At 43.1% G+C, this 72089-nt stretch overlaps 1 protein-coding gene across 2 annotated transcripts; it reads right to left on the reverse strand.

Moving 5' to 3' along the window:
• Positions 1–25283: 25283 nt before the first annotated feature.
• Positions 25284–45966, reverse strand: LMNA (lamin A/C). 2 transcript variants are annotated; one of them, XM_073639245.1, is made up of 12 exons: positions 45510–45966; positions 34948–35104; positions 34746–34871; positions 34460–34630; positions 28395–28520; positions 28097–28317; positions 27814–28027; positions 27621–27728; positions 27400–27519; positions 27202–27291; positions 26867–27112; positions 25284–26774 (listed from the first exon to the last, which is right to left on the reverse strand). In XM_073639245.1, the coding sequence occupies exons 1-12, from the start codon at positions 45854–45856 to the stop codon at positions 26745–26747; spliced, it is 1956 nt and encodes a 651-aa protein (XP_073495346.1). In that variant the 5' UTR covers positions 45857–45966; the 3' UTR covers positions 25284–26744. The 2 variants fall into 2 exon arrangements, with proteins under 2 accessions (XP_073495346.1, XP_073495345.1); XM_073639244.1 differs by having other exon boundaries at positions 25284–26777.
• Between the last annotated feature and the right edge of the window lie 26123 nt (positions 45967–72089).

Raw genomic sequence — 72089 nt, forward strand, 5'->3', positions numbered from 1 at the left:
ACATTACTGATCCTGAGTTACACCCTGTATTATACCCCAGAGCTGCACTCACTCTTCTGCTGGTGCTGTCACTGTGTACATTACATTACTGATCCTGAGTTACATCCTGTATTATACTCCAGAGCTGCACTCACTATTCTGCTGGTGCAGTCACTGTGTACATACATTACATTACTGAGCCTGAGTTACATCCTGTATTATACTCCAGAGTTGCACTCACTATTCTGCTGGTGCAGTCACTATGTACATACATTACATTACTGATCCTGAGTTACATCCTGTATTATACTCCAGAGCTGCACTCACTATTCTGCTGGAGCATTCACTGTGTACATACATTACATTACTGATCCTGAGTTACATCCTGTATTATACCCCAGAGCTGCACTCACTATTCTGCTGGTGCTGTCACTGAGTACATACATTACATTACTGATCCTGAGTTACATCCTGTATTATACTCCAGAGCTGCACTCACTATTCTGCTGGTGCAGTCGCTGTGTACATACATTACATTACTGATCCTGAGTTACATCCTGTATTATACTCCAGAGCTGCACTCACTATTCTGCTGGTGCAGTCACTATGTACATATATTACATTACTGATCCTGTACTGATCCTGAGTTACATCCTGTATTATATTCCAGAGCTGCACTCACTATTCTGCTGGTGCAGTCACTATGTACATATATTACATTACTGATCCTGAGTTACATCCTGTATTATACTCCAGAGCTGCGCTCACTATTCTGCTGGTGCAGTCACTGTGTACATACATTACTGATTCTGAGTTACATCCTGTATTATACTCCAGAGCTGCACTCACTATTCTGCTGGTGCAGTCACTGTGTACATACATTACATTACTGATCCTGAGTTACATCCTGTATTATACTCCAGAGCTGCACTCACTATTCTGCTGGTGCAGTCACTGTGTACATACATTACATTACTGATCCTGAGTTACATCCTGTATTATACTCCAGAGCTGCACTCACTATTCTGCTGGTGCAGTCACTGTGTACATACATTACATTACTGATCCTGAGTTACATCCTGTATTATACTCCAGAGCTGCACTCACTATTCTGCTAGTGCAGTCACTGTGTACATACATTACATTACTAATCCTGAGATACCTACTGTATTATACTCCAGAGCTGCACTCACTATTCTGCTGGTGCAGTCACTGTGTACATACATTACATTACTGATCCTGAGTTACATCCTGTATTATACTCCAGAGCTGCACTCACTATTCTGCTGGAGCAGTCACTGTGTACATACATTACATTACTGATCCTGAGTTACATCCTGTATTATACTCCAGAGCTGCACTCACTATTCTGCTGGAGCAGTCACTGTGTACATACATTACATTACTGATCCTGAGTTACATCCTGTATTATACTCCAGAGCTGCGCTCACTATTCTGCTGGTGCAGTCACTGTGTACATACCTTACATTACTGATCCTGAGTTACATCCTGTATTATACTCCAGAGCTGCACTCACTATTCTGCTGGTGCAGTCACTGTGTACATACATTACATTACTGATCCTGAGTTACATCCTGTATTATACTCCAGAGCTGCACTCACTATTCTGCTGGAGCAGTCACTGTATACATACATTACATTACTGATCCTGAGTTACATCCTGTATTATACTCCAGAGCTGCACTCACTATTCTGCGGGAGCAGTCCCTGTGTACATACATTACATTACTGATCCTGAGTTACATCCTGTATTATACTCCAGAGCTGCGCTCACTATTCTGCTGGTGCAGTCACTGTGTACATACATTACATTACTGATCCTGAGTTACATCCTGTATTATACCCCAGAGCTGCACTCACTATTCTGCTGGTGCAGTCACTGTGTACATACATTACATTACTGATCCTGAGTTACATCCTGTATTATACTCCAGAGCTGCACTCACTATTCTGCTGGTGCAGTCACTGTGTACTTACATTAAATTACTGATCCTGAGTTACATCCTGTATTATACCCCAGAGCTGCACTCACTATTCTGCTGGTGCAGTCACTGTGTACATACATTACATTACTGATCCTGAGTTACATCCTGTATTATACTCCAGAGCTGCACTCACTATTCTGCTGGTGCAGTCACTGTGTACACTCATTACATTACTGATCGTGACTTACATCCTGTATTATACTCCAGAGCTGCACTCACTATTCTGCTGGTGCAGTCACTGTGTACATCATTAATTATCCTGTACTGATCCTGAGTTACATCCTGTATTATACCCCAGAGCTGCACTCACTATTCTGCTGGTGCAGTCACTGTGTACATACATTACATTACTGATCCTGAGTTACATCCTGTATTATACTCCAGAGCTGCACTCACTATTCTGCTGGTGCAGTCACTGTGTACATACATTACATTACTGATCCTGTACTGATCCTGAGTTACATCCTGTATTATACCCCAGAGCTGCACTCACTATTCTTTTGGTGCAGTCACTGTGTACATACATTACATTACTGATCCTGAGTTACATCCTGTATTATACTCCAGAGCTGCACACACTTTTCTGCTGGTGCAGTCACTGTGTACATACATTACATTACTGATCCTGAGTTACATCCTGTATTACACTCCAGAGCTGCACTCACTATTCTGCTGGTGCAGTCACTGTGTACATCATTAATTATCCTGTACTGATCCTGAGTTACATCCTGTATTATACCCCAGAGCTGCACTCACTATTCTGCTGGTGCAGTCACTGTGTTCATACATTACATTACTGATCCTGAGTTACATCCTGTATTATACTCCAGAGCTGCACTCACTATTCAGCTGGTGCAGTCACTGTGTACATACATTACCTTACTGATCCTGAGTTACATCCTGTATTATACCCCAGAGCTGCACTCACTATTCTGCTGGTGCAGTCACTGTGTACATACATTACCTTACTGATCCTGAGTTACATCCTGTATTATACCCCAGAGCTGCACTCACTATTCTGCTGGTGCAGTCACTGTGTACATACATTACATTACTGATCCTGTACTGATCCTGAGTTACATCCTGTATTATACTCCAGAGCTGCACTCACTTTTCTGCTGGTGCAGTCACTGTGTACATACATTACATTACTGATCCTGAGTTACATCCTGTATTACACTCCAGAGCTGCACTCACTATTCTGCTGGTGCAGTCACTGTGTACATCATTAATTATCCTGTACTGATCCTGAGTTACATCCTGTATTACACTCCAGAGCTGCACTCACTATTCTGCTGGTGCAGTCACTGTGTACATACATTACATTACTGATCCTGAGTTACATCCTGTATTATACTCCAGAGCTGCACTCACTGTTCTGCTGGTGCAGTCACTGCGTACATACATTACATTACTGATCCTGAGTTACATCCTGTATTATACTCCAGGGCTGCACTCACTATTCTGCTGGTGCAGTCACTATGTACATACATTACTGATCCTGAGTTACATTCTGTATTATACTCCAGAGCTGCGCTCACTATTCTGCTGGTGCAGTCACTGTGTACATACATTACATTACTGATCCTGAGTTACATCCTGTATTATACCCCAGAGCTGCACTCACTATTCTGCTGGTGCAGTCACTGTGTACATACATTACATTACTGATCCTGAGTTACATCCTGTATTATACTCCAGAGCTGCACTCACTATTCTGCTGGTGCAGTCACTATGTACATATATTACATTACTGATCCTGTACTGATCCTGAGTTACATCCTGTATTATATTCCAGAGCTGCACTCACTATTCTGCTGGTGCAGTCACTATGTACATATATTACATTACTGATCCTGAGTTACATCCTGTATTATACTCCAGAGCTGCGCTCACTATTCTGCTGGTGCAGTCACTGTGTACATACATTACTGATTCTGAGTTACATCCTGTATTATACTCCAGAGCTGCACTCACTATTCTGCTGGTGCAGTCACTGTGTACATACATTACATTACTGATCCTGAGTTACATCCTGTATTATACTCCAGAGCTGCACTCACTATTCTGCTGGTGCAGTCACTGTGTACATACATTACATTACTGATCCTGAGTTACATCCTGTATTATACTCCAGAGCTGCACTCACTATTCTGCTGGTGCAGTCACTGTGTACATACATTACATTACTAATCCTGAGTTACCTCCTGTATTATACTCCAGAGCTGCACTCACTATTCTGCTGGTGCAGTCACTGTGTACATACATTACATTACTGATCCTGAGTTACATCCTGTATTATACTCCAGAGCTGCACTCACTATTCTGCTGGAGCAGTCACTGTGTACATACATTACATTACTGATCCTGTACTGATCCTGAGTTACATCCTGTATTATATTCCAGAGCTGCACTCACTATTCTGCTGGTGCAGTCACTATGTACATATATTACATTACTGATCCTGAGTTACATCCTGTATTATACCCCAGAGCTGCACTCACTATTCTGCTGGTGCAGTCACTGTGTACATACATTACATTACTGATCCTGAGTTACATCCTGTATTATACTCCAGAGCTGCACTCACTATTCTGCTGGTGCAGTCACTGTGTACTTACATTAAATTACTGATCCTGAGTTACATCCTGTATTATACCCCAGAGCTGCACTCACTATTCTGCTGGTGCAGTCACTGTGTACATACATTACATTACTGATCCTGAGTTACATCCTGTATTATACTCCAGAGCTGCACTCACTATTCTGCTGGTGCAGTCACTGTGTACACACATTACATTACTGATCGTGACTTACATCCTGTATTATACTCCAGAGCTGCACTCACTATTCTGCTGGTGCAGTCACTGTGTACATCATTAATTATCCTGTACTGATCCTGAGTTACATCCTGTATTATACCCCAGAGCTGCACTCACTATTCTGCTGGTGCAGTCACTGTGTACATACATTACATTACTGATCCTGAGTTACATCCTGTATTATACTCCAGAGCTGCACTCACTATTCTGCTGGTGCAGTCACTGTGTACATACATTACATTACTGATCCTGTACTGATCCTGAGTTACATCCTGTATTATACCCCAGAGCTGCACTCACTATTCTTTTGGTGCAGTCACTGTGTACATACATTACATTACTGATCCTGAGTTACATCCTGTATTATACTCCAGAGCTGCACACACTTTTCTGCTGGTGCAGTCACTGTGTACATACATTACATTACTGATCCTGAGTTACATCCTGTATTACACTCCAGAGCTGCACTCACTATTCTGCTGGTGCAGTCACTGTGTACATCATTAATTATCCTGTACTGATCCTGAGTTACATCCTGTATTATACCCCAGAGCTGCACTCACTATTCTGCTGGTGCAGTCACTGTGTTCATACATTACATTACTGATCCTGAGTTACATCCTGTATTATACTCCAGAGCTGCACTCACTATTCAGCTGGTGCAGTCACTGTGTACATACATTACCTTACTGATCCTGAGTTACATCCTGTATTATACCCCAGAGCTGCACTCACTATTCTGCTGGTGCAGTCACTGTGTACATACATTACCTTACTGATCCTGAGTTACATCCTGTATTATACCCCAGAGCTGCACTCACTATTCTGCTGGTGCAGTCACTGTGTACATACATTACATTACTGATCCTGTACTGATCCTGAGTTACATCCTGTATTATACTCCAGAGCTGCACTCACTTTTCTGCTGGTGCAGTCACTGTGTACATACATTACATTACTGATCCTGAGTTACATCCTGTATTACACTCCAGAGCTGCACTCACTATTCTGCTGGTGCAGTCACTGTGTACATCATTAATTATCCTGTACTGATCCTGAGTTACATCCTGTATTACACTCCAGAGCTGCACTCACTATTCTGCTGGTGCAGTCACTGTGTACATACATTACATTACTGATCCTGAGTTACATCCTGTATTATACTCCAGAGCTGCACTCACTGTTCTGCTGGTGCAGTCACTGCGTACATACATTACATTACTGATCCTGAGTTACATCCTGTATTATACTCCAGGGCTGCACTCACTATTCTGCTGGTGCAGTCACTATGTACATACATTACTGATCCTGAGTTACATTCTGTATTATACTCCAGAGCTGCGCTCACTATTCTGCTGGTGCAGTCACTGTGTACATACATTACATTACTGATCCTGAGTTACATCCTGTATTATACCCCAGAGCTGCACTCACTATTCTGCTGGTGCAGTCACTGTGTACATACATTACATTACTGATCCTGAGTTACATCCTGTATTATACTCCAGAGCTGCACTCACTATTCTGCTGGTGCAGTCACTATGTACATATATTACATTACTGATCCTGTACTGATCCTGAGTTACATCCTGTATTATATTCCAGAGCTGCACTCACTATTCTGCTGGTGCAGTCACTATGTACATATATTACATTACTGATCCTGAGTTACATCCTGTATTATACTCCAGAGCTGCGCTCACTATTCTGCTGGTGCAGTCACTGTGTACATACATTACTGATTCTGAGTTACATCCTGTATTATACTCCAGAGCTGCACTCACTATTCTGCTGGTGCAGTCACTGTGTACATACATTACATTACTGATCCTGAGTTACATCCTGTATTATACTCCAGAGCTGCACTCACTATTCTGCTGGTGCAGTCACTGTGTACATACATTACATTACTGATCCTGAGTTACATCCTGTATTATACTCCAGAGCTGCACTCACTATTCTGCTGGTGCAGTCACTGTGTACATACATTACATTACTAATCCTGAGTTACCTCCTGTATTATACTCCAGAGCTGCACTCACTATTCTGCTGGTGCAGTCACTGTGTACATACATTACATTACTGATCCTGAGTTACATCCTGTATTATACTCCAGAGCTGCACTCACTATTCTGCTGGAGCAGTCACTGTGTACATACATTACATTACTGATCCTGAGTTACATCCTGTATTATACTCCAGAGCTGCACTCACTATTCTGCTGGAGCAGTCACTGTGTACATACATTACATTACTGATCCTGAGTTACATCCTGTATTATACTCCAGAGCTGCGCTCACTATTCTGCTGGTGCAGTCACTGTGTACATACATTACATTACTGATCCTGAGTTACATCCTGTATTATACTCCAGAGCTGCACTCACTATTCTGCTGGTGCAGTCACTGTGTACATACATTACATTACTGATCCTGAGTTACATCCTGTATTATACTCCAGAGCTGCACTCACTATTCTGCTGGAGCAGTCACTGTGTACATACATTACATTACTGATCCTGAGTTACATCCTGTATTATACTCCAGAGCTGCACTCACTATTCTGCTGGAGCAGTCCCTGTGTACATACATTACATTACTGATCCTGAGTTACATCCTGTATTATACTCCAGAGCTGCGCTCACTATTCTGCTGGTGCAGTCACTGTGTACATACATTACATTACTGATCCTGAGTTACATCCTGTATTATACCCCAGAGCTGCACTCACTATTCTGCTGGTGCAGTCACTGTGTACATACATTACATTACTGATCCTGAGTAACATCCTGTATTATACTCCAGAGCTGCACTCACTATTCTGCTGGTGCAATCACTGTGTACTTACATTAAATTACTGATCCTGAGTTACATCCTGTATTATACCCCAGAGCTGCACTCACTATTCTGCTGGTGCAGTCACTGTGTACATACATTACATTACTGATCCTGAGTTACATCCTGTATTATACTCCAGAGCTGCACTCAATATTCTGCTGGTGCAGTCACTGTGTACACACATTACATTACTGATCGTGACTTACATCCTGTATTATACTCCAGAGCTGCACTCACTATTCTGCTGGTGCAGTCACTGTGTACATCATTAATTATCCTGTACTGATCCTGAGTTACATCCTGTATTATACCCCAGAGCTGCACTCACTATTCTGCTGGTGCAGTCACTGTGTACATACATTACATTACTGATCCTGAGTTACATCCTGTATTATACTCCAGAGCTGCACTCACTATTCTGCTGGTGCAGTCACTGTGTACTTACATTAAATTACTGATCCTGAGTTACATCCTGTATTATACCCCAGAGCTGCACTCACTATTCTGCTGGTGCAGTCACTGTGTACATACATTACATTACTGATCCTGAGTTACATCCTGTATTATACTCCAGAGCTGCACTCACTATTCTGCTGGTGCAGTCACTGTGTACACACATTACATTACTGATCGTGACTTACATCCTGTATTATACTCCAGAGCTGCACTCACTATTCTGCTGGTGCAGTCACTGTGTACATCATTAATTATCCTGTACTGATCCTGAGTTACATCCTGTATTATACCCCAGAGCTGCACTCACTATTCTGCTGGTGCAGTCACTTTGTACATACATTACATTACTGATCCTGAGTTACATCCTGTATTATACTCCAGAGCTGCACTCACTATTCTGCTGGTGCAGTCACTGTGTACATACATTACATTACTGATCCTGTACTGATCCTGAGTTACATCCTGTATTATACCCCAGAGCTGCACTCACTATTCTTTTGGTGCAGTCACTGTGTACATACATTACATTACTGATCCTGAGTTACATCCTGTATTATACTCCAGAGCTGCACTCACTTTTCTGCTGGTGCAGTCACTGTGTACATACATTACATTACTGATCCTGAGTTACATCCTGTATTACACTCCAGAGCTGCACTCACTATTCTGCTGGTGCAGTCACTGTGTACATCATTAATTATCCTGTACTGATCCTGAGTTACATCCTGTATTATACCCCAGAGCTGCACTCACTATTCTGCTGGTGCAGTCACTGTGTTCATACATTACATTACTGATCCTGAGTTACATCCTGTATTATACCCCAGAGCTGCACTCACTATTCTGCTGGTGCAGTCACTGTGTACATACATTACATTACTGATCCTGAGTTACATCCTGTATTATACTCCAGAGCTGCACTCACTATTCTGCTGGTGCAGTCACTGTGTACAGACATTATATTACTGATCCTGAGTTACATCCTGTATTATACTCCAGAGCTGCACTCACTATTCTGCTGGTGCAGTCACTATGTACATACATTACATTACTGATTCTGAGTTACATCCTGTATTATACTCCAGAGCTGCGCTCACTATTCTGCTGGTGCAGTCACTGTGTACATACATTACATTACTGATCCTGAGTTACATCCTGTATTATACTCCAGAGCTGCACTCACTATTCTGCTGGTACAGTCACTGTGTACATACATTACATTACTGATCCTGAGTTACATCCTGTATTATACTCCAGAGCTGCGCTCACTATTCTGCTGGTGCAGTCACTGTGTACAGACATTACATTACTGATCCTGAGTTACATCCTGTATTATACTCCAGAGCTGCGCTCACTCTTCTGCTGGTGCAGTCACTGTGTGCATACATTACATTACTGATCCTGAGTTACATCCTGTATTATACTCCAGAGCTGCGCTCACTATTCTGCTGGTGCAGTCACTGTGTACATACATTACATTACTGATCCTGAGTTACATCCTGTATTATACCCCAGAGCTGCGCTCACTATTCTGCTGGTGCAGTCACTGTGTACATACATTACATTACTGATCCTGAGTTACATTCTGTATTATACTCCAGAGCTTCGCTCACTATTCTGTTGGTGCAGTCACTGTGTACATACATTACATTACTGATCCTGAGTTACATCCTGTATTATACTCCAGAGCTGCGCTCACTATTCTGCTGGTGCAGTCACTGTGTACAGACATTACATTACTGATCCTGAGTTACATCCTGTATTATACTCCAGAGCTGCACTCACTATTCTGCTGGTGCAGTCACTGTGTGCATACATTACATTACTGATCCTGAGTTACATCCTGTATTATACTCCAGAGCTGCGCTCACTATTCTGCTGGTGCAGTCACTGTGTACAGACATTACATTACTGATCCTGAGTTACATCCTGTATTATACTCCAGAGCTGCACTCACTATTCTGCTGGTGCAGTCACTGTGTACATACATTACATTACTGATCCTGAGTTACATCCTGTATTATACTCCAGAGCTGCGCTCACTATTCTGCTGGTGCAGTCACTGTGTACAGACATTACATTACTGATCCTGAGTTACATCCTGTATTATACTCCAGAGCTGCACTCACTATTCTGCTGGTGCTGTCACTGTGTACATACATTACATTACTGATCCTGAGTTACATCCTGTATTATACTCCAGAGCTGCACTCACTATTCTGCTGGTGCAGTCACTGTGTACAGACATTACATTACTGATCCTGAGTTACATCCTGTATTATACTCCAGAGCTGCACTCACTATTCTGCTGGTGCATTCACTGTGTGCATATATTACATTACTGATCCTGAGTTACATCCTGTATTATACTCCAGAGCTTCGCTCATTATTCTGCTGGTGCAGTCACTGTGTACATACATTACATTACTGATCCTGAGTTACATCCTGTATTATACTCCAGAGCTTCGCTCATTATTCTGCTGGTGCAGTCACTGTGTACATACATTACATTACTGATCCTGAGTTACATCTTGTATTATACTCCAGAGCTGCACTCACTATTCTGCTGGTGCAGTCACTGTGTGCATACATTACATTACTGATCCTGAGTTACATCCTGTATTATACTCCAGAGCTTCGCTCATTATTCTGCTGGTGCAGTCACTGTGTACATACATTACATTACTGATCCTGAGTTACATCTTGTATTATACTCCAGAGCTGCACTCACTATTCTGCTGGTGCAGTCACTGTGTACATACATTACATTACTGATCCTGAGTTACATCCTGTATTATACCCCAGAGCTGCACTCACTATTCTGCTGGTGCAGTCACTGTGTACATACATTACATTACTGATCCTGAGTTACATCTTGTATTATACTCCAGAGCTGTGATCACTTAAGTTTGTAGTGTTTTCTATTCACTTGCAAAGCTTTTCCCAAATTTCTGCTTGTTGCCTCAGGAAATTGGGGGTCCGTTTCACTACACCCCACTGTTGGGCTGACTTACAGCGCCTACGCTGGAGCTTCTTTGGTACTGCAGCTGGCTTCACGATCGTCCACTTCACAAGCAGCCGAGCTGCAGTACCATGTTCATAATGTCTTTATATTGTGACCATTGATGGTATTGCTCACATTGTATCCCCCCAGGGTTGCCCCCCTTCCTGCCGCCTCCATCAAGAAGGTTCTCCAGACCGGCCAAAGTGACCAGGAATCAGAGCAAGGTACAGATATGATGATTGCAGGGGTGGGAGAGCGGTGTCATAACTCTGGAGGGACCTGTAGTGATGGTCATCCAGCTTTCCATAAAACGGCTGACTGATCCGATCTATGTGCTGTCTCTTTATTGAAGTCATAGTCATTTCCTGGTCATACATGGAACTATCTGTACAATTGTGTTTCGCCCTTTGTGAACTCCCCTACTAAAGCCTTTATGTATGTTATATATGGTGACTATTAATGTAAGTTGTGGATATCACTTGGACGGCAGAAAATGAACAGTTTCATAATGGTAAAGATTAAATGGGTTGAAATGAATATAATCCGTTCAGGACTGTATTACAGATACATCCGGTCGCCAAACAACGAGCAAGTCACCGATGTATCTTTTTTGATACTTTAATATCTGCTTGTAATAAAATATATTGTCTCTGGTATCACCCCCATACGACATTCTGTACCACCGCCGGGGACCCTAATGTGTGCTATCTGCCTCTCCCCCCGGTACTGTGCGTCTGCGCTGTCTCCTCATTTGTACTCTTCACATTAAACCTTGTTTTTATATACAATATTTTTATTTAAATAAGTAATACAGTCTTTGGAGCATTGAGTTAATAGAGAAGTTGTCAGTGAGCCCAGTGGGGTGCAGAGAGTCTCACTGACATATTCTGTAGAGGTAAAAGGCACATGGTTGTCATGATCAAACACTTCTGTTTTGAGCGCATTCAGACTCTGCAGAGTTTTTCCCCCAGTTCTGAAATCAATTCCTTTAACATAATGTGATGCTGTTCCTGTACATAAAACTCCAGCGCTTCACTTTCTCATCTGTAAACCGCTTTTATATGAACACGTGTGAGTATTTGCTTTTCTTCCAGACTACTCCATTTTATAGGCAAAACAAGAGGGGATAGGACCGGCACCACTGTTACACCTGTAGCCAATAACAGTAGGGATCGGTGAATGAACCGAGCCCCTGGGATCTCGGGTGCTCACCACAGAAAAAAACTACATTTAAGGTATGTCCGTGTAAGGAGAAAAGAGGTGGCACTCACCGGCCAATAAAAAGTTCCTTTATTCGGTTACATTAAAACATGGATGCAGGGAAGTTAGTGGAACACATGTCGGACGACGGCCATTTCACACCACCTGAGCCATAGGACCCGTTGAGGCACAGGTGGCATAAAACGGCCGTCGTCCGACATCCATGTTTGCCTGGTTTTCTCCACACATACCGCTTAGAATTATCACCAACTGGTCACTCTCTACTTGTGTAGGCGGAAACCAGAGTCCACAGAGGAAACCCATGCTGGTGTGGGAGAACATACAAACTCATTGCAGTTGTTGTCCTTGGTGGGATTTGTACCCAGTATTTCAACATTGCAAAGCAACCGTGCTAACCACTGAGCCACCCTAATCAGAGGATGTTCCTTTCTTCTTTATAATGTCAAAGAAAGCACAGCCCTTGTTTTTAGATTTATGTCCTGGGATTTGAACTCAGGTCTTCAGTTCTGCAAAACATCAGTACTAACCACTGAGTCCACATTCTGCCCTAGAGAAGAGATCCTCCATCCTTATATATCATGCAATACTGCATTTAGAACAAGCAATCAAAGAATCGTAGATTTACAGACCCGTATAGCTTTCATCCTTTCTGGGGGGGGTTTTGCTGTGGGATTAGAACCCAGGACCTCACTGCTGCAAAGGATTAGTACTAACCACTGTGCTGCTGAAGGAGTCATTTCTTTTATATAGAACAAGTGAAGAAACAACTGCTAGTTCAAAAGTCATAATTATTTTTTCCCCCCTGAAATAATATCCTTTAAGTTTTGGATTTGAACCCAGGACCTCAGTGCTGCAAAGCATCATCACTAACCACTAAGCCACCAGGGAAGGAGGAAGCAAATAGGCATTTATTCTAGGTAGTAGCCAGAACAATTTAAACAAAATTTAAAAATAATGACATATTGAATTGACATTCTACATAATGCCGAAGAAATAACCACACATGCTTTCAGTTTTGTTTTGTCATTAGTGAAATTTGAGCCCAGGTCCTCAGTGCTGCAGACTGTCATTACTAACTCCTGAGCCACCGAGGATGGAGGAAGTGGATTACTCTGTGCATTATTAGATGGCTATTGGTATATATAATAAGTGATGACGATATCGCAGGCTCGGAAGTAAATGATCATTTTTTTTATCAAAAGTAACTTTTTTTGTCTTGGTGGTATTAGAAGCCATGACTGTAATGTAGCAAGCACGGAGGTAACAGGTCGCCATTAGTAAGAAATAGTCATTTCTTCTACATAATGAAATAACTGAGCTCTTTGTCAGGTAATAATTGTGTTAACCACTGAGCCACTGTTCTGCCAAACAATGATCTAGTTTTAGTTCTCATCATTGGTAAGATTTGAACCCAGGACCTCAACATCAGGAAAAATCATCAGAAACAAATGAGACACTGTGCTGCAGGGTAACACCTTCCGAAAGCATTGCAGGTCATCATTAGTGAGATTTGTACCCAGGATCTCAGTGTCTGGAAGTATCAGCACTAAACACTAAGGCACTGTGCTGCCTAGTAACAAACTGCTATATAGAACGAGTGATGAAACCATCGCAGGTTCAAACGTCAACGATGGTTATTTCTTAGAAAACATTTCAGTTGTTATTTTTGGTGGGATTTGAACCCAGAACTACAGAAGTAACCACTGCACTAACGTGCCATTCTAGGTAGGACATAGTCGTTTCTTCTGCATAATGAAATAACTGAACAGTCCTTCAGAAATAGTTCCAGGTGGGTTTAGAACCGGAGACCTCAGCACCGCAAAAGATCATTAATAATCACTGATCCACCTAGGAGGTTACTTACTTAGTGTGCACTGACGAGGGTTAGTACCCCAAAACATTGGGAAACATTGTGGCGTAAAAGTCTCCTCACTTTGACATGCTTAACATGTCCTCCACGAGGAGAAACGTTACCCCTTCTTTTTAGGTAGGAATTCAAAGGCGGTGTTCACACTGAACCACAGCACAGCTGCGTACCGACCTTTGAAATCCGACCTTTGTTATTTTTTTTCTAATGTTACAATCTAGTAGTGTCTCAGCTGGCAAAAGCACCCATGAAGGTGGCGCAGCCCTCCCCCTCCCCTTCCTCTACGTGGGCACTTCTTAAAAGTTTTTTATTTTTTTAGATCTATTCTTTTGCAGCTGAAACAGGCGCCGACAAGGAAAATACAGTGAGCGTTGTCTGGTATTTCATGGCTAAAAGCTTGTCAGCGTCCAACCGTGGACATAAAAACATGATTAGATACTGTGTAAGGGGAGAGAATAAAAAAAATCACAACACAAGTTACCGTATTGACAAAAAAAAAAAAAAGTCCAGTGCAGAGATGAAAAGTGATCACCAAGAGGAGCCCCCAAAAAAAATGTAAAAAAAATTTATTTTTTTTTTAGAGAAAAAGGAATCTACGAGGAACAGTTAAAGGATCTGAGAATGTTTAGCTTGCAAAAAAGAAGGAGACTTAATAGCTGTCTACAAATATCTGAAGGGATGTCACAGTGTAGAGGGATCATCCTTATTCTCTTTTGCATATGGAAACACAAGAAGCAATGGGATGAAACTGAATGGGAGGAGACACAGATTAGATATTAGAAAAAACTTTTTGATAATGAGGGGATCAATGAGTAGAACAGGCTGCCACGAGAGGTGGTGAGTTCCCCTTCAATGGAAGTCTTCAGAGGCTGGACAGACATCTGTCTGAGATGATCTAGTGAATCCTGCATTGAGCCGGGGGCTGGACACGATGACCCAGGAGGTCCCCTCCAACTCTACCATTCTATGAATCACGTGACCTATCAGTGCACCAAGAAACACCAACCCTCCAGATCCCCCCCTTATGGAGCTCAATGTTCAAAGTCATTTATAAAACGATCAGCACACATTATATACAGAACCGCTGGCACAGAAATATATAGAAACACAAAAAAATAAAGCCAAAAAACAAAAGAAAAAAAACAAAACCCCAGTAAATAACAGTCATACACAAACAAAAATAAATCCCTAAGGCCATGTTCACATGATGCGTTGTTTTGTTTTTGCTGCAGTTCTCTAAAATCACTGTAAAAATCATAGAAAAAGAAAAAACACACACATTGGGAATGCATGGTGTGAACACGTCCTGAAAGGACACTATCCCCCGAAATGAAACGAGCCCCCAGTACTTTCCATCAGGTCTTCTGTCCTGCTATATAGTTGATAAAGACTTTATTGAATGAGGACCTTTTGATCTCGGAGGGCGGGGAAGTTTTGCATCTCTCAGAAAAAGTGGCGAGCCGGTTCGGTGAAGACGCTGAGCAGTTTGATGTCCATGATGGTGTGCCAGGGCCAGGCTGATCGACATCTGCTGTATCATGTTGTGAAGGGTCTACGTCCTGTTCGGCCCACTTACTTTGGTCAGTCTGTGCTTTTCTCTGTCACTTCCGGGACTTTCGGGTCTGGTCCTCGGAGACGGGCGATCACGATTTGGTTGTAATCTGCGGGAAGATGATGATTGTACAGACTGACACATGGTAATGAGTCCATCAGCTGTGTGAGCAGGGAAAGGGTTAACACCGAGAAGGATCAAAACCGCAGCTATAAACGTTGTGTAATTCTGTAAACACGCCACACACACCCGCTCACCCGCACCGGGCACATAGTACTGCCACCACTCACCCGCAATTGTGAATTGTCACCTCAGACACCAGGAGACAAGATAGATAGAGTTGAAACCAGAAGTTTCCATACACTATATAAAAAGACACATCTGCATGTTTTTCTCAGTATCTCACATGAAATCAGAATAAACCTTTCCCATTTTAGGTCAATTAGGATTACCATAATGTTTAATATTTGCTAAATGCCAGAATAATGAGAGAGAGAATGTTTTAAGGCATTTTTATTACTTACTGCAAAGTCAAAAGTTTACATACACTAAGATTACTATGGCTTTAAACAATTCTGGACGGCGCATATGATGATGTCATGAGTTTGGAAGCTTCTGCTAGGTTTTTTTTTTGGCGACATCTGAGTTAATTAGAGACACACCTGTGGATGTATTTTAATGATTAATGCACACCTGAAACACACTGCTTCTTTGTGTAGCATCATGTGAAAGTCTAAAGAAATGAGCCAAGATATCAGGAAGAGAATTGTGGACTTGCACAAGTCTGGCTCATCCTTGGGTACAATCTCAAGATACGTGAAGGTGCCTCATTCATCTGTACAAACAATTATAGGCAAGTACAAACAAGATGAGAATGTCCAGCCATCATACCGCTCAGGAAGGAGACGGGTTCTGTGTCCCAGAGATGAACGTGGTTTGGTCCGACATGTGCATATCAACCCAAGGACAAAAGCAAAATACCTTGTGAAGCTGATGGCAAAAGCTGGTAAGATTGTGTCAATATCCACAATGAAACGAGTACTGTATGAACATGGGCTGAAAGGCCACTCTGCCAGGAAGAAGCCATTACTCCAAAACAAACATAAAAAAGCCAGATTAATGTTTGCAAATGCACACAGGAACAAAGACCTTAATTTTTGGAGACATGTCCTGTGGTCTGATGAAACTAAAATTTAACTTTTTGGGCATAATGACCATTGTTACGTTTGGAGGAAAAAGGGAGAAGCTTGGAAGCCTAAGAACACCATCCCAACTGTGAAACATGGGGGAGGCAGCATCATGTTGTGGAGTTGTTTTGCTGCAGGAGAGACTGGTGCACTTCACAAAATACATGGCATCATGAGAAAAGAAGATTATGTGGCAATACTGAAGCAACATCTCAAAACATCTGCCAGGAAGTTAAAGCTTGGGCTGAAATGGGTCTTCCAAATGCACAATGACCCGAAGCATACTGCCAAAATGGTAACAAAGTGGCTTAAGGATAACAAAGTCAATGTTTTGAAGTGGCCATCACAAAGCCCTGATCTCAATCCTATTGAAAATTTATGATCAGAGCTGAAAAGGCTGCGAGCAAGACGACCTATAAACCTGGATCAGTTACACCAGTTTGGTCAGGAGGAATTGGCCCAAATTCCGACCAACTATTGTGAGAAGCTTGTGGAAGGATATCCCGAACGTGTGACCCAAGTTATTCAGTTTAAGGGCAATGGTACCAAATACTAATGAAATGTATGTAAAGTTTTGACTTTGCAGTAAGTAATAAAAAAGCCTTAAAACATTCTGTCTCTCTCTCTCATTATTTTGGCATTTGGCAAATATTAAAAATTATGGTAATCCTAATTGACGTAAAACGGGAAAGGTTTATTCTGATTTCATGTCAGATATTGAAAAAAACATTCATGTGTGTCTTTATATAGTGGATGGAAACTTCTGGTTTCAACTGTAGATAGATGGATGCAGGGTACATAGATGACCGCGTATAAGAAAGATAAAAACCTAATAGTGTGCCGCCATATAATGCATTTGTGACATCGGATTCTTATTTTGTGAGTTTTTCTAGATTTGGTTTATACATTATATGTTCTTTACATCCTGCGGTTATAGTGGTGAGACTTTCATGATGACTGCACACATTACAGGATGTCACACTATGTAGCCATATACTGATACAACACCATCATGTTCCCGTCTCTACAAAAAGACGACATTTCTGATTGATCCATTGTATCCCCTGGTCATGTGACATCTGATGTTTCACCCCTTCCAACCTCACCCAAGTCAACAGGGGGTTAATCCCCGGTGACCTCCATTCACTGGTATTAACTATAAGACTAATGATTTATGAATCCGTGATGTCTGGACCAGAAAAGGAGTTTATATGAATGTAAAGAGATTAAAACTCCCAACATCTGCTCAGGATATTAACTACTGGTGTGCCTTATCCACAGCAGAATGGTCAGAAAGAATGTATCTAATCCTAAAATGTGATACTGTCCAAGCTGAGTATCTAATCCTATCACATAGTACAACACTGCCCCCATGTACAAGAATATAACTACTATAATGCTGCTCCTATGTACAAGAATATAACTACTATAATACTGCTCCTATGTACAAGAATATAACTACTATAATACTGCTCCTATGTACAAGAATATAACTACTATAATACTGCCCCCATGTACAAGAATATAACTACTATAATGCTGCTCCTATGTACAAGAATATAACTACTATAATACTGCTCCTATGTACAAGAATATAACTACTATAATACTGCTCCTATGTACAAGAATATAACTAGTATAATACTGCCCCCTATGTACAAGAATATAACTACTATAATACTGCTCCTATGTACAAGAATATATCTACTATAATACTGCTCCTATGTACAAGAATATAACTACTATAATACTGCCCCTATGTACAAGAATAGAACTACTATAATACTGCCCCTATGTACAAGAATATAACTACTATAATACTGCCCTCAATGTACAAGGATATAACTACTATAATACTGCCCCCTATGTACAAGAATATAACTACTATAATACTGCCCCTATGTACAAGAATATAACTACTATAATACTACCCCTATGTACAAGAATATAACTACTATAATACTGCCCCTATGTACAAGAATATAACTACTATAATACTGCTCCCTATGTACAAGAATATAACTACTATATTACTGCCCCTATGTACAAGAATATAACTACTATAATACTACTCCCTATGTACAAGAATATAACTACTATAATACTTCCCCCTATGTACAAGAATATAACTACTATAATGCTGCTCCTATGTACAAGAATATAACTACTATAATACTGCTCCTATGTACAAGAATATAACTACTATAATGCTGCTCCTATGTACAAGAATATAACTACTATAATGCTGCTCCTATGTACAAGAATATAACTACTATAATACTGCTCCTATGTACAAGAATATAACTACTATAATACTGCTCCCTATGTACAAGAATATAACTACTATAATACTGCCCCTATCTACAAGAATATAACTACTATAATACTGCCCCTATGTACAAGAATATAACTACTATAATACTGCCCCTATCTACAAGAATATAACTACTATAATGCTGCTCCTATGTACAAGAATATAACTACTATAATACTGCTCCTATGTACAAGAATATAACTACTATAATACTGCTCCCTATGTACAAGAATATAACTACTATAATACTGCCCCCTATGTACAAGAATATAACTACTATAATACTATCCCCTATGTACAAGAATATAACTACTATAATACTGCACCCTATGTACAAGAATATAACTACTATAATACTGCCCCTATGTACAAGAATATAACTATTATAATACTGCTCCTATGTACAAGAATATAACTACTATAACACTGCCCTGTATGTACAAGTATATAACTACCATAATACTGCCCCCTATGTACAGGAATATAACTACTATAATACTGCCCCTATGTACAAGAATATAACCCCTATAATACTGCCCCCTATGTACAAGAATATAAATACTATAATACTGCCCCTATGTACAAGAATATAACTATTATAATACTGCCCCTATGTACAAGAATATAACTATTATAATACTGCTCCTATGTACAAGAATATAACTACTATAACACTGCCCTGTATGTACAAGTATATAACTACTATAATACTGCTCCCTATGTACAGGAATATAACTACTATAATACTGCTCCTATGTACAAGAATATAACTACTATAATACTGCCCCCTATGTACAGGAATATAACTACTATAATACTGCCCCTATGTACAAGAATATAACTACTATAATACTGCTCCTATGTACAAGAATATAACTACTATAATACTGCCCCTATCTACAAGAATATAACTACTATAATACTGCCCCTATGTACAAGAATATAACTACTATAATACTGCCCCCTATGTACAGGAATATAACTACTATAATACTGCCCCCATGTACAAGAATATAACTACTATAATACTGCTCCTATGTACAAGAATATAACTACTATAATACTGCCCCTATGTACAAGAATATAACTACTATAATACTGCTCCTATGTACAAGAATGTAACTACTATAATACTGCCCCTATGTACAAGAATATAACTACTATAATACTGCTCCTATGTACAAGAATATAACTACTATAATACTGCCCCTATGTACAAGAATATAACTACTATAATACTGCTCCTATGTACAAGAATGTAACTACTATAATACTGCCCCTATGTACAAGAATATAACTACTATAATACTGCTCCTATGTACAAGAATATAACTACTATAATACTGCCCCCTATGTACAGGAATATAACTACTATAATACTGCCCCCATGTACAAGAATATAACTACTATAATACTGCTCCTATGTACAAGAATATAACTACTATAATACTGCCCCTATGTACAAGAATATAACTACTATAATACTGTCCCCCTATGTACAAGAATATAACTACTATAATACTGCTCCTATGTACAAGAATATAACTACTATAATACTGCTCCTATGTACAAGAATATAACTACTATAATACTGCTCCTATGTACAAGAATATAACTACTATAATACTGCTCCTATGTACAAGAATATAACTACTATAATACTGCTCCTATGTACAAGAATATAACTACTATAATGTTGCCCCCTACGTACAAGAATATAACTACTATAATACTGCTCCCTATGTACAAGAATATAACTACTGTAATACTGTCCCCATGTACAAGAATGTAACTACTATAATACTGCCCTCTATGTACAAGAATATAACTACTATAATACTGCTCCTATGTACAAGAATATAACTACTATAATACTGCCCCTATGTACAAGAATATAACTACTATAATACTGCTCCTATGTACAGGAATATAGCTACTATAATACTGTCCCCCTATGTACAAGAATATAACTACTATAATACTGCTCCTATGTACAAGAATATAACTACTATAATACTGCTCCTATGTACAAGAATATAACTACTATAATACTGCTCCTATGTACAAGAATATAACTACTATAATACTGCTCCTATGTACAAGAATATAACTACTATAATACTGCTCCTATGTACAAGAATATAACTACTATAATACTGCTCCCTATGTACAAGAATATAACTACTGTAATACTGCCCTCTATGTACAAGAATATAACTACTATAATACTGCTCCTATGTACAAGAATATAACTACTATAATACTGCCCCTATGTACAATAATATAACTACTATAATACTGCCCCCTATGTACAAGAATATAACTACTATAATACTGCCGCCTATGTACAAGAATATAACTACTGTAATACTGCCCTCTATGTACAAGAATATAACTACTATAATACTGCTCCTATGTACAAGAATATAACTACTATAATACTGCTCCTATGTACAAGAATATAACTACTATAATACTGCTCCTATGTACAAGAATATAACTACTATAATACTGCTCCTATGTACAAGAATATAACTACTATAATACTGCTCCTTATGTACAAGAATATAACTACTGTAATACTGCCCTCTATGTACAAGAATATAACTACTATAATACTGCTCCTATGTACAAGAATATAACTACTATAATACTGCCCCTATGTACAATAATATAACTACTATAATACTGCCCCCTATGTACAAGAATATAACTACTATAATACTGCCGCCTATGTACAAGAATATAACTACTGTAATACTGCCCTCTATGTACAAGAATATAACTACTATAATACTGCTCCTATGTACAAGAATATAACTACTATAATACTGCCCCTATGTACAATAATATAACTACTATAATACTGCCCCCTATGTACAAGAATATAACTACTATAATACTGCCGCCTATGTACAAGAATATAACTACTATAATACTGACCCCTATGTACAAGAATATAACTACTATAATACTGCCCCCTATGTACAAGAATATAACTACTATAATACTGACCCCTATGTACAAGAATATAACTACTATAATACTGCCCCTATGTACAAGAATATAACTACTATAATACTGCCCCCTATGTACAAGAATATAAGCACTATAATACAATACAATAGTGACATCTGGACTCATTTTTTTCCTCATTAAAGTACACTCTGCACCCCATCTTGACTGAAAAAAAACAGAAATATAGATTTTTTTTCAAATTTATTAAAAAAGAAAAACTGAAATATCACATGGCCATAAGTATTCAGACCCTTTGCTTAGTATTGAGTAGAAGCACCCTTTTGAGGTAGTACAGCCATGAGTCTTCTTGGGAATGATGCCACAAGTTTTTCACACCTGGATTTGGGGATCCTCTGCCATTCTTCCTTGCAGATCCTCTCCAGTTCCGTCAGGTTGGATGGTGAACGTTGGAGGACAGCCATTTTCAGGTCTCTCCAGAGATGCTCAATTGGGTTGAGGTCAGGGCTCTGGCTGGGCCGGTCAAGAATGGTCCCAGAGTTCTTCTGAAGCCACTCCTTTGTTATTTTAGCTGTGTGCTTAGGGTCGTTGTCTTGTTGGAAGGTGAACCTTCGGCCAAGTCTGAGGTCCAGAGCACTCTGGAAGAGGTTTTCATCCAGGATATCTCTGTACTTGGCCGCATTCATGTTTCCTTCAATTGCAACCAGTTGTCCTGTCCCTGCAGCTGAAAAACACCCCCATAGCATGATGCTGCCACCACCATGTTTCACTGTTGGGATTGTATTGGGCAGGTGATGAGCAGTGCCTGGTTTTCTCCACACATACCGCTTAGAATTATCACCAAAAAGTTCTGTCTTTGTCTCATCAGACCAGAGAATCTTATTGTTTTTGAGTAAACTCTATGCGGGCTTTCATATGTCTTGCACTGAGCAGAGGCTTCCGTCGGGCCACTCTGCCATAAAGGCCCGACTGGTGGAGGGCTGCAGTGATAGTTGACTTTGTGGAACTTTCTCCCATCTCCCTACTGCATCTCTGGAGCTCAGCCACAGTGATCTTGGGGTTCTTCTTTACCTCTCTCACCAAGGCTCTTCTCCCACGATTGCTCAGTTTGGCTGGACGGCCAGGTCTAGGAAGACTACTGGTGGTCCCAAACTTCTTCCATTTAAGAATTCTGGTGGCCACTGTGCTCTTAGGAACCTTGAGTAATGCAGAAATTCTTTTGTAACCTTGGCCAGATCTGTGCCTTGCCACAATTCTGTCTCTGAGCTCCTTGGGCAGTTCCTTTGAGCTCATGATTCTCATTTGGTCTGACATGCACTGTGAGCTGTGAGGTCTTATATAGACAGGTGTGTGCCTTTCCAAATCAAGTCCTATCAGTTTAATTAAACACAGCTGGACTCCAATGAAGGAGTAGAACCATCTAGAGGAGGATCACAAGGAAATGGACAGCATGCGACTTAAATATGAGTGTCTGAGCAAAGGGTCTGAATACTTATGACCATGTGATATTTCAATTTTTCTTTTTTAATACATTTGCAAAAATTTCTACATTTGTTTTTTTTCAGTCAAGATGGGGTGCAGAGTGTACTTTAATGAGGAAAAAAAAATGAAAGAATTTACCAAATGGCTGCAATGAAGCAAAGAGTGAAAGATTTAAAGGGGTCTGAATACTTTCCGTACACACTGTATGTATGTATGTATATATATATATACACACATACATACATATATATAGTAGTATGCATATATATATATATATAATAGAAATACACGCATGGATATGGGAGAAACAAAGGATAAGGGGATCGTCATCTGTAACCTCACCCAGCAGAATAAGAATCCACCTGTGACCAGAGCCTTGTACATTATGACATTGCTGGTATTATGATAGCAGTATTATGATGTGTCCATGTGGTGGTCGGTACATGCAGTGTGACACTCACCAGCTTTCCTAGTGTCTGTGACACTTGGATGGTGGAGCGCTGATAGCAGAGCAGGTAGATATACCACATAGTGCCACTTACTGTGCCCGCGGTGGTCCTGTTAGGAGCTGGCATCTCCGTGTCACTTGTTGGCCGCTGCGCTCAGCTGGTGCCGGAGTTACCAAGAGCTCCAGGAAAGCAAATTACAGGAGATTTAGGAAGGAGCGCATCTCTCCACCCTCTCCAGTAACCCCATTAGTACCGCTGACGAGTGCAAAGACTGTAGACCAGGGGCACAACCTCATCCTGAGCCAGAAACAGTGACCCTCATCGTTCGGGCCGGTTCATATTAAGTACAACTCCATTATAAGAGGAACAATATCAGTCACACCTTATTACACAACAGCAACGTTACCCACCTCCATTAATATCTCCAGCAACGTGATATGTAGTGCTGATCAATAAGGGCGGGAAAGTTTCTACACTGTACACTTCCTCTCACTTACCTGCACATATTCCGTCCTCTGGTAGAACAGCATTGCCCTCTGATGGTCATCAGAATAATATCACCTTCTGGTGGTCATCAGAATAATATCACCTTCTGGTGGTCATCAAAATAATATCACCTTCTGGGAATCAGCATCATCCTCTGGTGATCATCAGAATAATATCACCTTCTGGTGGTCAACATCGCCCTCTGGTGGTCATCAGAATAGTATCACCTTCTGGGAATCAGCATCGTCCTCTGGTGGTCATCAGAATAATATCACCTTGTGGCAGTCAACGTCGCCTCTTTTTCTGGTTCTCAGCATCACCCTCAGATACTCATGAGAATAGTATTATTCCGTTCTGGTGGTCATCAGAATACTATAACCTGGGATTTTGAGTTGCCCTCTGGTGGTCATAAAAGTAGTATCATCATCTGGGGTATCGCCGGAGCAGCATCGCCCCCTGGCAGTCGCCGGAGCAGCATCGCCCCCTGGCAGTCGCCGGAGCAGCATCGCCCCCTGGCAGTCGCCGGAGCAGCATCGCCCCCTGGCAGTCGCGAGATTAACATTACTGTAAAATAAGCTTTCTGACTACAACCTTTGCATACTCAGGTTAACCACAATTCTTAAAGAGACAAGAGACTCAGAAAAGTATGGATCATTGGCTTTTATTTCAAAATTGCACAGAAATTAGAAGCTGGGGACAGGGGGAGGAGGAAAGGCACTTCAAAAGCTTCGGGAACTCTTCTAAGGCACTTGGACGACAACCTCAACATAATCCTACCCAACAATGAGCTCTCTCCAGCAGTACCAGCTATCTGGTCCACGCGTTACCGCACCGGACGAGCCGTCATCCCTGATCTACCCAATCACAACATTCAGTGCAGTCGGACCTGACGCCTCATCCTAAACCCGGACTGCAATCTAATCCTGAATGACATACAGGACGCCATGATATAAACCCCGCTGCTGGGATTAACACTTCATATACCATTATATATATCATCAGGGCATTTCACCCCCGGAAATATGTGCTTAGTGTAAAGCAGATTATGAAAGGCCAGTTTTAAAGGGACACCCCCACCCAAAGAGGTGGAGCCTAATATATATACGCGGTATACCTTTAAATGGGCATTTTTTTCCTTCAAAAATATATAATTTGGAGTGAATAAAAAATAAATGTTAGCACCCCGAATAATCAAAATGAGCATACAATATATATCTATATATAGATACAGCAACATGCACTGTACGAATACGGCAACATGGGTAACTATGGAATACAAGCGGCATAAAAAAAAGCAAGATGGCGGAGAGACCCCCAATGAATCCAAACATGTGGCCCCTGATTATGACCCCTGAGTTGGGGCCCCAGAAAAAAGTATTAAAGCGATAGAGGCTAGTGTTAAATGTGGGAATGACCCCCTCGCCTGACTCTGCACCCACCGATAATAAACATCACCCCCAACCCTGAAAAATATCCTATACTCTGAGATTTGGTGCATAGTAGGCTGCTCCCATTTGTATGGCTACCAGCACAGTGGTAGACAGAGTGCAATCATCTCAGGTCAAGCCCGAAAGTGGCAGGACTACAACAAAATGGCGGCTGCTTACAATACTATGATAGGAGGCGTGAAAACTTCTAAAAACTGGCTCGCAGTCCATCTTGTAAACACGGCCCGGCATAACGAGTGTCTTCTTTGGTTCTTCGATCTATGGAGCAGGAGCCGCCATCTTGACGCCCGGTCCTCCGTATTGTGCCTGGGAGCGTTCAGTTTTCGTACTCATAGATTTATATGAGTATCGAGTGAATACAAAAAGTAAAAAAAAAAAAAAAAAATCTTTTTAGCTCTAGTTGAGGGTTCAGCGACAGCAGCATCACAACGCCAAGTCCACAGAAAGTAGGCGCTACAGAAAACGGCGAGAGGGAGGGCATTTATTTTGGTTTTAGCTTTGATTTCATTTAAGAAAAAAAAATGGCTGCCTTCGGAAAGAAAAAAAAATTCTTCTATATAAAATTCCTGACGTAAAAAATAAAAAATGTAACAAAAAAAAAATTCCCACAGGAAAAAAAATTAAGTTTCTCGGGGTGAGCACTGGCGTCAGGGTGTCCTTACATGATGCCGCAGCTTTCCGGGGACACCTGCTTGGAAAGAAAAGGGGTACGGGTCAGGAAGATTGCGTGCGGCAGCCATTTATGACCTGTTACTGGTTATAAACGGGAGGCTGTCTTACCTTGGCACGTTGGTTGTCGCCCACGATGAAGGATCGAGGTGTCAGGCTCTCCCCCAGGGTGCTGCCCCCGCCTGCTCCTCCGGTACTACGGAAGGTACGTGTAACGGTGGTGTAGGAGGAAGAGGAGGTGCCTGCACTCTGGGCGCCCGCTAAGCCCTTGTCAGCCGGCTGCCCGCAGGTGGTGCAGGTGATGTTGCGGGATCGCAGGTTGTACTCGGCTGGGTCTCCACTAGAGTTCTGCCCGTCCTGTAGTGAGTATAAGGGGATGTAGTTCAGTCCTCCACAGCCAGGGGTGATAAAGATACTAAAGCAGGTGTCAGACATCCTTTACTTACATGATGATGGTGGTGGTGCCCGCTCTCATCATCCTCATCATCATCTTCATCATTCACTATTGCTCGGACAAGCTTACGCATAGCAACTTCCTACCGGAATGAGACAAGATCATGTTATTGACAGGACAAACCATACGCCCCAGCTTAGTACATTTGACCCTGCACCTCCATCCCCCCCTCAGACTTGTGGGTACTCACCTCATTACTGGAGGTCAGCAGGGCTGTGCGAATATTGTCCCCGGTCCCCCAGGAAGCATGGGCCTTATTGACTAGATCAGAGGGCGGGTTATGAGCAACGCCGGCCCCAGAGGACCAAACCTGAGCAGAGAGGAAAGATGTAATGAGCCTAATATTACATCATCCAGCACCAGGGGGCGCCAGAAGGGAGGAGGAAACTTCCAATCACCAGACACACTCACCGTCACCGTCTGCCCCGCCTTCAGCGTGGTCCTGGGGGGGAAGCGGAATATGATCGGCTTGTCATCTCCGATCTGACGTTTGATCTGCCAGTTCCCCATGGTCTGATCCTGGCATGCAACAAAAATAGTGTCAAGAGAAGCCGACCACACCCGCCACACCGAAGACATCACATCGCCAAATAGTGGTCATCACCTCGCCGGACTTGTTCTTCAGACGGACGAATTTTCCCTCCGGATCAACCTCCTCGACGGCCACTTTACCGGTGGTCCTGGCGTGCTGTTGGTAGCTGATGACCCTAGAATCGGCCTCCAGCTTCCTCTTTTTGGAGGTAGAGGAAACGTGCGTCCCAGAATGTCCCGTTCGTGAGACCCTCTTCTGCCCAGTGGGGCTGGGTGACAGCCTCAACCTACAGGTACAAGACATCTCAGTACGTTCATTGAGACCCTAGAAGTCTTCCACCTGCCGGGTAACCCACCTCTCCTCCTCGCCCTCCAGGAGTTTGCGGTAGGCGTGGATCTCCATGTCCAGGGCCAGCTTTATGTCCAGCAGTTCTTGGTACTCATCCAGCTGCTGCTGCATACGAGCCCTCATCTCCGCCATCTCCCGGTCCTTCTCTGCCAAAACCCTGCGGTTTGAGTCCCTCTCCCTGGTCAGAGCATCTTCCAGGTCCCTTATCTTCGCCTCCTTGGCCGACAGCTGTAGCAGACACAATACTACTTATCAATATCTCATACCACCGCCATCCTTTCCATATAAATGACCGTCCCACTCACCTGTTTCTGCAGCTGACTAAGCTGAGCGCTCAGACTGTCAATTCGGATCCTACTCTGCTGAATCTCCTCATGAGCCTCACCGACCATCGAGCTGTTCCGCTCCGCCGACAACTTCGCGTTTTCCAGCTGTAAAAAAGATCAAAGTCATATGTCATACTAAGATTCACCTCCACATGGCAGCCCACAGGAGGAAGTATGGTAAGGGGCAATATTATAATAGTTATATTCTTGTACATAGGGGCAGTATTATAGTAGTTATATTCTTGTACATAGGAGCAGTATTATAGTAGTTATATTCTTGTACATAGGAGCAGTATTATAGTAGTTATATTCTTATAGGGGGCAGTATTATAGTAGTTATATTCTTGTACATAGGAGCAGTATTATAGTAGTTATATTCTTGTACATAGGAGCAGTATTATAGTAGTTATATTCCTGTACATAGGGGGCAGTATTATAGTAGTTATATTCTTGTACATAGGAGCAGTATTATAGTAGTTATATTCTTGTACATAGGAGCAGTATTATAGTAGTTATATTCCTGTACATAGGGGGCAGTATTATAGTAGTTATATTCTTGTACATAGGAGCAGTATTATAGTAGTTATATTCTTGTACATAGGAGCAGTATTATAGTAGTTATATTCCTGTACATAGGGGGCAGTATTATAGTAGTTATATTCTTGTACATAGGGGCAGTATTATAGTAGTTATATTCTTGTACATAGAGACAGTATTATAGTAGTTATATTCTTGTACATAGGAGCAGTATTATAGTAGTTATATTCTTGTACATAGGAGCAGTATTATAGTAGTTATATTCCTGTACATAGGGGGCAGTATTATAGTAGTTATATTCTTGTACATAGGAGCAGTATTATAGTAGTTATATTCTTGTATATAGGGATCAGTATTATAGTAGTTATATTCTTGTACATAGGGGCAGTATTATAGTAGTTATATTCTTGTACATAGGGGCAGTATTATAGTAGTTATATTCTTGTACATAGAGACAGTATTATAGTAGTTATATTCTTGTACATAGGGGGCAGTATTATAGTAGATATACAGTTCGGTCCATATATATTTGGACAGAGACAACATTTTTCTAATTTTGGTTCTAGACATTACCACAATGAATTTTAAACAAAACAATTCAGATGCAGTTGAAGTTCAGACTTTCAGCTTTCATTTGAGGGTATCCACATTAAAATTGGATGAAGGGTTTAGGAGTTTCAGCTCCTTAACATGTGCCACCCTGTTTTTAAAGGGACCAAAAGTAATTGGACAGATTAAATAATTGTAAATAAAATGTTCATTTCTAGTACTTGGTTGAAAACCCTTGGTTGGCAATGACTGCCTGAAGTCTTGAACTCATGGACATCACCAGACGCCGTGTTTCCTCCTTTTTGATGCTCTGCCAGGCCTTCACTGCGGTGGTTTTCAGTTGCTGTTTGTTTGTGGGCCTTTCTGTCTGAAGTTTAGTCTTTAACAAGTGAAATGCATGCTCAATTGGGTTGAGATCAGGTGACTGACTTGGCCATTCAAGAATATTCCACTTCTTTGCTTTAATAAACTCCTGGGTTGCTTTGGCTTTATGCTTTGGGTCATTGTCCATCTGTAGTATGAGATGACGACCAATCAGTTTGGCTGCATTTGGCTGGATCTGAGCACACAGTATGGCTCTGAATACATCAGAATTCATTCGGCTGCTTCTGTCCTGTGTCACATCATCAATAAACACTAGTGACCCAGTACCCTGGCAGCCATGCATGCCCGCGCCATCACACTGCCTCCGCCGTGTTTTACAGATGATGTGGTATGCTTTGGATCATGAGCTGTACCAAGCCTTCGCCATACTTTTCTCTTTCCATCATTCTGGTAGAGGTTGATCTTGGTTTCATCTGTCCAAAGAATGTTCTTCCAGAACTGTGCTGGCTTTTTTAGATGTTTTTTAGCAAAGTCCAGTCTAGCCTTTTTATTCTTGATGCTTATGAGTGGCTTGCACCGTGCAGTGAACCCTCTGTATTTACTTTCATGCAGTCTTCTCTTTATGGTAGATTTGGATATTGATACGCCTACCTCCTGGAGAGTGGTGGTCACTTGGTTGGCTGTTGTGAAGGGGTTTCTCTTCACCATGGAGATGACTCCGCGATCATCCACCACGGTTGTCTTCCGTGGACACCCAGGTCTTTTTGCATTGATGAGTTCACCAGTGCCTTCTTTCTTTCTCAGGATGTACCAAACTGTAGATTTTGCCACTCCTAATATTGTAGCAATTTCTCGGATGGTTTTTTTTCTGTTTTTGCAGCTTAAGGATGGTTTGTTTCACCTGCATGGAGAGCTCCTTTGACCGCATGTTTACTTCACAGCAAAACCTTCCAAATGCAAGCACCACACCTCAAATCAACTCCAGGCCTTTTATCTGCTTAACTGACAATGACATAACAAAGGGATTGCACACACCTGTCCATGAAATAGCCTTGGAGTCAATTGTCCAATTACTTTTGGTCCCTTTAAAAACAGGGTGGCACATGTTAAGGAGCCGAAACTCCTAAACCCTTCATCCAATTTTAATGTGGATACCCTCAAATGAAAGCTGAAAGTCTGAACTTCAACTGCATCTCAATTGTTTTGTTTAAAATTCATTGTGGTAATGTCTAGAACCAAAACTAGAAAAATGTTGTCTCTGTCCAAATATATATGGACCTAACTGTATATTCTTGCACATAAGGGACAGTATTATAGTAGTTATATTCTTGTGCATAGGGGGCAGTATTCTAGTAGTTATATTCTTGTGCATAGGGGGAAGTATTATAGTAGTTATATTATTGTACATAGGAGCAGTATTATATTAGTTATATTCTTGTACAAAGGGGCAGTGTTATAGTAGTTATATTCTTGTACATAGGGGCAGTATTATAGTAGTTATATTCTTGTACATAGGAGCAGTATTATAGTAGTCATATTCTTGTACAAAGGGGCAGTATTATAGTAGTTATATTCTTGTACATAGGGGCAGTGTTATAGTAGTTATATTCTTGTACATAGGGGCAGTATTATAGTAGTTATATTCTTGTACATAGGGGGCAGTATTATAGTAGCTATATTCTTGTACAAAGGGGGCAGTATTATAGTAGTTATATTCTTGTACATAGGGGCAGTATTATAGTAGTTATATTCTTGTACATAGGAGCAGTATTATAGTAGTTATATTCTTGTACATAGGGGGCAGTATTATAGTAGTTATATTCTTGTACATAGGGGCAGTATTATAGTAGCTATATTCTTGTACATAGGGGCAGTATTATAGTAGTTATATTCTTGTACATAGGGGGCAGTATTATAGTAGTTATATTCTTGTACATAGGGGCAGTATTATAGTAGTTATATTCTTGTACAGAGGAGCAGTATTATAGTAGTCATATTCTTGTACAAAGGGGCAGTATTATAGTAGTTATATTCTTGTACATAGGGGGCAGTATTATAGTAGTCATATTCTTGTACAAAGGGGCAGTGTTATAGTAGTTATATTCTTGTACATAGGGGCAGTGTTATAGTAGTTATATTCTTGTACATAGGGGCAGTATTATAGTAGTTATATTCTTGTACATAGGGGGCAGTATTATAGTAGCTATATTCTTGTACATAGGGGCAGTATTATAGTAGTTATATTCTTGTACATAGGGGCAGTATTATAGTAGTTATATTCTTGTACATAGGAGCAGTATTATAGTAGTTATATTCTTGTACATAGGAGCAGTATTATAGTAGTTATATTCTTGTACATAGGGGCAGTATTATAGTAGTTATATTCTTGTACATAGGGGGCAGTATTATAGTAGTCATATTCTTGTACAAAGGGGCAGTGTTATAGTAGTTATATTCTTGTACATAGGGGCAGTGTTATAGTAGTTATATTCTTGTACATAGGGGCAGTATTATAGTAGTTATATTCTTGTACATAGGGGGCAGTATTATAGTAGCTATATTCTTGTACAAAGGGGGCAGTATTATAGTAGTTATATTCTTGTATATAGGGGCAGTATTATAGTAGTTATATTCTTGTACATAGGGGCAGTGTTATAGTAGTTATATTCTTGTACATAGGGGCAGTATTATAGTAGTTATATTCTTGTACATAGGGGGCAGTATTATAGTAGTTATATTCTTGTACATAGGGGCAGTATTATAGTAGTTATATTCTTGTATATAGGGGCAGTATTATAGTAGTTATATTCTTGTACATAGGGGCAGTATTATAGTAGTTATATTCTTGTACATAGGAGCAGTATTATAGTAGTTATATTCTTGTACATAGGAGCAGTATTATAGTAGTTATATTCTTGTACATAGGGGGCAGTATTATAGTAGTTATATTCTTGTACATAGGGGCAGTATTATAGTAGTTATATTCTTGTACATAGGGGCAGTATTATAGTAGTTATATTCTTGTACATAGGGGGCAGTATTATAGTAGTTATATTCTTGTACATAGGGGCAGTATTATAGTAGTTATATTCTTGTACAGAGGAGCAGTATTATAGTAGTTATATTCTTGTACATAGGGGCAGTGTTATAGTAGTTATATTCTTGTACATAGGGGCAGTATTATAGTAGTTATATTCTTGTACATAGGGGGCAGTATTATAGTAGTCATATTCTTGTACAAAGGGGCAGTGTTATAGTAGTTATATTCTTGTACATAGGGGCAGTGTTATAGTAGTTATATTCTTGTACATAGGGGCAGTATTATAGTAGTTATATTCTTGTACATAGGGGGCAGTATTATAGTAGCTATATTCTTGTACAAAGGGGGCAGTATTATAGTAGTTATATTCTTGTACATAGGGGCAGTATTATAGTAGTTATATTCTTGTACATAGGAGCAGTATTATAGTAGTTATATTCTTGTACATAGGAGCAGTATTATAGTAGTTATATTCTTGTACATAGGGGGCAGTATTATAGTAGTTATATTCTTGTACATAGGGGCAGTATTATAGTAGTTATATTCTTGTACATAGGGGCAGTATTATAGTAGTTATATTCTTGTACATAGGGGGCAGTATTATAGTAGTCATATTCTTGTACAAAGGGGCAGTGTTATAGTAGTTATATTCTTGTACAAAGGGGGCAGTATTATAGTAGTTATATTCTTGTACATAGGGGCAGTATTATAGTAGTTATATTCTTGTACATAGGAGCAGTATTATAGTAGTTATATTCTTGTACATAGGAGCAGTATTATAGTAGTTATATTCTTGTACATAGGGGGCAGTATTATAGTAGTTATATTCTTGTACATAGGGGCAGTATTATAGTAGTTATATTCTTGTACATAGGGGCAGTATTATAGTAGTTATATTCTTGTACATAGGGGGCAGTATTATAGTAGTCATATTCTTGTACAAAGGGGCAGTGTTATAGTAGTTATATTCTTGTACATAGGGGCAGTGTTATAGTAGTTATATTCTTGTACATAGGGGCAGTATTATAGTAGTTATATTCTTGTACATAGGGGGCAGTATTATAGTAGCTATATTCTTGTACAAAGGGGGCAGTATTATAGTAGTTATATTCTTGTACATAGGGGCAGTATTATAGTAGTTATATTCTTGTACATAGGAGCAGTATTATAGTAGTTATATTCTTGTACATAGGAGCAGTATTATAGTAGTTATATTCTTGTACATAGGGGGCAGTATTATAGTAGTTATATTCTTGTACATAGGGGCAGTATTATAGTAGTTATATTCTTGTACATAGGGGGCAGTATTATAGTAGTCATATTCTTGTACAAAGGGGCAGTGTTATAGTAGTTATATTCTTGTACATAGGGGCAGTGTTATAGTAGTTATATTCTTGTACATAGGGGCAGTATTATAGTAGTTATATTCTTGTACATAGGGGGCAGTATTATAGTAGCTATATTCTTGTACAAAGGGGCAGTGTTATAGTAGTTATATTCTTGTACATAGGGGCAGTATTATAGTATGATATCATTAGAAATTTGCCATATATAGGTCCCAAGAAACTATCCACAGCCAGTTCCTTCATGTCACCTTGGCGTTGTAAGTCTTCTCCAGCTCTTCTTTATACAGGGAGATCTGTCCCTCGTGTTGGGCCCGGAGGTCCTGTAGAGCATCAGCCAATCTACTTTCAAACTCACGCTGGCGGCCGCTATCGACTTCTACCAGTCGTGTTTCGTGCCGACTCCTTGTCTCTCGCAGTTCCTGAAATAAATAGGATGGTGAGGTGAACGTCAACTACGATATCAGAGACACTGCATATACGACAGTATACAGCGCGGTCCCCTGGTATACAGCACTGCAGTGATCATGTACCAACCTCACTGTAGATGTTCTTCTGAAATTCCAGCTCTTCTTTCAGGGTCTGGTTACGGTTTTCAGCATCCACGCGGCGCAGCATCTCATCCTGGAGCTGCTTCTTGGCATCGGTGAGGCTTCCTTCCAGCTGTAGAGAGAATTATTCAGTATACAGCACATGGTATAGACAAGATCCACCACACTTGGTGATATGGACCTCTGACCTTGGCGATTTGGCCCCGGAGTTCCCGCACTTCCGCCTCCAAATTTCTCTTCTCCCCGAGAGCAGTGGACAGTGCCGCATCCTTGGAGTTCAGGAGCGCCTCTAGATCCTTCAGTCTGGCCTGAGCCGCCAGAAGATCAGCCTCCTTCTTCTTGTTTCTGGAAAACACAAATACCACTGTAGGTTAGGTCTCGGCTACACCCCCGCGGAGCTGACCTTCGGCTTTACTTCTAAGCCATGCATCGTGCAGGTGGCAAATAAACCATACAATAGTGCCATCACCCATACATACATACAACCTTAGACCACCCCACACACACACTGTGTACAGCCCCCAGCCAGTCCTCTCCCCCCACAGTTTACAGGCCCCAGACCAGAATTCTCAGTATATAGACCACACAGCCCTGTAAACAGACCCTCAAATTGTACACACCCCCTTCCCCCAGTATACAGACCTCTGCCCAAACCTCCTCCGTTTACAGTCTCTGGCATACTACCCGGGTCTAAAAACTTGGCTATAGTGGAGGGGAACCACAAGGACAAGGAAAGGTGAGTATTTGGGCACCCAGGAGATTTGCAGGCTGTTCGGGGATGTCCCCATATTGGCCATCACCCAGCTTTCCCAGGGTCAGATATAGCCGGATTGCACAGCAGCTGCCGGACATCAGACTTTATTTGTCAGAAGCACTAAATCCTCTATAAACTTTTGGAGACACATTTCGGAGGTCCCTGTATAAGTACCGGACGCGGAACATTCCTGGTACTTTTATCTGTAAACGAAAAAATAAAGGTTTGATCCCAGTAATGCGTTTGATGGCGGCGCTCCAGGAGCAGCAGCCGCTTCCATGGATGCTCGCTCCAAGTTTCCAGGCTCAGTGTTTATGCAGGAGTCTCCCGCGGGTGGGGGGGTGCTGCTCCCCGACGTCAGCAGGAGCCGCCACCAATGTCAGGAAATTTACTGCATTCAAATATTTAAAAGAAAATGCTAAAACTGATCGGTTTTTAAGAATTTAATTTTCACATTTCCAGGATTAATCTGCAGGAATAGGGTTTAAGTTATTTTTGCAGAGAGTTGGATTGTAGCCAGGCAACCCTCCGTGGATTGTCTGCCTGCAATTCTTAGTTTTACGAGATGAAGGGAACGCCCGGATCTCAGGTAAAAGTAGCATAAACTGACAGAAGTCCCCTGAGGGCGCAGCCGATCCGGGGGCGAGGTCGGGACTTGTCAAACCAGACAGGAAAACACAAGGTGGAGGGGGATCATATATGTAGGCCAGCAAAAGGAATCACTACCTGCGTGCTTGTATGACAACAGTGAGGAACATAACACCTAATACAGCTTTGGCCCCGGCCGCGTCCCTACGTGAGCGCGACGACCCGGCGGCGTCCCTACGCGAGCGCGACGACCCGGCCCCGGCGGCGTCCCTACGCGAGCGCGACGGCCCCGGCGGCGTCCCTACGCGAGCGCGACGGCCCCGGCGGCGTCCCTACGCGAGCGCGACGGCCCCGGCGGCGTCCCTACGCGAGCGCGACGGCCCCGGCGGCGTCCCTACGCGAGCGCGACGGCCCCGGCGGCGTCCCTACGCGAGCGCGACGGCCCCGGCGGCGTCCCTACGCGAGCGCGACGGCCCCGGCGGCGTCCCTACGCGAGCGCGACGACCCCGGCGGCGTCCCTACGCGAGCGCGACGACCCCGGCGGCGTCCCTACGCGAGCGCGACGACCCCGGCCCCGGCGGCGTCCCTACGCGAGCGCGACGACCCCAGCGGCGTCCCTACGCGAGCGCGACGACCCCGGCCCCGGCGGCGTCCCTACGCGAGCGCGACGACCCCGGCCCCGTCCCTACGCGAGCGCAACAACCTGGCCCCGGCGGCGTCCCTACAGGTCATCACCTTCCCCTGGATGGGATGGCTTCTCTGAGGCGCAACGTGCCTCATACCCCAGTTATATCACTAATTTCTCCAGCCTACATGGATTTCGGTGGAGCCATAGCTGCGCTCCGGCTCTGCAGACACAGGGTGTATACACTTGGCACATTATAAGGTTATTACACTCCTGGCCAGGAAGGGCTGACATGTAGAGCTGCCACGTTGCTGCCGCCGCCTGTCGTATCCTTTTCTTCCTTACTGTGAATTCGCCAATATTTAATTCACTTACACGCCAGATTTCCGCCCTGCACTCTGGGGAACCCTAATAATTGTAAACCGCACAGAAAATACGTGCATCTCCTCTGTCTGGACACACGACTCATGGGCTGTATGTGGGCGCCATTTTTGGGGAGTCACAACAGAGCTGCACTTATTTTTCATGCACCTTATGTTCCCATGTGTGGTGGACGGATGGACACTAGATCCAACCCCAGGCAGTCACATGTGCGGACCCAGCAGTGGCAGGGTTAATGATCCCCCAGCCTCCTCCTCCTCCTCGCAGGCCGCATCCCATGAGTCATCACTCCAGTATGGAAACCCCACAAGGAGGGGGCACAGTTTGTGTCTGTGTTGCTATGGTAACAGACAGCGGCTTTGGTGCGCTCCCCCTTTATTTCCTCTGCACAATGGACACTAGTCTATGCCTGGTGTCAGGGGGGGGGGGGCAAATCGCTTATGGGACACTCCGAGGACGCGTCACAAGGGAATGACTAAAAATAACAACAGGCTTAAAGGGACACTCCACCCAAAATCTGAGAAATCTCCACATCCCTACCAGCTCCTATTATTAAATACTAGACCCATTATAAGCAGTGACACCAGGGAGAGACACGCACCGCGCCCCAAAATATGCAGAACACATCCCAAAACAGCCCCCAACTCAGTGTCATGACTAGTGCACATCGTACCTATAAAACAGGAGTGCCCCCCCCACAACAGTGGCACCCACAGCGTGCCCCCCCCACAACAGTGACACCCACAGTGTGCCCCCCCCCCACAACAGTGACACCCACAGCGTGCCCCCCCCCACAACAGTGACACCCACAGCGTGCCCCCCCCCCACAACAGTGACACCCACAGTGTGCCCCCCCCACAACAGTGACACCCACAGTGTGCCCCCCCCCACAACAGTGACACCCACAGTGTGCCCCCCCCCACAACAGTGACACCCACAGTGTGCCCCCCCCCACAACAGTGACACCCACAGCGTGCCCCCCCCACAACAGTGACACCCACAGCGTGCCCCCCCCACAACAGTGACACCCACAGCGTGCCCCCCCACAACAGTGACACCCACAGCGTGCCCCCCCACAACAGTGACACCCACAGTGTGCCCCCCCACAACAGTGACACCCACAGTGTGCCCCCCCCCACAACAGTGACACCCACAGTGTGCCCCCCCCCACAACAGTGACACCCACAGTGTGCCCCCCCCACACAACAGTGACACCCACAGTGTGCCCCCCCCACACAACAGTGACATCCAGTGTCCCCCACACAACAGTGACGTCTACAGTGTCTCTCATAAGTGTACCAGCTGCAGGACTGTCATTGTCTTATAGAATATAGTATTAGGCAGGAGGTGTCTCGGATGTGGTGACACATTAGCGCCGCACCCGGTTTCTCAATACTTTCCCTGTGTGACAGGCCGGGATTATGGGATGAGGACACGTGAACTTTAATGCAGTAGCTCAGCAGGTGCGCTCTCACCACAGCCCAGGCACCATAGGAGAAGATGTAATATTGGGAGACATCATTGAGGCACAGAGGCATCTCCGTAGAGAAGCAACTTGTTTTTGTAGTCATTTTCTGCTATTTTGTATTGTGTGCTGGGTCACAACATGGCCGCCATCTCGTAATTTTTATGACTGGAGGAGTGAGAGTGTAAACCTCTTGCTGCAATGTATGATATTAGGACACACCACCCCATATTTATCTAGGGCCAGCACAGGAAGCCGTGCCAAAATAGCTGGCCACATCGTCATCTGGCGTGGCTGATAGGACAAGCTGTCACTTCTTACGAAAAGCGACTCTTGAAAAATCCCAAGAACACATCCGACCAACCTAAGTATGGCGCCCATTCTACCAAACTCATCAAAACTATGGCATATAACAGCCATTTTTACCAAAAGTGCACTATTATTGTTGCGTTCCATTCATTAATGGTGTAACAAAGCTCCTATGCCCCAATACAAAATCTATACCAAGGCCCATATGTGCCATCTATCATGCCGATGCACCAGGACCCAAGTATAGCCATGACCGTGCACTACAAAGGGCCGCACCCTACCCCCTCCCTTTCTAAACCTTTTGTACAAATTTCCCAGGTAAAGCCGCAGCCGTCTTATCTCCGGCTACAATCTTAGGTTCATACATTATGATGTGTGAGGAGGGGATCAATCACTGGAAAATGACATATCAGGACACATTTTGCAAGTCTTGGGAGTTTTTTTACTTCTATTTTTGTATTTCCCCCTTTGTGGCAATTACAGCAGGCTCTCTAGAACTTAAAAAAGGGATGATCAAGCTCTCATACAGCACAAAGTAACTTTAGTTTGTTGCATCACATAGGTCAGGTGACATGCGCCACTTGCTGCTGTGACCAGCAGGTCCAAGTATCATGAAGTTGCACTATGCATTACATAGTCTTGAAGAACCGTTGGCAATCACCCCATGTTCACACAGACTGTGTTTCAGCCTAAGATGCACACTTTAGTGACTCCTGGTATAGGAAGGAAGTCTGCTGTGTACGAGAGTGAGATCCGGATGTCATTTATCCTTACAATGATCATCAAGAGAATGAGTTCACAGTTTTCCTCTACATCCACATCCTGGGAAGATAAGCCTTAAATTTAAAGGAAAACTCAAGAAAACAATTATAGGCTATTTTATACTCCGTGCTCAATTAGAAGGCTGTCTATGACAAAAAATAGTGAATCCTTGTGTCAAGATCTGCCCCCCTGTACAGTATCATTTTATCCCGGAGTGTCCCTTTACATTTTTTTTAGTTTAGTGGTACAATCCAGAAGGTTTAAAAAGACTGGTTCAAGGGAAAAAGCGCAATTGACTACCTTACAGTCGTGATGGTAACTTTGTATGTCTCAATTTATTTTCTTTTTTTCTTATTAAAAAAAAAAAATATTATATATATATAAAATTTATATTAAAATTACAACAGTAACTTTTGGCAATATTTTACTAAAGAAGTAAAATTTACAAAAAAAATTCAAAACTAAAGCTGGGATTTCAGACAGTCGGCACATGATGCACCTTCCCCTGTTTTTTTACGCTGTACGTTATGCTGCGTTTCCTCAGATGCCCATCATTATAAACACACGACTGCTGGTAACAGCTGAGACGTCTCCCCCTCCCGTCATTATAGGACGGTACATATCCAGAGATGGTGGCTGTCGCCTCCCCAGACAACTGCAGAAAATGAAGAGGAGGCGTCCCGAGCAGCTGCACGGGGAACACGACTTCTGCAAAACTCCATAACATGGAACAAACAAAATTTTTTAAAAAAAGCGTCCAGAATCCGTTACAGAACAAAGAATTTCTATAAATTATGGACATTTTTTTTCTCCTAATCTGCAAACCACAAACGGGAAGAAATATTTTCTGGTTGTGAGTCATGAGCTGGGCGGCAACCAAGAGCGAAATAATAATATAATTATAACCACAGTGGAAACTTCTATCCCATCCCCCACCTGCTCTGCTCCAGGGCTGCTCCGATTTATGGGATAAAATGAAAAAAAAAAGAAAATTTACAAGCCATATCGTCTTTGCACAAGCTGTTCTTTGTTAGTGAGATCTGCAAGACGATAGAAATCGTTACGGGAGGTGTCTGCCATTAGAAAACGGACTAGAACTAACTGATTTTTATATTTTAAACAGATTTATTATATATTTTTCACTTTTTATCTTTATTTTTTTTAGTATATCTTTATTTTTTTTATGATTTTTATGCATTTATTTTCTTTTAGCATATTTAATATTTTTTTTATATATATATATTTTTAAGATTTTCCTTTCTAAATTTTAGATATTCTTTATATTTATTTTTCTGTTTTTCATCCTTTTATTAATAATTTCAGCAGCATTTTTATTTAATTTTTTAATTTTTTTTTATTATTTTTGGATTTTTAGATTTTCTTTGACGGTATATATATATATAATGGGATTTTGTTTTTACACAAAATTATCCCCCAGGCATTAAAATATCATACACGGCGTTTATGAGAGCAAAAAAAAAAAGGACGCGGATCTAGGGGAGTAGCGAGTTCCCAGGTGAGACAGTGATGGAATGTCTTACGGGGCGAGCTGAGACAACGCTGCTATGACATGGGGAATTCCTTATGTAAATAAAGGTGTCACACCCCTTTAAGAGGCTGCCTGGCCAGGTCAATTAAAATCGGCCGCTAGCCGGCTACTGAGTGACAGGGATTTTACGGCCTGTGGTCCCTGAGGGCTCGGGGTACAATTCAGGAAGCAATTGCTAGTCCTTATTTAACTGAGGCTTGGGGGGGGTCAGTTCCTGTTTTCCATCTATCAAGGGGAGGGGGTCTGACCGTAGAGGGGGAAGGAAGAAATATGCGCTTACTGCGTTTCAAAATGGTGGCCAAAAGTCACCACCTAAATCGTGCCGGAGATACAGACGTCATTAGAGACGATCCTCATCGCCGCCATTTTTTTTTTTTTTTTTTTACTACGAGGATGTAACCCGATGACTCGCAACATAGCAGAAGGCCACGAACGTAAACCTGGCACCTAGCCACAGAGACATCCAATCACTGCCCAGGAAATGGCAAACAGACATGTCTGCCAGGTGCGATGACCAAATGTATGGGAGCAACGGTCTGGATGGATGCCGGGTAACTTCGACAACCTCCGGTGACCCATTTGGAGCGGCGCCATCTTCCTTTACACATTACATACTAGGACAAAATACTTTCACTTCACATAAGAGTCAGGAATTCAAAAAATGCAAGAAAAAAAAAAAAAAAAGTGAACCCTGTCCCTGCGGGAGCGGCCCGCAGATAGGAGACGGCACTACTGTGCGAGTCTAGAGGACAATGGCTGACTTATAGCGTTTTCCATAGCAACCATTAAGAAAATGGTGGCGTTACCATAGTAACCAGTTTTTGAACAGCAAGTTAAAAAGTGAAAGCAGTGGCCTTATTGGTTAGGGAACAGACGCACGCACTGGTTGCTAATGGAAAAAAAATAAATCTAGTCTTACTTTGGTTGCTATGGGCAACACATCACTTGTCAGCAGCTGATCCATGACATGTTCCTCGAAAACGTCGCCTTTGCCAGTCATTAAGTATTTTGTGTGACTGGCACCTAGGCAGTTAACGGGCACAAGATTCGAGGGCAACCTGCCAGCCTTAGTGGCCATATCTACCCGCCGATTGTCCAGACAAAGAGACTTTTATCAAGGTTACGGGAGTGGCTGCTGGGAAGAAGCAATGTAGACGACATGTGGAATGTCAGACGTCGGCTCGTGGGACGCCGGGTGGGTGGTGATGCGGCTCGTGGGACGCCGGGTGGGTGGTGATGCGGCTCGTGGGACGCCAGGTGGGTGGTGATGCGGCTTGTGGGACGCCGGTGATGTGGCTCGTGGGACGCCGGTGATGCGGCTCGTGGGACCCCGGTGATGCGGCTCGTGGGACGCCGGGTGGGTGGTGATGCGGCTCGTGGGACGCCGGGTGGGTGGTGATGTGCAATGGTCACATGGGCTTTCGCCCGGCATGTCAGAGCTCAAAATACACACACACTTCCGTAAATGCTCTGTGCTGCGAAGCCCTAAAATTAGCGTCCTAAAATCCTCTGTGCTGCAGACCAGGTGTTTCACAGCACAATATCTTTTTATCCCTTTCGTACTCAATTATTTTTGATTATAATACAGGTGCAGCGGAGCACATAAGCCGGTGCCAAGGCGTGCGATAGTCAAGTTACCCAACGCACCGCCGTGCTACTGTTATGCAAGAGATGAGCCGCACATTACTACTTTATGAGCTGGCAGGTCTCGGCCTATGATCCGCCATGGAAACAACAGGTAAAATATCAGCGGCAGGCGTGGGCCTGAAAGTGAGAAGAATTCACCACGCCAAAAACTTGGTGACTTCAGACGCGGAAGTAATTAATCTCGTACGACACCCTGGGGCGACAACGCAATTCACTAAAGGAATGTGTGGGGCTGAAGTAATGCAGCCAAAAGTGGCGGCGACCTGCATCCTCGACCCACACACTATATCCAACCTTTAAAGTAAAGACAACGCTATGATATGTGTTGGAGCTGCGCGAGAGATAAGTGTTAAGTCAGACAAGGGAAAGTCCAGCAGGAACCACCAACAGGTAATGAATGAGCTAGTAAATTTACCTCAGAACAGAGGTGGCAGCCATATTGCTTCCCACGTGTTCCCAACCTGATAATAATAATGACAGCGCTGTGGTATGCATCGTCACTATGAGAGACACACCAGACAGGTGGTGCTCCTCAGAAACCAACGACTGAATTATGAATGGGTTTATTGTAACCGTCTGATAAATGTACCTCAGAACATCAGGCGGCGGCCATATTGCTTCGCACATAAATAAGGATAATGCTGTTGTACGTGTCAAAGCTAAGCAAGAGATACAAGTAACGTCAAATGGGGGGTGCAGCTCGGAAATCACTGGTTGGTTCATGAATTGACTGACTGTACCTGGCTGGTATATTTACCTCAAAACATCGGGTAGCGGCCATATTGGTTCGCACGTGTCCCCTCAGGAGGGACGCTCATAACAATCCACATGGACCCATCACACCCTCTTTGCTACGTACATATTACACTTTATAGATTACTGACTTCATTATAGTCACAGGTTTTACCTCGGTGTGGCAGCCATTTTGTAACCATTATAAAAGGATAGTGAAACCCGCAATTAATTATTTTATTAAAACACATTTTAATAAGCTTTGTCTCCACATTCTGAGTGACGCCCGGCCGCTGCTTACTCACATTGCCTCAAAAAAAATAAAAAAAAAATACAACGGCAAGCGGACTGGCACAAGTTTTAGGGTGGTCTTTCATGTATAACGCTTGGGGATTTGTGAGGAGCGAGGCTTCCCGATATAGGCACGACTCGTTACACAATGTCTCCCGCTTGTTTTGTGCAATGCACCCCATTTTCCTTATTATCCCCTCTTTTATCGCACGTTGGGACCCCAGCAACACTTAATGAGGTACGGTACGAGCGGCCATGTTTTTTAGGATCAGACAATTATGAGATCAGAGACATTCCCTATATTTTGAGATGGAAATTCCGACAACCATGGAAAATATATAAAAAAAAAAAAAAAAAGTCTCATTTGCCGACTCCGTCCCACATGTGTGTGTAATTGGGGGTAGACCGAGGGGGATAATTACGGATGAAGGGCAGAACGAGGAGGAGGAGGATGGGTTGGAAAATTAAAAGCAGAATCTAGGATGTTGGCAGTACACCATCTTTTTCCCGACATCGGAGGGAAGATGCCATATAGGGACTTGAAGCTCACCCGCCCTGACTTTCTCTGCCGATAGCGGGCGGCACGCTGGGTGTGCCCATATCAGCGTATAATCGGCTGCTCAGACACAACACATGGCCGAGGACAAGAAGAACACCACACGGCTACAGTCTGTAGGACGTCGGTGCTAGGGCAGGCGGGCACAATAGGCTCAATGGGAGATAAAGAGGACAGCTGCAAAGGAAGCAGCTGCCAGTCTCCGTGAGCACAGAGAAGCTTAAATACTCTGTGCTTCAATGCCAAATACAACATATAAAAATGGAGGGGGCGTAAAAACATTAACCAGATGGCACCGACTATCAGCAATGGCACTGCCACTAGGCATAGAAGTCAATTCCAGATGTCGGAGGTTGAATGTCAGGCACCATATTATAGTTTGGGTGATAAATCCTCAGTTTGGAGGGGGGGGTATATCACCAGGCAGTAATGGGAGCACAGTACTGGGCACAGGGATGGAGGGGAGGGGGGGGAATGAAGCATTCAGCTTTGCTATGAGTCAGTCCTCAAAAAAAAATCCACCGTCAGATTATTTCTGTCTGCAGCAAAGGCTATTAATACAGGAGCAGTGGAGGAGGGAAGTGCGGAGAAGATGGGAATTTCATGGAATTTCAGCCCCATATCCGCTCCTGGAGAAAGTGAAAGTCGTGAACAGGCGAGAAACCGCAGCGAGATTAACAGATTCAAACCACAACAAGATGCAAAGGAGCAAAGTCTGCAGCAAACGAGGGGTTAACTGGGTGATACAGTCCATAGTGCACAGCCCTATACCCAACATTAGTCCATATCTCATGTATATGCCCTGTATGTCCCCCATTCCATATCCTTGTATATGAATACCCCCATAGTAAATATCTCCTGTACATACTCCTTTCATTTCCTAAATATCCCGCACTCCATACCTCCTATATATTCTGACCTAGTCCATATGCCTGTTATATATTGCCTCAAGTGCATTTTCCCTGTATATACACACAGTTTATATTCTCCGTATATGATGTTCCACTATATCCCACAGTCCGTATCGTTTGTATATATCGCCCCAGTCGAGATACCCCATATCCCCCGTGGATATATTCCCAGCTCCTTACCGTGCCTTCAGCTCGTTGTGCTCCTCCCGGATCTTGCTCAGTTCCAGTTGGAGTCGAGCCCTCTCTTTGGCCACAGAATCCAGGGTCTTGCGTGCGTCGGCGAGCTCGGTCTCGTAAGCAGACTTGATACTGGACGCCTCGCGACTCACTTCCTCCTCAGACTCGGTGATCCTTAGTCGCAGCCCGGCATTCTCCGACTCCAGCGAGCGCACCTTGTCAATGTAAACGGCCAAACGGTCATTGAGCTCTTGCAGGTCTTCCTTCTCCTGCAGGCGGGTGATACGGGTTGGGGACAGTGGCGTGGACGAGTGCCCCCGATTGGTCCTCCGGTTCCCTGGCGTTTCCATCGCAGCTTCGTCTGGAGCAGAATGAAGGCGAGAGTATTAGGATATGAGCTTCACTCTCCTGGCTCTCTCTCTGACTGCCTGACACTGAGGAACTGTAATAACATTCCCTGGGAGGAGCTGAGGAAAAGCTGCCGCTGCCCAGATCCTGGCCAGTCCCACAGCAGTGCCTACTAACCATCCCATAGCTGGCCAGTCCCACAGCAGTGCCTGCTAACCATCCCACCGCTGGCCAGTCCCACAGCAGTGCCTGCTAACCATCCCACCCCTCGCCAGTCCCACAGCAGTGCCAGTTATCCATCCGACCAGTGTCCAAATCCTGTACAGTATCACAGCAATGTCTGCTAACCATCCAACCACTGACCAGATCCTGGCTAATCCCACAGCAGCACCTGCTAACTATCCCACAGCTGCCAAGATCCGGGACAGTGCCACAGCAGTGCCTGCTAACTATGCCACGGGTGCTCAGATCCGGGACAGTGCCACAGCAGTGCCTGCTAACTATGCCACGGGTGCCCATATCCGGGACAGTGCCACAGCAGTACCGGCTAACTATGCCACAGGTGCCCAGATCCGGGACAGTGCCACAGCAGTGCCGGCTAACCATCGCACTGTTGCCCAGATCCTGGCTAATCCCACAGCAGTGCCTACTAACCATCCCACCGCTGGCCAGTCCCACAGCAGTGCCTGCTAACCATCCCACTACTGGCCAGTCCCACAGCAGTGCCTGCTAATCATCCCATGCCTCGCCAGTCCCACAGCAGTGCCAGCTAATCATCCCATGCCTCGCCAGTCCCACAGCAGTGCCAGTTATCCATCCCACCAGTGTCCAAATCCTGTACAGTATCACAGCAATGTCTGCTAACCATCCAACCACTGACCAGATCCTGGCTAATCCCACAGCAGTGCCTGCTAACTATCCCACAGCGGCCCAGATCCAGGACCATGCCACAGCAGTGCCTGCTAACTATGCCACGGGTGCCCAGATGCAGGACAGTGCCACAGCAGTGCCTGCTAACTATGCCACGGGTGCCCAGATCCGGGACAGTGCCACAGCAGTGCCTGCTAACTATCCCACGGGTGCCCAGATCCGGGACAGTGCCACAGCAGTGCCTGCTAACTATCCCACGGGTGCCCAGATCCGGGACAGTGCCACAGCAGTGCCTGCAAACTATCCCACGGGTGCCCAGATCCGGGACAGTGCCACAGCAGTGCCTGCAAACTATCCCACGGGTGCCCAGATCCGGTACAGTGCCACAGCAGTGCCTGCAAACTATCCCACGGGTGCCCAGATCCGGTACAGTGCCACAGCAGTGCCTGCAAACTATCCCACGGGTGCCCAGATCCGGTACAGTGCCACAGCAGTGCCTGCAAACTATCCCACGGGTGCCCAGATCCGGTACAGTGCCACAGCAGTGCCTGCAAACTATCCCACGGGTGCCCAGATCTGGGACAGTGCCACAGCAGTGCCTGCTAACCATCGCACTGTTGCCCAGATCCTGGCTAATCCCACAGCAGTGCCTGCTAACTATCCCACCACTGCACAGATCTGGGACAATGCCGCAGCAGTGGCAGACTTGGATATCTGAGCATTTTCACTTTAAATACTCTTCTTTTACCCGTTTATGACCAGAAGACAATTTTTCACTCGCATCCAGGTAATAAACAGTCATATCTGAGACTGGGAAGCAAACAGTAAAACTCCAGCAGGGACAGTGACAAAGCTGCAGCTGCAAAGCCCCTATTATTTATAACGGCATAACTTAACATCCATGCCAAGCAGGAGCCTGAGAGAGCAGGATGACAGTGGCAGATGTAGGAGAGTTATACTGCTTGTCACCCAGCTTTCTAACAGTCCTAAACTGCGAATCCCCAGATTTTTGTAGCTACATACTCCCAATTCTATTGCACAATATTGTCACCCGGAAATGTAGGATAGAGTGTCAACCCAAGCATAAGAGCTATAATAGGGACGATATTGCCCATCACCCAGCTTTCCCGAGACTAACTCTACCTAAGGATGAAACATTTCATAGTCAGTAAGCCAAGGGAAAGTCAGGGAGCTAACAGACAAATACTAAAATGTCCACCCACTCCTACAGGCGACACCCTCACCTATCACATTGGTGCCATTGATACTGGAGAAAACAGCAAATATGATGGTTCCATAACCCAAAATCAAACATTTAAAGGCAAACTCCAGAAATAAGGGATATAAAGCTTATTATACTTTATAGTTTATCCACTACTAAAATCCAATAATTAATCACCAACATAGTGAATGCACATCCATAACACGAAAAAGAGGCAAAAACCGTAATACATAAACTAATGAGGCACAAGTCTGACAATGACTTACCTGTCCTGTGTTGCACATGGGACAACACACTGAACTCTCCACTGCCGCCAGTGCTCAGAGTACAGCACTACAGGAAACTTCCTGAACCACATAAATCTGCCACCAATTACCACAGCGCCCCCTGCAGGCGCCAACTTTTAAATGCAGCATACAATGTGTAAGAAAAAAAAGTGTACCATCACTGCAATGTAATTCGCAATATATGCATTATTCTATATATATATATACACTGCACAGTACCACTTCTCATGTCCTGTATACTGGGTGTAATTCTCAGTATCTGTATTATTCTGTATATACACTGCACAGTACCACTTCTCCTGTCCTGTATACTGGGTGTAATTCTCAGTATCTGTATTATTCTGTATATATACACTGCACAGTACCACTTCTCATGTCCTGTATACTGGGTGTAATTCTCAGTATCTGTATTATTCTGTATATACACTGCACAGTACCACTTCTCCTGTCCTGTATACTGGGTGCAATTCTCAGTATCTGTATTATTCTGTATATACACTGCACAGTACCACTTCTCCTGTCCTGTATACTGGGTGTAATTCTCAGTATCTGTATTATTCTGTATATATACACTGCACAGTACCACTTCTCCTGTCCTGTATACTGGGTGTAATTCTCAGTATCTGTATTATTCTATATACATACACTGCACAGTACCACTTCTCCTGTCCTGTATACTGGGTGTAATTCTCAGTACCTGTATTATTCTGTATATATACACTGCACAGTACCACTTCTCCTGTCCTGTATACTGGGTGTAATTCTTGGTATCTGTATTATTCTGTATATATACTGCACAGTACCACTTCTCATGTCCTGTATACTGGGTGTAATTCTCAGTATCTGCATTATTCTGTATATATATATACACTGCACAGTACCACTTCTCCTGTCCTGTATACTGGGTGTAATTCTCAGTATCTGTATTATTCTGTATATATACACTGCATAGTACCACTTCTCCTGTCCTGTATACTGGGTGTAATTCTCAGTATCTGTATTATTCTGTATATACACTGCACAGTACCACTTCTCCTGTCCTGTATACTGGGTGTAATTCTCAGTACCTGTATTATTCTGCATATATACACTGCACAGTACCACTTTTCCTGTCCTGTATACTGGGTGTAATTCTCAGTGTATGTATTATTCTGTATATATACACTGCACAGTACCACTTCTCCTGTCCTGTATACTGGGTGTAATTCTCAGTATCTGTATTATTCTATATACATACACTGCACAGTACCACTTCTCCTGTCCTGTATACTGGGTGTAATTCTCAGTACCTGTATTATTCTGTATATATACACTGCACAGTACCACTTCTCCTGTCCTGTATACTGGGTGTAATTCTCGGTATCTGTATTATTCTGTATATATACTGCACAGTACCACTTCTCATGTCCTGTATACTGGGTGTAATTCTCAGTATCTGCATTATTCTGTATATATATACACTGCACAGTACCACTTCTCCTGTCCTGTATACTGGGGGTAATTCTCAGTATCTGTATTATTCTATATACATACACTGCACAGTACCACTTCTGTCCTGTATACTGGGTGTAATTCTCAGTATCTGTATTATTCTGTATACAATATATACACTGCACAGTACCACTTCTCCTGTCCTGTATACTGGGGGTAATTCTCAGTATTTGTATTATTCTATATACATACACTGCACAGTACCACTTCTGTCCTGTATACTGGGTGTAGTTTTCAGTATCTGTATTATTCTGTATATATACACATAGGCGGATTATAATAAGGGCAATCTGGGCTTCCGCCCAGGGCCTCGGGCCTCCAGGGGGCCTGGGGCTCCGGGGTGTCTATGGCCAGATTGCCCTCATTATATGTGCGGTGCCGCGGCACATACTGGCAGACAGTGGTGGAGTGGGGACCCCGGACCGCTCCCCCAGCAGCGGCGCACGGACGCTGCTTCTTCTCCGTCCGGGCCAGCACTGCAGCTGTTAACTTCCTTGTGCTGGCCCGGCCGCATCACTGCTAGGAGACACGGCCCTGTGCGCGGCCGTGTCTCCTAACTGTGACGTCACGCAGTGCGCTGTGCGCCCGGCCTGCAGTGCTGCACTGGAAAGGAGCAGGAGGACTGGAGCCGAGCCGGGGGATGGTGAGTCTGTGTGTGTCTGTGTCTGTGTGAGAGAGTGTGTGTGAGAGAGTGTGTGTGAGAGAGTGTGTATGTGTGAGAGTGTGAGAGTGAGTGTGTGTATGTGTGATTGAGTATGTGTGTGTGTGTGCAGGCAGATATCATTGTGTGATGTCTGTTTATATGTATTTTTGTGTTTCAAAAGTGTTTATGCGTGTATGTATATGTCTGTATATGTGTGTGCGTGACTGCGTGCGGCCTCCCGCTGTGTATAGATGGCGCCATGCGGCCTCCCGCTGTGTATAGATGGCTATGTGCGGCCTCTCTCTGTGTATAGATGGCTACATGTGGCCTCCTGCTGTGTGTAGATGGCACCGTGCGACCTCCTGCTGTGTGTAGATGGCTACGTCTGGCCTCCCGCTGTATATAGATGGCTACGTGCGGCCTCCCGCTGGGTATAGATGGCACCATGCGACCTCCCGCTGTGTATAGATGGCACCGTGCGGCCTCCTGCTGTGTATAGCTGGCTATGTGCGGCCTCCTGCTGTGTATAGATGGCTATGTGCGGCCTCCTGCTGTGTATAGATGGCTACGTGCGGCCTCCAGCTGTGTATAGATGGCTACGTGCGGCCTCCCGCTGTGTATGGATGGCTACGTGCGGCATCCTGCTGTGTATAGATGGCTATGTGCGGCCTCCTGCTGTGTATAGATGGCTATGTGCGGCCTCCCGCTGTGTATAGATGGCTATGTGCGGCCTCCCGCTGTGTATAGATGGCTACGTGCGGCCTCCCACTGTGTATAGATGGCGCCATGCGGCCTCCCGCTGTGTATAGATGGCTACGTGCAGCCTCCCGCTGTGTATAGATGGCTACGTGCGGCCTCCCGCTGTGTATAGATGGCGCCGTGCGGCCTCCCGCTGTGTATAGATGGCACCGTGCGGCCTCCCGCTGTGTATAGATGGCACCGTGCGGCCTCCTGCTGTGTATAGATGGCTACGTGCGGCCTCCCGCTGTGTATAGATGGCTACGTGCGGCCTCCCGCTGTGTATAGATGGCGCCGTGCGGCCTCCCGCTGTGTATAGATGGCACCGTGCGGCCTCCCGCTGTGTATAGATGGCACCGTGCGGCCTCCTGCTGTGTATAGATGGCTACGTGCGGCCTCCTGCTGTGTATAGATGGCTACGTGCGGCCTCCTGCTGTGTATAGATGGCTACGTGTGCTCCATATTGAGTCATACAATTAATGTAAGGCTATGTGCCCACGATGCAGAAATGCTCCGGAATTTTTTTTGAGCGTTTCTGCATCTCCCTGGCAGAAAAAACGCATGCGGATTATACATGCGGATTGTACATGCGGATTGTACATGCGGATTGTACATGCGTTTTTCCTGCCAGGGACTTGCAGATGTGAAGCGTTCTTCACATGCATTTCCGCATGCGGGTTGACAAGCGCTTTCCAAGCAATTTTAGCATCACTTGGAAAGTGCTTGACAACTTGGTCACACTATATAAATCCATGCAACCAGCATGGATTTATATAGTGTGACCGTAAAAGAATGGTAAAAAAATATATATATATATATACTTACCTTCTGATGGCCTGCCGACGTCAGCTGTCGCGTGACCCGTCACATTACTAAATGACGTCACGGCAGGTCCTTTTCAGACCATCGCGAGCTGCCAGCAAGCCAGGAAGCATCGGATAAAGACACCGGGGGCCATCAGAAGGTAAGTATAATATTTATTTTTTATTTTATTCTTTTTTTACAGGTTCTATGGTACTCGGGTCCAGAGGAGAGTCTCCTGTCCTCCACACCCGGGTACCATCTGCACATTGAAACGCATGGATTCTGCATGTACAGATGCAGTGATGCGTAATCCATGCGTTCCAATGCAAGTCAATGGCGGCCAAAACGCCGTGCTTCCGCAAAATAATTGGTAATGTAAAATAACAGCACATGTGGATTATCATTGGGGAACATGGCAGACCTTCTACCAAGCGGAATTGCCGCTGCGGAAACGCTTAAAAAACGCATAGTGGGCACACAGCCTAAAAAAAAATATTATAATTAATATTGTGCCAAATTAATTTCACGTGAACTATCACATGATCTATCACAGGGGATCATGTGACATGTGATACATCAGGTGTGTGTGTGTGTGTGGGGGGGGGGGCGTGCCTTCTAAACTGCCCGGGGCCCTTGCTACTCTTAATCCACCCCTGTATACACACTGCACAGTACCACTTCTCCTGTCCTGTATAATGGGTGTAATCCTCAGTATCTGTATTATTCTGTATATATACACTGCACAGTACCACTTCTCCTGTCCTGTATTCTGGGTGTAATTCTCAGTACCTGTATTATTCTGTATATATACACTGCGCAGTACCACTTCTCCGCTCATGTATACTGGGTGTAATTCTCAGTATCTGTATTATTCTGTATATGTACACTGCACAGTACCACATCCCCTGTCCTGTATACTGGGGGTAATCCTCAGTATCTGTATTATTCTGTATATATACACTGCACAGTACCACTTCTCCTGTCCTGTATACTGGGTGTAATTCTCAGTAACTGTATTATTCTGTATATATACACTGCACAGTATCACTTCTCCTGTCCTGTATACTGGGTGTAATTCTCAGTATCTGTATTATTCTGTATATATACACTGCACAGTACCACTTCTCCTGTCCTGTATACTGGGGGTAATCCTGAGTATCTGTATTATTCTGTATATATACACTGCACAGTACCACTTCTCCTGTCCTGTATACTGGGTGTAATTCTCAGTATCTGTATTATTCTGTATATGTACACTGCACAGTACCACTTCCCCTGTCCTGTATACTGGGTGTAATTCTCAGTACCTGTATTATTCTGTATATACACACACTGCACATTACCACTTCTCCTGCCCTGTATACTGGGTGTAATTCTCAGTATCGGTATTATTCTGCATATATACACTGCACAGTACCACTTCTCCTATCCTGTATACTGGGTTTAATTCTCAATATCTGTATTATTCTGTATATATACACTGCACAGTACCACTTCCCCTGTCCTGTATACTGGGTGTAATTCTCAGTACCTGTATTATTCTGTATATACACTGCACAGTACCACTTCTCCTGTCCTGTATACTGGGTGTAATTCTCAGTATCTGTATTATTCTGCATATGTACACTGCACAGTACCACTTCTCCTGTCCTGTATACTGGGTGTAATTCTCAGTATCTGTATTATTCTGTATATATACACTGCACAGTACCACTTCTCCTGTCCTGTATACTGGGTGTAATTCTCAGTATCGGTATTATTCTGCATATATACACTGCACAGTACCACTTCTCCTATCCTGTATACTGGGTGTAATTCTCAGTACCTGTATTATTCTGTATATACACTGCACAGTACCACTTCTCCTGTCCTGTATACTGGGTGTAATTCTCAGTATCTGTATTATTCTGTTTATATACACTGCACAGTACCACATCTCCTGTCCTGTATACTGGGTGTAATTCTCAGTATCTGTATTATTCTGTATATATACACTGCACAGTACCACTTCTCCTGTTCTGTATACTGGGTGTTATTCTCAGTATCTGTATTATTCTGTATATATACACTGCACAGTACCACTTCTCCTGTCCTGTATACTGGGTGTAATTCTCAGTATCTGTATTATTCTGTATATATACACTGTACAGTACCACTTCTCCTGCCCTGTATACTGGGTGTAATTCTTAGTATCTGTATTATTCTGTATATATACACTGCACAGTAGCACTTCTACTGTCCTGTATACTGGGTGTAATTCTCAGTATCTATATTATTCTGTATATATACACTGCACAATACCACTTCTCCTGTCCTGTATACTGGATATAATTCTCAGTATCTATATTATTCTGTATACATACACTGCACAGTACCACTTCTCCTGTCCTGTATACTGGGTGTAATTCTCAGTATCTGTATTATTCTGTATATACACTGCACAATACCACTTCTCCTGTCCTGTATACTGGATGTAATTCTCAGTATAAGTATTATTCTGTATATACACTGCACAATACCACTTCTCCTGTCCTGTATACTGGATGTAATTCTCAGTATCTGTATTATTCTATAAATACACTGCACAGTACCACTTCTCCTGTCCTGTATATATACACTGCACAGTACCACTTCTCCTGTCCTGTATACTGGGTGTAATTCTCAGTATATGTATTATCCTGTATATATACACTGCACAGTACCACTTCTCCTGTCCTGTATAGTGGGTGTAATTCTCAGTATCTGTATTATTCTGTATATATACACTGCACAGCACCACTTCTCCTGTCCTGTATACTGGGTGTAATTCTCAGTACCTGTATTATTCTGTATAGATACACTGCACAATACCACTTCTCCTGTCCTGTATACTGGATGTAATTCTCAGTATAAGTATTATTCTGTATATACACTGCACAATACCACTTCTCCTGTCCTGTATACTGGGTGTAATTCTCAGTATCTGTATTATTCTGTATATACACTGCACAGTACCACTTCCCTGTCCTGTATACTGGGTGTAATTCTCAGTATCTGTATTATTCTATAAATACACTGCACAGTACCACTTCTCCTGTCCTGTATATATACACTGCACAGTACCACTTCTCCTGTCCTGTATACTGGGTGTAATTCTCAGTATATGTATTATCCTGTATATATACACTGCACAGTACCACTTCTCCTGTCCTGTATACTGGGTGTAATTCTCAGTATCTATATTATTCTGTATATACACTGCACAGTACCACTTCTCCTGTCCTGTATACTGGGTGTAATTATCAGTGCCTGTATTATTCTGTATATATACACTGCACAGTACCACTTCTCCTGTCCTGTATACTGGATGTAATTCTCAGTATAAGTATTATTCTGTATATACACTGCACAATACCACTTCTCCTGTCCTGTATACAGGATGTAATTCTAAGTATAAGTATTATTCTGTATATACACTGCACAGTACCACTTCTCCTGTCCTGTATACTGAGTGTAATTATCAGTGCCTGTATTATTCTGTATATATACACTGCACAGTACCACTTCTCCTGTCCTGTATACTGGGTGTAATTCTCAGTATCTGTATTATTCTGTATATATACACTGCACAGTACCACTTCTCCTGTCCTGTATACTGGGTGTAATTCTCAGTACCTGTATTATTCTATATATATACACTGCACAGTACCACTTCTCCTGTCCTGTATACTGGGTGTAATTATCAGTGCCTGTATTATTCTGTATATATACACTGCACAGTACCACTTCTCCTGTCCTGTATACTGGGTGTAATTCTCAGTATCTGTATTATTCTGTATATATACACTGCACAGTACCACTTCTCCTGTCCTGTATACTGGGTGTAATTCTCAGTACCTGTATTATTCTATATATATACACTGCACATTACCACTTCTGTTCCTCATAATGGGTAAAATTCTCAGGGTCTGTATATACAGTATGTCACAAAACTGAGTACACCCCTTACATTTTTGTAAATATTTTATTATATCTTTTCATGGGAAAACATTGAAGATATGATACTTTGGTACAATGTAAAGTAGTCAGTGTACAGCTTGTATAACAGTGTAAATTTGGTGTGCCCTCTAAATAACTCAACACACAGCCATTAACGTCTAAACTGCTGGCAACAAAAATTATTACACCCCTAAGTGAAAATGGCCAAATTGTGCCCAATTAGCTATTTTCCCTCTCCGGTGTCACGTGACTCATTAGTGTTACAAGGTCTCAGGTGTGAATTGGGAGCAGGTGTGTTAAATTTGGTGTTATGGCTCTCACACTCTCAGGCTGTGTGCCCACGTAGCATTTTTCAAGCGTATATGCTGCGGAATTTCCGCAGCGTAAACGCTTGAAAAACGCATGTATATCCGCACCCCATGGTCCCCAATGGGATTCCGCAAGTTCTATGCACATGCTGCGAATTTTTCCGCAGCGTTTATGCCGCGTTCAAAAATCCGCAGCATGTCATTTAATTTTGCGTTTCCGCAAGCGGAATTGCCTTTGTCCAATGCATAAAAAACGCAAGGCAATTCCGCATGTGGAAAACGCGTGATAAACGCGCGAAAAATGCGCGATAAACGCGTGCGGAATTCCGCATGCGTTTTTCCGGGAGAGGACTTGCATTTATGCAGCAGAAATTTTCTGCTTCATAAATGCAACGTGGGCACATAGCCTCATACTGGTCACTGGAAGAGCAACATGTCACCTCATGGCAAAGAACTCTCTGAGGATCTGAAGAAAAGCATTGTTGCTCTACATAAAGATGGCCTAAGCCAGTGGTGGCGAACCTATGGCACGCGAGCCAGAGGGAGCAGCACGCAGAGCCCTCCTGGTGGGCTTGTGCGTCGTCTCGTCAGTACTGACGCCGCAACCACTCTCTTCAGCCCGCTTGCAATCCACCACTCTCTCACTAGCGCTGTAGCCACTCTCCTCTGCATGCACGCCCTGCCATCAGAGGAGAGTGGCCATGGTGCTAGTGATGCGCTAGCGCGCATCCATCTGCATGCATGATGAGGAGAGTGGCCACAGAGACAGTGCTGAGGAGATGGCGCGCGTGTCCACAGTTAGGACTGGGCTATATGAAGAGACCACATCAGCGTTGGAACGAGCAGAAGTGAGTAGTTATTATTTATTAATTTTTTCTTTATCTGGGTCCATTATACAGCATGGAGCATCATGTGGGGCCATTATACAGCATGGAGCATCATGTGGGGCCGTTATACAGTATAGGAGACTATGTGGGCCCATTGCACTGTATGGAGCTCTATGTGGAGCCATTATACTGTATAGAGCACTATGTGGGGCCCATTACACTGTAAGGAGGTCCTCCAGTGACTCGCGGTGACCGGAAAAAATTGAGCAGGATTCATATCCAATGAACTCCTTTCACTGCAATTACATCGGCGCGAGCGTTGTGGGAACGCTGTCACGCTCGCGCTGATGTCATTGAGATTGGAGTTCATTGGCTCTGAACTACGCTGACCTTTCTGACTGCATCGCGAGCGTTAGCACTTTCTCACGCTCACAGTAACATCAGTGAGGTGAATGGCGTTCATTGGATATGAACCCCGCTCAACTTTATCACATCACTGCAAGGCACTGAGGTGCGCATGCACCCGCAGCTCAGTGTCTCTCCTGGATGGCAGGCTGTATAGTCGCATCATGCAAAAACGCAGCCTGCCATATAGATGTAGCAGAGCTAGATGCGTCTATGGACAAATGGATTATTATCTTCTCGTCAGAAACAGGTGAGTATTATGTTGCTTTATTATTTTATTTTTTTACAGGTGACATGGGCTTCAAGGGATTGGGCATTATGGTAAGTATAAGGCTTTTTGGTAATTGTAGATATAATACAGGAGTCTGTTTTTATTTCAGATAAAGGACTTTATTCTGGGTGTATGTTTTTTATTTAACTATTTGACTATGGGGTTAGTAATGGGGACATGTTATAGATGCCTCTCCATTACTAACCCTGAGCTTGATGTCAGCTGCCACTACAAAGCTGACATCAACCCCATCCCTATTACCTCACTTGCCACCACATCAGGGCAAGTGGGAAGAGCGGAGGTTAAGCGCCAGAATAGGCGCATCTTATGGATGCGCCTTTACTGGGGCGGCTGAGAGCTGATGTTTTTAGTCTGGGAGGGGGCCAATATCCATGGCCCCTTCCTAGGTTATTAATATCAGCCCCCAGCTGTCTGCCTAGCCTTTGCTGGTAGTGAAATAGGGGGTACCCCACGTCATTGTTTTGGGGGGTCCCCTATTTTAATAACCAGTAAAGGCTAAGCATACAGCTGAGAGCTGATATTAATAGCCTGGGAACCTCCATGGAAATTGCCCTCTTCCCAGGCTATAAACATCAGCCCACAGCTGTCCGATTTCCCTCTTCTGGTTATTAAAATTTAGGGGGTTGATGATACAGTTGAAAGGCTAGGGCCGGCCAGGTACGTTACCACCCTTGACTTTACAAAAGGGTATTGGCAAATTCCTATGTCCCAAGAGGCCAAGGAGAAGACGGACGGCCTTTGCAACGCCGGATGGGTGTTTCCAATACACCAGGATGCTGTTTGGGTTGCAAGGCGCTCCAGCTACTTTCTAGAGAGCCATGGACCAGATCCTAGCTCCCCACAAGGAGTATGTGACGCGCCCCCTGGGCCGTGGGGTACCCGGAGGCGGGCCTGTAGATGCTGGGGGTTGTAGTCACCGTGGCGGTGACCCGGTCCATGACCCAGGTGGTCAAACCAGGGTAGTCTATGTGTATAGGTTATATATAGTCCGACTACGCCACCTGTGGAATGCGGTTATTGGGAACCCCCGCTGCGGAGCAGTCCGCTGAAGCTGGTGGTATGTGCAGCAAGGTGATGTAACTCCCCACAGGAAGAGTGGAGCTTCAGGGCAGCGTGTATGGATGATGGTGGTGGTAGTGCAAGGTATCAGTAATGACAACACGGAGTCTTTGCAGTGCAGTCCCAGGGTCTTTACTGTTGGCAATTATATGGGCCCCAACGGGAGTACCGGCTAGTGATGAGGGCCTGATCAGTCTGGGAACAATCCTAGAGTCCTCCTGGCCAGGTGAAGCTGTAGGCCTGCCGTTCTGACTAGACTCTTTGGCTATCCCGCTTATAGTCGTGTTGTAGCCGATGTCCCTGAGTGTAACGTGCTGCGCTCACCCGTCTGGCTGGCGACTCGGGCCTTGTGGATTCCTCGCTCCTCTGTGGCGGTACGGGTCCTTTCGTGTGGCTGAGCCTCCGGGCTTCTGTTGGGCCAGGAGACCTGCAATCTCCTGCCCTGCGGTATCTGCTGCTGGGTATGCAATCCCCACAGCCTCGGACTCCGGCGTCCGGTACTCTGTGTATACTGGCCAGGATGAGCTATCTCCAGCTCCAGTCCCTGGCTCCTTGCTCCTTCGTGTCCACAACTCCACACACTGACGTAGACTGACTAACCCCGCCTCCAGATCCAGTTATAAAGGGCAGGATCCTCCCCTTTCTGGTCTGGGGCAGGAGGTGTTGCTGTAATGTGTTCCTGACCAGGAAACTCCTGTTTTGCTCCCAGACATGGTATTACTACCACTGTGGCAACCAGACCCTCTGGGGTGCCACATATGCAGTGGCTTACCTGGATGATATCGTGATCTACAGCCAGGATTGGGGAAGCCATCTGAGCAAAGTCCAGGCGATATTCAATGCTCTAAAGAAGGCGGGGTTTCCCATCAATCCGAAGAAATGTGCCACGGGCATGGATGAAGCCAAGTATTTGGACTATGTCATAGGCAGACGTGTGATAAAGCCCCAAATAAATAAAACGGAAGCGATCCAGGGATGGCCACAACCTCTCTCAAAAAAACAGGTCAAAGCCTTCCTGGGCATCGTGGGTTACTACTGCCGGTTCATCCCTAACTTCGTCATGATAGCCGCCCCTCTGACAGACCACCTTAAAGGGACTCAGTCGGCTATGGCTAAGTGGTTTCCAGAAGCTGAAACGGCTTTCCAGGAGCTAAAGCAGGCTCTGTGTAAACAGCCAGTGCTGGAGGCACCGGATTTCTCAAAGGAGTTTGTGGTCCTGACGGACGCGTCAGATGTCGGAATGGGGGCTCTCCTATCACAAGAGGTGAACAGGGAGGAGCACCCCATAATGTATATTAGCCGCAAGCTGACATCTTGTGAGAAGAATTATTCCATAGTGGAGAAGGAATGTTTGGCCATAAAGTGGGCGTTATACACTCTAAAATACTACCTCCTAGGCAGAAAGTTCAGGCTGGTATCAGACCATGCCTCATTAAGGTGGATGAGTGAGAAGAAGGGGAACAATGCCCGAGTGACCAGGTGGTTCCTAGCCCTCCAGGACTTTAGCTTCCATGTAGAGCATAGGCCTGGGAAACTGCATGGCAACGCTGATGCATTGTCGAGGGTCCACTGTATGTTAGCAGAAGGTTCCAAGCCCCCCGGCTTTGGGCAGAAAGGGGGGTATGTAAGATGGGTGCTGGACATGTCCTTGAGGGGAGATATGTATCGTTGAGGTTGGTAGCTTCAGTGATGTAAAACCAGGAAAGCATGCTCCAGCACACATAGTGCTGAGAGGGTTAATTGGGCATATCAGGGCCAGTTTTTACGAGCAGTCATAAGAGACGGGTGGGATTGGCTGCTCACATATTCCCACCCCAGGGCGTGTGTATAAAATGGAGACCGGGTGTCTCATTCAGTATCTGTGGCTGGAGGTGTGGAGATCTACAGAGTGTTTGTGCTAAAATCATGTGTGAAATCATGTCCAATTTGCCTTTTTTTCTATTTTTTTTGTGTTGTTCCAATACACACACAGGAAATAAACGTGTATAAAAAACGTGTAATTTCAATAATTTTTTGGGAGAAGTACTTAACTTTCTGGAACAATTTAAAGGGTGCCAATACTTTCAGCCATGACTGTATACACTGCACAGTACCACTGCTCCTGCTCTGTATACTGGTATAATTCTCAGTACTTGTATTATTCTTTATATATACACGCCATAGTACCACTTCTCTTGCCCTGTATACTGTGTGTAATTCTCAGAAAATGTATTATTCTGTATCCATACACTGCACAGTACCACTTCTCATGTCCTGTATGTAATTCTCAGTATCTGTATGTTACGATACAGCGTAAAATCTTAATTATGCCAGACATCCTTTCTGATGGCAAGAGCAGCACACCTTTATTTTTATGTTGACTCTTTAATCTGTGTTCTTCTTTAGTTGATTAAAACAGACTATTATTTGTATAACCCTGAATGTTATCTGCTCTTTGATTCTGAAACGATGATGTGTATTTACAAGAGCCCCTGTGATACAAACTATGTAAATAGATTAGCTAGAACAATGAATTTTTGCTAGATATGTTAAATACCATTGTAGGGTGCTTTCCAGTCAATCTGTGGATACTCAAGCCCTGTGGAATAATATCATCCCTAATTATTAACCTGTGGATGTGTATTTAAGAAGGGACATGTGTTTCTGTGACAGTCAGTCTTGTGACAGTGACTGAGAAAGACCTCAGAAGGAGCATGAGAGACATCCTTCAGGAAAGTAGATGAATTGCATGGCATCTAAAGAGACACAGATTTGTATTCTACATGATTCTAGCCTAAGGGTACTGGCCCTGACTGGAAAGATTCAGATCAGCTCCATTAACCATAGAGAGACATGGATACATTGTGGGGAGTCCAGGAGAGCGAGAAGAAGTGAACTGGCCCCATGGATATGTTGTTTTGGGGTTGCTAGGAGGGACCCACTGGTCGCCTAGAACCCATAGAGACATATGGAGTTCCCAGGAGAAACCCACAGGTCACCTGGCCCCATGGAAACTCTCGGAGAGGCCAGATTTGGACCCCCGTGTCTCGTGGTCTTGTACCTCGATGGACTGCTAGCTTCCTAAGCTTACCGCTACCTCCTCTCTGTGGGGGCCCGCCAGAAGCGGGGGGCTACTTGTTGAGTCGCATCTGTTCTATCCCAGGCGGGCGGAGGAGGAAGGGTGAGACTGTGTAATGTTGTACCATCTTGGGTATTTGCTGGGACTGTTCTGTGTGTTTATTGTCCGCTTTGTGGTTCAAGAAAGTATTGCCACGCTGTTTTACCCTCACCCTGTTGTCTAAATAGCGTTACACCCACGGAAGACCCCGGGTCTTCACACTGTATTATCCTTTATATACACTGCTAAAAAAAATAAAGGAAACACTCCAATAACACATCCTAGATCTGAATGAATGAAATCTTCTCATTGAATACTTTGTTCTGTACAAAGTTGAATGTGCTGACAACAAAATCACACAAAAATCATCAATGGAAATCAAATTTATTAACCAATGGAGGCCTGGATTTGGAGTCACCCCCAAAATTAAAGTGGAAAAACACACTACAGGCTGATCCAACTTTCATGTAATGTCCTTAAAACAAGTCAAAATGAGGCTCAGTATTGTGTGTGGCCTCCACGTGCCTGTATGACCTCCCTACAACGCCTGGGCATGCTCCTGATGAGGTTGCGGATGGTCTCCTGTGGGATCTCCTCCCAGACCTGGACTAAAGCATCCGCCAACTCCTGGACAGTCTGTGGTGCAAGGTGACGTTGGTGGATGGAGCGAGACATGATGTCCCAGATGTGCTCAATCGGATTCAGGTCTGGGGAACGGGCGGGCCAGTCCATAGCTTCAATGCCTTCATCTTGCACGAACTGCTGACACACTCCAGCCACATGAGGTCTGGCATTGTCCTGCATTAGGAGGACCCAGGGCCAACCGCACCAGCATATGGTCTCACAACGGGTCTGAGGATCTCATCTCGGTACCTAATGGCAGTCAGGCTACCTCTGGCGAGCACATGGAGGGCTGTGCGGCCCTCTAAAGAAATGCCACCCCACACCATTACTGACCCACTGCCAAACCGGTCATGCTGAAGGATGTTGCAGGCAGCAGATCACTCTCCATGGCGTCTCCAGATTCTGTCACGTCTGTCACATGTGCTCAGTGTGACCCTGCTTTCATCTGTGTAGAGCACAGGGCATCAGTGGCAACTTTGCCAATCCTGGTGTTCTGTGGCAAATGCCAAGCGTCCTGCACGGTGTTGGGCTGTGAGCACAACCCCCATCTGTGGACGTCGGGCCCTCATATCACCCTCATGAAGTCGGTTTCTAACTGTTTGTGCAGACACATGCACATTTGTGGCCTGCTGGAGGTCATTTTGCAGGGCTCTGGCAGTGCTCCTCCTGTTCCTCCTTGCGCAAAGGTGGAGGTAGCGGTCCTGCTGCTGGGTTGTTGCCCTCCTACGGCCCCCTCCACGTCTCCTGGTGTACTGGCCTGTCTCCTGGTAGCGCCTCCAGCCTCTGGACACTACGCTGACAGACACAGCAAACCTTCTTGCCACAGCTCGCATTGATGTGCCATCCTGGATGAGCTGCACTACCTGAGCAACTTCTGTGGGTTGTAGAGGCCGTTTCATGCTACCACGAGTGTCAAAGCACAACCAACATTCAAAAGTGACCAAAACATCAGCCAGAAAGCATTGGTACTGAGATGTGGTCTGTAGTCCCCACCTGCAAAACCACTCCTTTATTGAGTGTGTCTTGATAATTGCTAATAATTTCCATCTATTGTCTATTCCATTTGCACAACAGCATGTGAAATTGATTGTCAATCAGTGTTGCTTCCTAAGTGGACAGTTCGATTTCACAGAAGTTTGATTTACTTTTAGTTATATTCTGTTGTTTAAGTGTTCCCTTTATTTTTTTGAGCAGTGTATATACACTGCACAGTAACACTTCTCCAGTCCTGTATACTGGGTGTAATTCTCAGTATGAGTGTTATCCTATATATATATACACTGCACAGTACCACTTCTCTTGTCCTGTATATTGGGTGTAATTCTCAGTATCCGTATTATTCTGTATATATACAATGCACAGTACTACTTCTCCTTTCCTGTATACTGGGTGTAATTCTCAGTATCTATATTATTCTGCATATATACACTGCACAGTACCACTTCTCTTATCCTGTATACTGGGTGTGATTCTCAGTATCTGTATTATCCTGTATATATACACTGCACAATACCAATTATCCTGTTGTGTATACTGGGTGTAATCCTCAGTATTTGTATTATTCTGTATATATACACTGCACAGTACCACTTCTCCTGTCCTGTATACTGGGTGTAATTCTCAGTACCTGTTTTATTCTGTATATACACTGTACAGTACCACTTCTCCTGTCCTGTATACTGCGTGTAATTCTCAGTATCTGTATTATTCTGTATTTACTCTGCGCAGTACCACTTCTCCTGTCCTGTAGACTGGGTGTAATTCTCAGTATCTGTATTATTCTGTATATACACACTGCACAGTACCACTTCTCCTGTCCTGTCCTGTATACTGGGTGTAATCCTCAGTATCTGTATTATTCTGTATATACTCTGCACAGTACCAATTCTCCTGTCCTGTATACTGGATGTAATTCTCAGTATCTGTATTATTCTGTATATATACTCTGCACAGTACCACTTTTCCTGTCCTGTATACTGGGTGCAATTCTCAGTATCTGTATTATTCTGTATATATACACTGCAGAGTACCACTTCTCCTGTCCTGTATACTGGGTGTAATTCTCAGTACCTGTATTATTCTGTATATACCCTGCACAGTAACACTTCTCCTGTCCTGTATACTGGGTCTAATTCTCAGTATCTGTATTATTCTGTATAGATACACTGCACAGTACCATTTCTCCTGTCCTGTATACTGGGTGTAATTCTCAGTATCTGTATTATTCTGTATATACTCTGCACAGTACCACTTCTTCTGTCCTGTATACTGGGTGTAATTCTCAGTATCTGTATTATTCTGTATATACACTGCACAGTACCACTTCTACTGTCCTGTATACTGGGTGTAGTTCTCAGTATTTGTATTATTCTGTATATATACACTGCACAGTACCACTTCTCCTGTCCTGTATACTGGATGTAATTCTCAGTACCTGTATTATTCTGTATATATACACTGCACAGTACCACTTCTGTCCTGTATACTGGGTGTAATTCTCAGTATCTGTATTATTCTGTATATATACACTGTACAGTACCACTTCTCCTGTCCTGTATACTGGGTGTAATTCTCAGTATCTGTATTATTCTGAATATATACACTCCACAGTACAAACTCTCCTGTCCTGTATACTGGGTGTAATTTTCAGTACCTGTATTATTCTGTATATATACACTGCACAGTACCACTTCTCCTGTCCTGTATACTGGGTGTAATTCTCAGTGCCTGTATTATTCTGTATATATACACTGCACAGTACCACTTCTCCTGTCCTGTATACTGGGTGTAATTCTCAGTATCTGTATTATTCTGTATATATACACTGCACAGCACCACTTCTCCTGTCCTGTATACTGGGTGTAATTCTCAGTATCTGTATTATTCTGTATAGATACACTGCACAATACCATTTCTCCTGTCCTGTATACTGGGTGTAATTCTCAGTATCTGTATTATTCTGTATATATACACTGCACAGTACCACTTCTCCTGTCCTGTATACTGAGTGTAATTCTCAGTACCTGTATTACTCTGTATATATATATACTGCACAGTACCATTTCTCCTGTCCTGTATACTGGGTGTAATTCTCAGTATCTCTATTATTCTGTATATACTCTGCACAGTACCACTTCTTCTGTCCCGTATACTGGCTGTAATTTTCAGTACCTGTATTATTCTGTATATATACACTGCACAGTACCACTTCTCCTGTCCTGTATACTGGGTGTAATTCTCAGTGCCTGTATTATTCTGTATATATACACTGCACAGTACCACTTCTCCTGTCCTGTATACTGGGTGTAATTCTCAGTATCTGTATTATTCTGTATAGATACACTGCACAGTACCATTTCTCCTGTCCTGTATACTGGGTGTAATTCTCAGTATCTGTATTATTCTGTATATACTCTGCACAGTACCACTTCTTCTGTCCTGTATACTGGGTGTAATTCTCAGTATCTGTATTATTCTGTATATACACTGCACAGTACCACTTCTACTGTCCTGTATACTGGGTGTAGTTCTCAGTATTTGTATTATTCTGTATATATACACTGCACAGTACCACTTCTCCTGTCCTGTATACTGGATGTAATTCTCAGTACCTGTATTATTCAGTATATATACACTGCACAGTACCACTTCTGTCCTGTATACTGGGTGTAATTCTCAGTATCTGTATTATTCTGTATATATACACTGTACAGTACCACTTCTCCTGTCCTGTATACTGGGTGTAATTCTCAGTATCTGTATTATTCTGAATATATACACTCCACAGTACAAACTCTCCTGTCCTGTATACTGGGTGTAATTTTCAGTACCTGTATTATTCTGTATATATACACTGCACAGTACCACTTCTCCTGTCCTGTATACTGGGTGTAATTCTCAGTGCCTGTATTATTCTGTATATATACACTGCACAGTACCACTTCTCCTGTCCTGTATACTGGGTGTAATTCTCAGTATCTGTATTATTCTGTATAGATACACTGCACAATACCATTTCTCCTGTCCTGTATACTGGGTGTAATTCTCAGTATCTGTATTATTCTGTATATATACACTGCACAGTACCACTTCTCCTGTCCTGTATACTGGGTGTAATTCTCAGTACCTGTATTACTCTGTATATATATATATACTGCACAGTACCATTTCTCCTGTCCTGTATACTGGGTGTAATTCTCAGTATCTGTATTATTCTGTATATACTCTGCACAGTACCACTTCTTCTGTCCCGTATACTGGCTGTAATTTTCAGTACCTGTATTATTCTGTATATATACACTGCACAGTACCACTTCTCCTGTCCTGTATACCGGGTGTAATTCTCAGTGCCTGTATTATTCTGTATATATACACTGCACAGTACCACTTCTCCTGTCCTGTATACTGGGTGTAATTCTCAGTATCTGTATTATTCTGTATAGATACACTGCACAATACCATTTCTCCTGTCCTGTATACTGGGTGTAATTCTTAGTATCTGTATTATTCTGTATATATACACTGCACAGTACCACTTCTCCTGTCCTGTATACTGGGTGTAATTCTCAGTACCTGTATTACTCTGTATATATATATACTTCACAGTACCACTTCTCCTGTCCTGTATACTGGGTGTAATTCTCAGTATCTGTATTATTCTTTATATATACACTGCACAGTACCACGTCTCCTGTCCTGTATACTGGGTGTAATTCTCAGTATCTGTATTATTCTGTATATACACTGCACAGTACCACTTCTCCTGTCCTGTATACTGGGTGTAATTCTCAGTACCTGTATTATTCTGTATATACCCTGCACAGTACCACTTCTCCTGTCCTGTATACTGGGTGTAATTCTCAGTATCTGTATTATTCTGTATAGATACACTGCACAGTACCATTTCTCCTGTCCTGTATACTGGGTGTAATTCTCAGTATCTGTATTATTCTGTATATACTCTGCACAGTACCACTTATTCTGTCCTGTATACTGGGTGTAATTCTCAGTATCTGTATTGTTCTGTATATACACTGCACAGTACCACGTCTCCTGTACGGTATACTGGGTGTAATTCTCAGTATCGGTATTATTCTGTATATATACACTGCACAGTACCACTTCTCCTGTACGGTATACTGGGTGTAATTCTCAGTATCTGTATTATCCTGTATATATACACTGCACAGTACCACTTCTCCTGTCCTGTATACTGGGTGTAATTCTCAGTATCTGTATTATTCTGTATATACACTGCACAGTACCACTTCTCCTGTCCTGTATACTGGGTGTAATTCTCAGTATCTGTATTATTCTGTGTATACACTGCACAGTACCACTTCTCCTGTCCTGTATACTGGGTGTAATTCTCAGTATCTGTATTATTCTGTATATACACTGCACAGTACCACTTCTCCTGTCCTGTATACTGGGTGTAATTCTCAGTATCTGTATTATTCTGTATATACACTGCACAGTACCACTTCTCCTGTCCTGTATACTGGGTGTAATTCTCAGTATCTGTATTATTCTGTGTATACACTGCACAGTACCACTTCTCCTGTCCTGTATACTGGATGTAATTCTCAGTACCTGTATTATTCTGTATATATACACTGTACAGTACCACTTCTGTCCTGTATACAGGGTGTAATTCTCAGTATCTGTATTATTCTGTATATATACACTGTACAGTACCACTTCTCCTGTCCTGTATACTGGGTGTAATTCTCAGTATCTGTATTATTCTGAATATATACACTCCACAGTACAAACTCTCCTGTACTGTATACTGGGTGTAATTTTCAGTACCTGTATTATTCTGTATATATACACTGCACAGTACCACTTCTCCTGTCCTGTATACTGGGTGTAATTCTCAGTGCCTGTATTATTCTGTATATATACACTGCACAGTACCACTTCTCCTGTCCTGTATACTGGGTGTAATTCTCAGTATCTGTATTATTCTGTATAGATACACTGCACAGTACCATTTCTCCTGTCCTGTATACTGGGTGTAATTCTCAGTATCTGTATTATTCTGTATATACTCTGCACAGTACCACTTCTTCTGTCCTGTATACTGGGTGTAATTCTCAGTATCTGTATTATTCTGTATATACACTGCACAGTACCACTTCTACTGTCCTGTATACTGGGTGTAGTTCTCAGTATTTGTATTATTCTGTATATATACACTGCACAGTACCACTTCTCCTGTCCTGTATACTGGATGTAATTCTCAGTACCTGTATTATTCAGTATATATACACTGCACAGTACCACTTCTGTCCTGTATACTGGGTGTAATTCTCAGTATCTGTATTATTCTGTATATATACACTGTACAGTACCACTTCTCCTGTCCTGTATACTGGGTGTAATTCTCAGTATCTGTATTATTCTGAATATATACACTCCACAGTACAAACTCTCCTGTCCTGTATACTGGGTGTAATTTTCAGTACCTGTATTATTCTGTATATATACACTGCACAGTACCACTTCTCCTGTCCTGTATACTGGGTGTAATTCTCAGTGCCTGTATTATTCTGTATATATACACTGCACAGTACCACTTCTCCTGTCCTGTATACTGGGTGTAATTCTCAGTATCTGTATTATTCTGTATAGATACACTGCACAATACCATTTCTCCTGTCCTGTATACTGGGTGTAATTCTCAGTATCTGTATTATTCTGTATATATACACTGCACAGTACCACTTCTCCTGTCCTGTATACTGGGTGTAATTCTCAGTACCTGTATTACTCTGTATATATATATATACTGCACAGTACCATTTCTCCTGTCCTGTATACTGGGTGTAATTCTCAGTATCTGTATTATTCTGTATATACTCTGCACAGTACCACTTCTTCTGTCCCGTATACTGGCTGTAATTTTCAGTACCTGTATTATTCTGTATATATACACTGCACAGTACCACTTCTCCTGTCCTGTATACCGGGTGTAATTCTCAGTGCCTGTATTATTCTGTATATATACACTGCACAGTACCACTTCTCCTGTCCTGTATACTGGGTGTAATTCTCAGTATCTGTATTATTCTGTATAGATACACTGCACAATACCATTTCTCCTGTCCTGTATACTGGGTGTAATTCTTAGTATCTGTATTATTCTGTATATATACACTGCACAGTACCACTTCTCCTGTCCTGTATACTGGGTGTAATTCTCAGTACCTGTATTACTCTGTATATATATATACTTCACAGTACCACTTCTCCTGTCCTGTATACTGGGTGTAATTCTCAGTATCTGTATTATTCTTTATATATACACTGCACAGTACCACGTCTCCTGTCCTGTATACTGGGTGTAATTCTCAGTATCTGTATTATTCTGTATATACACTGCACAGTACCACTTCTCCTGTCCTGTATACTGGGTGTAATTCTCAGTACCTGTATTATTCTGTATATACCCTGCACAGTACCACTTCTCCTGTCCTGTATACTGGGTGTAATTCTCAGTATCTGTATTATTCTGTATAGATACACTGCACAGTACCATTTCTCCTGTCCTGTATACTGGGTGTAATTCTCAGTATCTGTATTATTCTGTATATACTCTGCACAGTACCACTTATTCTGTCCTGTATACTGGGTGTAATTCTCAGTATCTGTATTGTTCTGTATATACACTGCACAGTACCACGTCTCCTGTACGGTATACTGGGTGTAATTCTCAGTATCGGTATTATTCTGTATATATACACTGCACAGTACCACTTCTCCTGTACGGTATACTGGGTGTAATTCTCAGTATCTGTATTATTCTGTATATACACTGCACAGTACCACTTCTCCTGTCCTGTATACTGGGTGTAATTCTCAGTATCTGTATTATTCTGTGTATACACTGCACAGTACCACTTCTCCTGTCCTGTATACTGGGTGTAATTCTCAGTATCTGTATTATTCTGTATATACACTGCACAGTACCACTTCTCCTGTCCTGTATACTGGGTGTAATTCTCAGTATCTGTATTATTCTGTATATACACTGCACAGTACCACTTCTCCTGTCCTGTATACTGGGTGTAATTCTCAGTATCTGTATTATTCTGTGTATACACTGCACAGTACCACTTCTCCTGTCCTGTATACTGGATGTAATTCTCAGTACCTGTATTATTCTGTATATATACACTGTACAGTACCACTTCTGTCCTGTATACAGGGTGTAATTCTCAGTATCTGTATTATTCTGTATATATACACTGTACAGTACCACTTCTCCTGTCCTGTATACTGGGTGTAATTCTCAGTATCTGTATTATTCTGAATATATACACTCCACAGTACAAACTCTCCTGTACTGTATACTGGGTGTAATTTTCAGTACCTGTATTATTCTGTATATATACACTGCACAGTACCACTTCTCCTGTCCTGTATACTGGGTGTAATTCTCAGTGCCTGTATTATTCTGTATATATACACTGCACAGTACCACTTCTCCTGTCCTGTATACTGGGTGTAATTCTCAGTATCTGTATTATTCTGTATAGATACACTGCACAATACCATTTCTCCTGTCCTGTATACTGGGTGTAATTCTCAGTATCTGTATTATTCTGTATATATACACTGCACAGTACCACTTCTCCTGTCCTGTATACTGGGTGTAATTCTCAGTACCTGTATTACTCTGTATATATATATACTTCACAGTACCACTTCTCCTGTCCTGTATACTGGGTGTAATTCTCAGTATCTGTATTATTCTGTATATACACTGCACAGTACCACTTCTCCTATCCTGTATACTGGGTGTAATCCTCAGTATCTGTATTATTCTGTATATATACACTGCACAGTACCACTTCTCCTGTCCTGTATACTGGGTGTAATTCTCAATACCTGTATTATTCTGTATATACACTGTATAGTAGCACTTCTCCTGTCCTGTATACTGGGTGTAATTCTCAATACCTGTATTATTCTGTATATACTCTGCACAGTACCACTTCTCTTATCCTGTATACTGGGTGTGATTCTCAGTATCTGTATTATCCTGTATATATACACTGCACAATACTAATTATCATGTCGTGTATACTGGGTGTAATCCTCAGTATCTGTATTATTCTGTATATATACACTGCACAGTACCACTTCTCCTGTCCTGTATACTGGGTGTAATTCTCAGTACCTGTTTTATTCTGTATATACACTGTACAGTACCACTTCTCCTGTCCTGTATACTGCGTGTAATTCTCAGTACCTGTATTATTCTATATTTACTCTGCGCAGTACCACTTCTCCTGTCCTGTAGACTGGGTGTAATTCTCAGTATCGGTATTATTCTGTATATACACACTGCACAGTACCACTTCTCATGTCCTGTCCTGTATACTGGGTGTAATCCTCAGTATCTGTATTATTCTGTATATACTCTGCACAGTACCACTTCTCCTGTCCTGTATACTGGGTGTAATTCTAAGTATCTGTATTATTCTGTATATATACTCTGCACAGTACCACTTTTCCTGTCCTGTATACTGGGTGCAATTCTCAGTATCTGTATTATTCTGTATATATACACTGCAGAGTAC

The sequence above is a fragment of the Phyllobates terribilis genome, unplaced genomic scaffold, assembly GCF_046119375.1.
Source record: "Phyllobates terribilis strain yellow unplaced genomic scaffold, ASM4611937v1 Scaffold_7__3_contigs__length_470593459, whole genome shotgun sequence".
Lineage (NCBI taxonomy): Eukaryota > Metazoa > Chordata > Amphibia > Anura > Dendrobatidae > Phyllobates > Phyllobates terribilis.

What these genes read in the sequence shown, in the direction of transcription:
- LMNA (XM_073639244.1), bottom strand. Translation starts at nt 45,856, where the DNA reads ATGGAAACGCCAGGGAACCGGAGGACCAATCGGGGGCACTCGTCCACG. An exon ending in AGAAGACTTACAACGCCAAG is followed by an intron (nt 28,521 to 34,459) that starts GTGACATGAAGG and finishes TCTTTTTTACAG; the next exon opens with CTGGAAAACGCGAAGTTGTC. An exon ending in AGGCGGGGCAGACGGTGACG is followed by an intron (nt 27,520 to 27,620) that starts GTGAGTGTGTCT and finishes CTCTCTGCTCAG; the next exon opens with GTTTGGTCCTCTGGGGCCGG.